Source organism: Lepisosteus oculatus, chromosome 3, assembly GCF_040954835.1.
Source record: "Lepisosteus oculatus isolate fLepOcu1 chromosome 3, fLepOcu1.hap2, whole genome shotgun sequence".
NCBI classification, from domain to species: Eukaryota; Metazoa; Chordata; class Actinopteri; order Semionotiformes; family Lepisosteidae; genus Lepisosteus; species Lepisosteus oculatus.
Genome location: NC_090698.1, coordinates 67,921,790 through 67,993,878, shown reverse-complemented (window position 1 = coordinate 67,993,878; position 72,089 = coordinate 67,921,790). Strand labels below are relative to the sequence as shown.

Sequence of the window (72,089 nt, the reverse complement as noted above, 5' to 3'; positions counted from 1 at the left end):
AACTGTCTTTGTGCTGGTGCATTGTTTTCTCCTGATAAAAGAAGCAATTCTAATTTGTTTTCTTGACTGATGAAATATTTATGTATAACACATTTAAGCAGTTTCTCCTGGAATATCTCATATAAAGTGGAAAAAATATTGCTGAATCAGTTAAGAGCATCATTGTAATATCCAGATTTATCCAAAGCTGCTGTGATGAAATCAGAGTGAAGCAAATTGTGATACCAACACTAGATGGCAGTGTCCTAACAATAAAGCTTGAGAGAGTATTTCTAAAAAAAAACATATATGGAATTATTCCTTTTTATAAACCATTGTCAATACCTTGTATGTGAGTTGAATGCATCAATTGAATGTGCTTAAAAAAACTTGATACCAAAAAACAGCATATGTTGCAATTCAAGTCACTCTACCTCATTTACTGAAAAGAAAAAAGCCTGTTTTGAAAGTTGTTTTTGACAAATTAAACATAAAAATCCTTGTAAATTAGGTAAATAGGAATAAATCAAAACAATTTACTGGGTATTAGTAGATGTTCTTGTAAAACCCTCTCAAGTAAATGAATTCACTTTGTAGAAATCACATTTAAAGATACCTTTAGGCTGAAGTGGTACAAGAATATTAATTTATTAATTTTTGTGGACAATTTAAATATCAACATCTACCCTTCCTATTACATGCCTGGTAGTGGGAGAATAGTGGGTGTTCCCAGGTTAACATTCAGGGAATCTCTCGGGGTTCTTGAGTTGAAAAACTTCTGAAATACAGAAACATGTCCAGAATGGTTCCTATTTGGCTTGAAAATGCATTCTAATTCTTTGAACGAGTGCTATATTTAAGAGGAAGTCAGTTATAGCACGGTTTTGTAAAGTTCTTATCAGACTTGCTCACCATAATAAAAGTATTAGTCAGTGATAACGTCTCATTATAGTCGCTGATAGTTAACAACAAACATTTTCCTCACATCTGGGTTTGCTACAAATATTCATTGTTTGTATTTACTGGCCCTTCATAATTTCCTCTTTTTGTGCATACAATACAAAAGATTTTGATGCATATACTACAGTTTACTCTCCCGTGAATGTTCGTCAGACTAAAATTGATAATTCTAATTCAATATGAAGCCTAGTCAATAGCTAAGGTGATCAGCTAATATTGCTGTAAATGAAAGTCTAGTTATTTTTACAGTTACTGTACGTTTATGCTTCTTTGTGTGAGTCATATGGCATTGCAAATCACTTTTATTGACATACAGCAGCATCCAAACAAATTGTTCTCTTAACACATGGGTTAATTGAAAAGACTGACCTTGCAGGTGCAGCTGTATTCACCCACAGAGAGGAATATTCTTCCAAAGGTGTCCTCATATAGTGCAATAGTGTAATAGCAGTGTAGGCACAGCTATGAAAACAAAGGTGTAAAAGCCCAAAATGGCTTCCTCATAACTTTTAACCTCAGTCAAGAATAACAGATGTAGTCACACAGCAGACTTGCACCATTTCTGCTTGAGTCTTTTGTGAAATTACAGCCTCTTAGAATCAATACCTATAGAAGCTGTGTACTCATAATAACTGTCTGTTAGTCAATGGGGTTCTATCTACTGTACAGATTAATTTTAATTACAAGATAAAGCCAATTTTCTTTTTAACTTTTTTGAAGTTCTAAGAAGTTCTTAGAAGGATGATCAAGGATGAAAACAAAATATTTCTCAAAGGTTTACAGGTTACTACAGCATATACAGCAAATTTGGTAAAAATGTAGGATTCTGCTGCTCTTTTCAGTACATTGTTGATTTGAATGGACACAGCTCACTTTATAAATTCAGTATTTGCACTGGTGGTAACTTTTTAAATTACAAGTGAGAGCATTGTGGGCCATAGAATGCTAACTAAAGCAAAAAAACTTTTAAAGATAGAAAAAAATAATAGTTAATTACCAATAATGCCATTAATAATTTGTGCAAAATTCAGATTTTATATATCAATGAATAGAAGGTTTTAGGGTGCTGTTCATTATACTGTGATGAAATGTCTTGTGCTGGGGGTTCTCGGAACATTTTAGGTAACAAAGGATAATTGTTCCTCCCTTACTCTAAACATAGAATGGAATTAGACATAAAATCCTGTAAAGCAACGTACAGAGGTGCAACAATGAAACAGGTTACCCTACAAAACTCTTTCTACTACAAGAATCCTATGCAAGGGCACCCTCTATTAACAAACCTTCCCAGAAGCAGTGTGAGAAGACAATGTGAGTGGTGCCTTCTGACAGGAACCTGATGCCAACATTTGTGGAAAAAGAGATACAGTACATACCTTCATTTCACTTCACAGATCATAAACCATAAAATTGTAAGACATTCATCAAATCCCGGCTTTGACACCTGTTGCTAGATGGTCCGAGCATGCACCGTCCCACTCCCTAGACAGTGGATAACTCCAGCATTCCAAAAGACCATGACAGAGCTTCACAGAGGCAGGTGATGTCACTTCTGTAAATTGTTCAGTGCATGTGCTCTGTCCCCTTCTCTCCTTCGAAATTCTTCCTCCACATGAAGCTCAGCAATGGACAGGTGTCAGCCTGAGAAGTCCGAGACCGTTGTGGTGGATGCAGCCCTGCCTCCTGCTGCTGTTCATTGTAGTCACATTCAGACTCCATGCACGCGCAGACCACCTCTTCAGCAGCAGTCCTCCAAGTCCTCATTGCCAAAATCTTCTGCCATGGCACTTATACCTGTACAGATTTCAGGGGAGGGTGACATCATTTTTGTAACTATAGTAGCCCAGTGCATGAGCCCTACTACATAAACACAGCAGTACATGGTAGGCACAGGCACAGGCAGATGCAGGGGAATCTTCAGGGCCAGGCACAAAATCTAATTATTAATAGTATGCACTGCTGTACTGTACTGTATATCCTACATCCTTTGCCTGAAATGCCTCTCATGATAGTTTTCAATAAACCTGTAAGGTTCGTGTCCACTGAAGGAGGAAGTTGAGGCAATAATGATTAGTGCAGGAAATGTAAATTACTGCATAAATAATGCATTACATAAACAGTTGCCTACAGTAGTGGTAGTAAGTAAAGAAGAAAATTATACCTTCCTTTCTGTCTTGCTCAGATCAAACGTTCAACATAGGGTGGCAGGACTACAAAGGGAAAAAAAGTAGGCCTTCACCTTTAACATCAGGCTGCAGGTGATCCATTGTAATGATCAACTGTAAAAATAATCACTCTAGATGTATTTATTTATTCTTTTACTTACTGGTGCAATTTGTCTGCCTGTTTCAGATATCCTACTGGTTTTATATTTGCAATCTCAGCAGAGACAGGCATTCAGTTTCTCATGTGTCTGCAGATTTCTTTTAATCATCACTAAACATATATCACAGGGTCAACTCTGCACAAATCTGGCAAGTAATCACTTTCCAATTACCCTGCTATTAAGTGCATAACAGTTAGAAAACTGCAGACAGTGGGCATTACACATCTTTTCAGGTAATTTTTAATAAGCAAAGCTGTTTTAAATGTTCTCATTTTCAGAAAGAATTATACATTGTGTGAGGTACTTCACAGAACATAATACCTTTTCAGGAACATACACTGTTCAAATATAGATTTTTAAGTTTATTATTAAAAGAGTAGAACATTCTGCCACGTTAGGGCACAGGGTTGAAGAATTGTTTCTAAACTGAAGGGTGAAGATGAAAGATTTACTGTAGAACTGTAAATACTGTGCTTACTAATTACTGTATTATACACAATATACAGTAGGAAAAGAAAGGAATGGTTTCTATACAGGTTTCCTTCCATTATGCTTTTTTTCCTGCAAGAGATGGTTTGAGTTTCCATTTCCTACTGTATTCCATTAAAAGATATTTAGTATAAAAACATGAAAATAAAGCTAGAAAGAAAATCTATACTGCAAAAGATGATTTGATGAATAGAAAAATATTGTAGCGTGCAGGAGAAAAACAGGACGGTGCTCCTATTTGGATGCCCAGGCACCACTTTATTTCGGACCTTTTTGAAGTCCTGGGGCTTTGAAAATAAATCTCTTTAATGCATTAACTGCGTATTTTAGTATATTATGTACATTATTTTAGTGTTTCTGAAATGCAAAAAAAAAAAATAAACTGTGTTTTAAAAATAAAAAGATATTCTAAATTCACTGTCTTCATCAAAGTGAAAGATTCTAAGGGATATTGAGGATGGAGTTACAGTAAATAATGTAGTGTAAGAAGGTAGTGCAGTAGGTTCAGGCAAGACAGCAATCCTTATTTAAACCACATTCCCCAGCATGTTATGGGGAATAGGTCGCCTGACCTGTGGGAGGAAGACAATTAAAACCAGGAAGCTGAGGTTGACTGTTGACTGAGCTTTTGGTGTGTGATTGCATCAGAGGAAAAGGAAGAGGGGATGCAACCTTATTTCTTTTTTTTTTTTGTAAGTGATTTATTTTTTAGAACATTTTTGCATTTTTGCAAGGTGTATCCTGCCTTGCATCTGTGGCTTGCCGGGATAGGCAGGCCCCCTCCGTGACCCTGTATTGAATAAGCAGATTGGAAAACGGAAGGATGGATATAACCTGCTTTGGAATACTGTAATTTCAATGAAAAGCAACCACATAGATTCTTTGGCTCAAAGTAATGTCCTAATCTCACAGACTAAGAGGATCTCTAACAGAGAATTGTATGAAGAAATCTGGTCCCAGAAGTCAAAATTCTCAAAAGCATTGAAAATTGAGAAAGATGCAATGGATTCTTTCATACTCAACACTTAAATACAACCCAGAGGATACAAGTGAACCATCAGGAAGTGTTTTTAAAACTGAGTCCAGGAGGAACTTCATTACACAATGGAACTGTGGGATTATGGAACAAGCTGCCCAGTCGTGTTGTTGAAGCCTGGCTTCTTTCAAGAAAAGGCTAAATCACATCTTCTAGTCCCTAAATTAGTTACTGTAAGACCAAAGCAGCTAAATGGGACTAATGGCCTCCTCTCATTTACAGTATAACCTCTGTAATGTTCTGAAATTGTCATAGATTATCGTGCCTTGTCAATAGAGCATGTCATAAAACTGTATTGATTTTATCATTGTATGCAAGAGACCATGTAATTTACTGTGGTGTGCATCTATAGCAGGATTTCCAGAAGTATGTAATGAATTGCCTTGTCTTCATAAAAAGCAAATTGCTGTCAGAAGAAATGTAATTGTATAATAACTCAGCAGTGGGAGTAATTGTATATTCACAGTGAAAAACCAAACTTTCACCTTTAATAATACCAAATTGTTTCACGGAATTAGATATGCTCCTGTTTCTAATGACTACAAGTCTACATTACCTCTCACATTAGCTGTTTCCCTGTTTCTTACTTTCTGTGCCTTAAGGTTATATACTGTACATTTCATTTGGTTCTGAAATGCTGCAGTGATTGTTCAAACTTACATTGTCGAAATTCAAAATTATTTATTTCTATTATTTATTTTTTGTCCTTGCTGACCTTAAATGACATCTTCAGTAATTCACTTAACATACAGTACTTGATTTTGATTTCTTTCAATGTTATTAAAAAAGAAATGTACATGAAGGTGAAATGTACAGCATACTGTATGCAGTAGAAGAGTGGAAATAAGCAAAATTAGGCTTTAAAATTCCTCCCATACTTCTGTTTTAAACACAGTTTTCCATATGGTAGTTTCTTGTACTATTTGTACAAGACAAAGACAAATATTCTGCACCTGAGAATACTGTACCTTAATTTTCTTATAACTAACTTACAAGGTCCATCCAAACAGTAATACATCACCGTAACACATCCTGTCAAAAAACAACAGCATTTATTTTTTATCTCTATTCAAAGTAGCATTGATAAAAATAGCGTTTAAATGCCATTTGTACACTCAGCTTGCAAATTGATAGTGAAGGTCACTTTAGTGAGGTTCTGAGAGAGTGTTTGTGCCTCCTATAGGTGACAATAATTGCTAACTGTAACTAGATTTAACAACAGACTTTAAAGAACAGTCACTTGTGTGAGAATGTATTAATAAGTTGAATATACATTCAAGAGTCGCAGCCTTATGCGCTGCTCTACATGTACTTAGCAGTTAATGTCATTTTCAATGATTCATAAAAGAGCTTTAGGATTTTACTGGACGATAATGGGAAGGAAATTTAATTTTCCTCACACTTTTCTTCAGGGGTGATTTTCAGCCGTGGATTTTTCAAAGACGGAGATTCTCAGAATTCATAGTTAATGGGTAACCGGAGTAAGACGAGTTTCAATCTGAAACCTTAAGTCAATAAAAGCACTCAGCAAAACCTGATCTTAAAAAATTAAGTGATATAACTTGTATTGTCTAATTATCCTTAAAAGGTCATTATCATACTGGGTAACTCTGCAACATACCAAGGCAGATTGGATTCGAGTCAGAACTAGCTCTGGTGCCTTCTGTGTACTGTTTCACCCTTTAAACTCAGTTGTATTGCTTAGTAATTTATTAATGTATATTTGCCATGTACTGTACATATCACTTATTTATGTAAATGTTGTATTGATTTAAATATGTGTATATAAAAGAATGGGATTCTGAGTGGTTTAAAGATTGAAGATGCTTGTTCAGACCACAAGATGAGGCCTGTAAGTCAAGACAGTGCTAGATGGGGTCTGGGTTACCACCTATCATTAACACCAGCACTCAGGTAAGAACTGCAAATAAGATCTGAATCTGTCTGCTCTGGTAACAGTAGGGCCGGTATTGTAAAAACTGGCAGATGGCTGAACAAAGCTCTTGAACAAAGCAAGAGGACTATTTCATTTTTATTGAGAAAATTCAAATAGTTTTACTTGAAAACTCAGGCAATTTTCATATACAGTAAGTTTATAATTCTCCTGATTTTTATCACACTTCATATGCTTAATGTACAAATCTATATCAATGTGCAGTATTGGAATGGAGTATAGATGACATTTTGTTGATTTAGATTGAAGCATTCAAAGATGTCATAGATCATTTATACAGTAGCTCCACTTTTTTCCCTCAAACAGAAGGCTTGAATGCTATAAGTTTATTTCCTTTCATAGTTTTTCAAAGATGTTTATCATGGGATAAAAATGGAAGACTGTCAAGATGTTGTATTAAATTGATTTAAAAGGATGCCATAAAAAAGTAAAACACCATCTTACCCTGGAGGCCAAAAGCCTTTTACATCTTTATGGACACATCTTCTGCAACACTCCTTTTGCTTTATACATGCACTGTTTTTAGAACTGGGGCAGGGCATGGAGGAAAGCTCTCAGGCTATTTCAATATTTGATGAAATGGCTTTAATAATAAAGGATACACAGCTATTTTTTTCAGTTTTGCCATATGTAGAGGAGGAGAATGACGAGAGAAGACAATAGTTTCACTCTGTGCTTGGGGGCTTCTTATTTTTTAAACAGGGCAACCACCAGGTGAACAGTAGCTTGTCAGTTTGTATTAGGCTAAGATTGTTCTTTTTCTTTGTCTCAGCAGGGGACTGAGCCCTGTGTCCACATCGACTAGCTTCAACAGGCGAAGAGTTTGACTGCCAGAAGCTTTCTTTGTACATAGCTCATCTTGCCACTGTAATAAAAAATAAATATCAGAGAGTCATTGTAGACTGCACAGGATTACCGGCTGAAATTCACGTCTCCTAAGTATTTCATTTTCTTGACTATTCAAGGTTCCAGAGTAATGACTGCCAAATGTCCCATTCAGTAGGTTGTACTGTACTTTCGACCCAAACCAAAGCTGTGTGGCATGGGTGTGATATCATTCTCACATTATTGGATTATGCCAATATAATAAGAAATGTTATACCCTGTTTAGAAACAGGGGAGGAATTCCTATGAACCCTATAGAACCCATTGGGAAAAATGGCAGAATTGTTCTTACAGTACCTTCTCTTCTGTCTGTTGTAGTTTTACATTCAAGGTTTTAGTTTTTAAGTAGTTGCAAAGCTGAATTCTTCTGCTTTTGCCCAATTGTCTGCTGAAAACAACTAATGCCACCAATGTCACCTTGCACCAACTGCATGCTGATCACCAGGTGTCTCCTTTCCTCACTGTTCCTCTGTTCTAGTTCTGGTCTCAGCATGCTCAGCATCCCCACACATCTAATGTATCATCTCCGACTTCAGGCTGTGTGATAATTGATGGGCGTCTGGACAAGCAGAATGTCTTCACTCAATCTGTACTAATTGTCCTCTGTTGTATTGTAGTGTTGGAGTCTAATCTTAAAAGGAGAGGAAAGCAGACACAAAAGAAAACAAAAACACTCCAAGGCTGACAAAACACTGAGCATTATATGCATAACCCAAGAAGTTATTTAATATTGCCTAAATTTAATCTGCATACAGTATGTTGTAAAACCACTGTTGCATTTAATGACACTATGAAAAGAAATTCCAATCCACTTGCAAATGGCTAAGAAAACATAATATGTGGGTGTTTTCAATCTTTGCCCACATCTTCCTGTGACTTTGAAATGTAAACCCACTGGGCAGTAACAGGTTTGCAAATTGAAATTGATGGACGTTTTAATTACATCTGAACGTGTTGCACATCGAACACAATTATTTTATCACAAACATAAGATCCATCTGTTTCTTACAAAACTAAAACTGAATAGTTCTATTTATCATTCTGCAGTTTCTCATGAAAGAAAGCAGTGCTGATATTTTTATTTCCTTTAGTTTGCAAAGTTGAAAACAAATTGCTTAAGACATTGATAAGACATTAATACTTTAAAAAGTCATTTTTCATTTTCACCTTGATCAATGTATACTTTTTGTCTTAACCTGCCAGTCCATCACAACGCATGCACAGACAGGAACATTGTGGTGCACACAGTTACACCAGGGAGAATTTTACAGAAGCCATTTAACCTACCAGCAGGTCTTTGCATGGTGGAAGGAAACTGAAGCACCTGGAAAAAAAAAACACGCAAACATGAGGAGAACAAACTTACAAACTCTATGCAAATAGCACAGCAGGACCTGACCCCTGGGCTGCAGCACATTGAGACAGCAGTGCTAGCCACTGTGCCACCAAGTATACTTAGTGTACAGTACATATTCTCATTTTAAATGGAAGGTATTAACTGACGTTCAGCAGGAATAATGATAGAAAAAGGCAATTCACCCAACTGTTTTAAAATGCAATCATTACCGTTTCACTGTATATACTGTATCTCTTGCAAACATTCTTAAAAATTTCCATGCCTCCTGCCTCCACCCCATCTCCACCTTTGCACCTACACCTTGGTTAACTCCCCTCTCTGAGTGAAGTTCAAGCCTCTTTGTCCTATCACCTACTGTGCCTTGACCAAACTGGTTAAGCCAAAACTATTTTACTTAAATACTCAAACATTCCCCCATTCTTCATTCATCTGACTCTGGTTGTTTATATGTCATCCAACCTCATTTACTTTTTATGAATGACAGGGCCTTCTATAGCTCTGCTATTGCTAATGCTCTGGAAGTGTACTATATCTCTAAGCATACAGTATCAGAGATTCACCTGCCCTGTCCAGAGTGCATTTTATTCTTAACTTGAAACCTTTCTTTTCAGACAGGCTTTTAATTATTGTCTGTGTCTGCTGCACTTTCTAATGACCATGTATTTTCTGCTGCACCTCTAACTGCTTGTGTTCCTTATATGTGCTTATTTTATAATTTATTATCCTTAGAACTGTATTCTTGTGTTTTAACTTATACTGCACCTACTTTAAAGAGCTATAAAGTGCGTAGTTAGGACCCTATGCAGATGATATAATCCAGAAGTAACTTGAAAGGACAACAGGGAAAAGACGTTGAGGATCAGGATGGGAGGACAGACAGGGGGGCGTGACGATGGTGATCCGGCGTGGCGCAGGCAAACAAGTCCAAACTCTCCAAGGGGGAAATCCGGGCACAGTCCAGACTCCAGGTGCCGGGAAAAAAATCCAAGACAGACAAAGTTAAAATCCATAACTGGAATAGGGAGTTAAAAACATGATGACGAGGCCAGGCGCTCTGAGCCCCGGACTCAGATGGTCAGGATGCCGTTCTGAAGCCGATGCCGTCGGGTCTCTCCTGGACCAGCTGGTAGGCGGGCTTCCAGGCCTTCGTCTCCCAATGCTGAGCCAGGAATAGCGAGAGTGCCAGGCTTAAATAATAGCAGGACAAACAGGGGGCAGGTGCATGTAATCAACTAAAATACTAAAGGGTTGGAGCACCCTTAAGGGAGGGATGACAATTGTGACAAACTGTGCTATATGAAATCTAAAATGTTTATTATCGATACAGTATATCATTATTTTATTACTATAACACAGAGGTAAGCGGATGTACTGACCTGTACTGCAGGTAAAACACTGTGTTGCGGAATGAACAGAAGATCTTTTAATTGGCAATATAAACATATTGCGACAGTAGTTCTTATGTCTTTTTGAATTACAGACTGAGACTTTTAAGACGTTTGTCAACAAATCATGAACTTTTACAAATTGTGTTTTTACGTGAATTATAGGTGCCCAAAGTTCACTATTAAGAAAAATAATTGACATTAAATATGCTTGCCAAGAAAAGCTTACATTAAATATGCTTTCTGACACTATTTTTTTCAGCAATCCATAATGATACAATGTTGCTTACTGTATAGCTTGCTGTTTCAGTACTCCCCGCAACCACAATATTACAGTAGGTGAATTCACATTTTTAGTAGTTTTGCGGTATGCCCACCCTTTAAACCAATGAATGTATTGCATTTAGACTTCAGTGTCCTAATCTGGAATTAAAAATTAACTTTAGGAATGGAATTGCATGTTCTGACAATATCAGACCCAAGGTCTGCTATGGTTCAAGTTTGTCCTTGAAAACCACATATAGTACACGAAAATGAGTGAAGTCCTTGTTATTTTAGATGGGATTTAAATATCACATAATCAGAAAAGAGCCTTTTGAACCAAGAGATGTATTTTCGACTCTTGATTTAGGGTTTGGGTGTATCTAGGAAGAAGATTAATGAACATGTTGATGAGCATCAATATGTTTAAATTACCTTGCAATTCCAAGCAGAGCAACAGTGCTGAGCATGTGTTGAAAATTCTTTCACCTTTCACCTAAAGCCTCATGTGATCCCTGCTGCTTTTCAGCACCATTTTAGATCAGGAACAGATAAAAGGTCTTACAGTACATCACATAAAACTGAAAATCTAGCCTTTAGAAATCCTTGCACTTCACCACCTCTAAAGCAGTGACATTACGATGAAGTAACGAAGCATTAGACTGTTCTTACACCTTAATTATCTCAAATCAAAGAGCACAATTAACCTCAAAAGTGTAAGCAACCTCATCTGACTGAAAAGCTTATAATTGTATGTGCTGACAGTGATTAATGGTTTCTGAAAATGTTCAATGCTGTTATTACCTTGCTTTCATGCCCATTAATCAACGTGTGATCTAAATTTCAACAGCATTGTGCTAAAAACGTACAATGTCTGTATGATTTTGCTGCTGCGGAATATATATTCAATATTTCACAGTGAACTAGGCATCGTTCTAGGGGTGAAAGAATAAGGCGGTGAAGTTCATTCCTGGCTGCAATGATCTACTGTAAGTATTATACTGAGCCAGGGCTGGATTTTGGTGTTCGTAGGCCCTGGGCACTTTCACTCCGAAATGTGCAAAAAGAGGGGTAAACACCAATTAAATTATGTTGATTGACATGATGCACTTTAAACTATTCTGATGCTAAACCACGTGATTGATGGAGTGATTCGAGCGACCATCGCTTCGATACTTCTAATCCCTAGAACAGTCGCTAGATGATGTATGATTATTGTATGATGATTGATTTGGAGCACCTAGAGTCGATTGCAAGCATGTTGTTTCTATTCGTTTTTCGTTAGTCACTAGTGTTTCCCTCCTTTGTTAGGTCCTAAAAATTTTGTAGCCCCTAGTGCCTAATGGGAAATCCTGAAACAGTTCACCAGGCACATAGGGTGCTTAAATTACCATGCAACTGAGAAGATACTGTATACTGTAATTGCAGAGAGGTATTTTATGGAGATGATGTCATAAGAAAGACAAGATTGGGATGAAGAAAGTTCAGATTATGGGCAAACATTGTGCTTGGATTTCAAAGCAGGATGGCTATAGGCCAATGCTTACAGTACTGTATGTTAAGAAGTATTCACTTTAATATTTCATTCTTATGAGACATTCATGATGGCGTTGGCTAGACACTGAAGATAAATGTTTCACTACTGAGTCCTTGTTCTGAATGTTTATGTCTGGCATACAGAAATACATGTCCTCTGCAGTAGTGTGTGGTTGTTTTTCAGTTGTGTGCTTTCCTTCACTCCACAACGTATTTGGAACGTATTTGGAAAATAAATGTTGCTACAATATTAGGTTTGTTAAGTTGAAAAAATAAAATTGACTTTTAAGGTCTATCATTTTTTTCTGATTTGAAAACTGATTGCCTTCTGAATAATATTGAATACAAGTGGCAATTAATGCATAATCCATATCATAATGCAAACTGCAGTAACATTTTAAACCCAGTGTAACGACAACATACTGTACAGTAAGTATGCCTTACAATTTCCTTTTCTTGTACTTCCACTTTCTTTCAGTTATCTGTGAAGCATTATATCTGTATGTCAAAACATGACAAGAAATAGTGAACATATTTAAACTCACCAACCATCCCCTTCCACAGCTACATTAGCTTTATAGCAAGATGGCTTGGAAACTGAGTTTTTCTCAACATTAATTGGTACACATTTTCTAAAACTCTTCATCCTTGTTGCAAACACGTTTAATCTCAAAAGCTGAGAATAAGGAGTTGAGTCATTGCAATCCTTTAGCGTGAGGAGTTGTACAGCATTGCAGGCAAGAATGGCTTTTTTTAGAAAAATGTGATTAACAATTTTTGCAGCAAAATCCACAGTATTACAGACAGAGATAATGCTTTATCCCATACTAAGACTAAGCATTCCTCTAGTCCTCAGTTACCACCCCACTAACATAAACATACAGAAGATTTAGCAGAGGCACATAAAAAGGCTACAGCAAGACCCATCTATCCATTTTCTAACTGTTTAATCCAATTCAGGGTCATAAGGAAGCCGGATCCTATCATGGCAAGCAATGGATATCAGACCAGATACCAGTCCATTGTAGAGCACCTACAAACACAGACATGCACACACACTCACACCAGGGTAAGTTTTCCATAAGCCAATTAACTTACCTATATGTCTTTGGACTGTGGGAGAAAACCAACATAAACAAAGGGAGAACATGCAAACACCATGCAGAGAGCAGCCCAAGTCCAGCATTGAACCAAAGGCACCAGCACTGCGAGGCAGCCAATGATAACCACTGTGCCACGTGAATGATTTGCTTGAATCATTCAACAATAAAAACCCTCAGGGTCCAACATTTATTCCCATCTGGAGCAATTTCACCAAATAGTAGAGTATGGCCTCCATAAATGGCATGACTATTTTAAGGAAAAACTCACATAAACATAGAAAATCTACACACTCTGAAGCACTGACTTCTGCTTACGATGATCAGAAGCCATTCTGGACCAGCAATCAGTTGGACTAAAATACAATTTATGGTAATATAAAAATAATGCAATTCAGTTTTTTTTTTCAAAGAACATGATCAATGCTTAGGTTAATAGCTTTTGGCATTTTTATGTATATGTTTAAATGAATTTGTTCCTGCTTTCCTCTGGAGGTACATTTAGGTGCAAGGAAGTTCTGTTATGCTCTGCTCCAGTTGCTTCCAGGACGTGCTACAGTAATGTATGTCAATCAAGCTTATGATAATATAACCTCATGTCTCTGAAGGGCTAGATTACAATTAAGCCATTTCAACAGTTCACTTACAACCAGACAAGCATAAATTGACAAGTAACTTCCATGACCTTTCTGAACAATTAAGAGTTATCATTTATTATTAAAAATTATTAATTATTATTTCAAGTTATTAGTTATTATTAGTTATTAACTACTTATTATTTCTTGAGAGGCATTAAAAATGTAGCAATTGAGGTTTGGACCCAATAGCATCTGGAACCAAGAGGAATGTCTTCTTTGATCACAGATCATTCTGTCATGCTCTGTCAAGTACAGTAACTACAACATACAGTACAATGTACAGGACATGTTGGTGAAATAAATACAGTACTGTATGACTTGTGTACTTTTAATCCCCCTAAAAGTTTAAGAAAAAAGACCAGTGAAAGAAATCTTCCATGCAAATAAGTCCTAGATGTTTGATCCACTTTGGTCTGATGTGATGTGACTTATGTTCAGTAGGTTTTGCTGAGGAGGTGATCTAAGCCCTCCTGTTTTTGCTTCCTGACTCATAGGATCGGTACTGCTTGTTTAATTATTTGTGTATACTGTATATAACTATTGTATTATTGTTATGTCCTCTTATCAATCTGAGTGATCACTGATCACAACAGATTCTGCACTATCTACAAAATTCCTTTGTCTCTCTTAGGATGTAGCATCTGTAGCACCTCTTGATTATGAATTGAACAATTGAATGTTATGATTGAAGTAGCAGTGGCAAGATTTTTTAAGATTTTCTCTTGTATCTTTTTTATTTGCTTTCCTTTTTCTTTGTCCTCTGTTCAAGAAGATCCACTTATTTCCCCTCTCTCCTCCCACTACTGTAAGACTTAAAATAATGTGGATTTGATTATTTTATGATAAAAAACAGCACTCAAATTATTTAATTGTGTTTCATGTGCATTTTGTGCAATCTTTTCAAAACTCAAGAGAGACACACATAATTCTTATATGAATACATATGTAGACAGATATTGTATCAATTAGTGCATAATTAATGGATAATACGTGTTTGTAATTTATTGTTTCTAAAACACTTTGTGTCCATGGGTTGTTAAAATATGGCTGTGAACAATACTAGTGTAGTGCAGTTTAAATATCCTATCTTACCAACTGGCAACAGTTTGTCTCGTTTGCGAAACAAAATCAGATGTTGCCAGTGATTTCCAGTGTCCTCCATGGGTCTTGAATTGGGGCCCATCCTGTTCCTCATTTACATGCTCCCCTCTGAGTCAGATCATGCAGCATTCAGTCATTGACTTCACAGCTATGCAGATGACATGCAGATGTACTGTATATTAACACCAAACCTGACGTGTCCACCACCTTGGAAAATGTAGACAGCTGTCTGGAGGAGATCAGGATTGGGATCAGCCAAAAATTTCCCATGCTTAATAGTGCCAAAACAGAGGCCATGCTGTTTGTAACACTTGATCAGATCACCACCACAATTAGCTGCAGTCCCATCATTGCTGGAAATATTATTCCACTATCTTCAGGGGTCAGCAATTTGGGTGTGAAGTTTGATGCTTCTCTCCAATTCTCAGATTATGTTACAAGCATCAATAAGTCTTCATATTTACATGTGAAAAATATCTCCCGGTTGTCTCTCAATTTTGCAGACATGAAAAGTTAATTTATGTCTTCTTTTCATCTTGCCTGGGCTATTGTAACTCTCTTCTTTGTGGTCTGCCATCAAGCACATTAATTAAATTACTTCTCCAGAACACTACTGCCAGGGTATTCATCAGAGCAAGGAACTCAGACCATAACCCCCTTGTTCTAGCAAAACTTAATTGGCTCCCACTCCATAAGAGAGTGGATTTTAAACTATTGGTCCTGATTTTTCAGGCTTCAGTCTATCTCGCCGACTTTTTTCGTTTTCATACTTCACCCCAGACATTAAGATCTGGTCAATTTAATCTGCTGCAGATCCCCAGAACCAAACTATATACGGAGGTTTTCCATCACTGCTCCTTACCTCCTTTGAATAGTCTCCTTGATCATCCCAGACAAACAGTTTCATGTGAAAAAAGAGATCTTAAAACCCTTCTCCACCAGCAAGTCTGTCAATTTCCAGTATCATGAACTTTCTGATTTCCTATCTTTTTCTTCTTAGTAATTTTAAGTTAATTGACTTCCCTTTTAGCCTTTTTATGTAAAACACATGAAAATCACTGTAATGAACTACAAATACAAATGTAATTTAAATACAAAACTGTTATTATTATTATTATTGTTGTTATTATTGTTATTGTTATTGGTTGATGGTGGCGGTAGTGATGATGGTGATACTGGATTTTCAATTTCAGAGATTGGGAAAATAAAGTACAGTTCAGGTCAATTAGCAATTAGCAGATAGATCTTTGGCTAGATGGGCTGAAGGGAATTCATTTTTACATACAGTAAATTAACTGTACATAATATTGTATATACTGTGTAACATTGTATTTTATCGTATGTTTTACCACACATGGTTGCTGTAATGCAAAATCTTAGTATTTTCGATTTTTTTAATTTTAAATACTTGGAATATTTGGCCATTTACTCTGACTATGAACACCTTCTGGACTGGTCCATTTTGAATGGCAAGTTTAAAACTCATTCATTAAAACATTGAACCCCCTTAAAATCTGTAGTCAACTTGAATTGGCCAGGCGAAAGCCATGGTAATATGGAAAAAGTATGCAGGTACAATAGTGAGCACAACATTTGCTGTTAATTGCTAAGGAGATCACCAATACTCAAAATGGAAGATCAACTAGTCCCGGTTATGTGCTAGGATTTTTAGGATTCTGTTTAGTATAAAGGGTAGAGATGAATACCTCTTCTCTTAGTAAGAATTATCATAGAGTGCAGAGTTAGTCATGAGACAGAATGCATCTCAATAAATATACTCCCATGATAATCTGGCAGTGGTTTGTGCTGATCTCAATCTAATTAGGTCAGTTCTGTTTTTGTGTGATTCTGATATACAGTATGATGATGATTTAGCTTTTAGTTTTTTCTGAAGTTTTTATAAGCTGTCTGGCTATAACCTTCACTCGGGGAAGCAGACTGAAAGTGAATAGTTGTTTGTAAAATGCCCGGATTACTTTATATACAAAATACATGTAGTTGACATTAAGGAACAAATAATAGGTTTATTCCATGCTAAAAAAAAAGAAGAAAGAAAACAGCCACGACCACTCTAATCTCTCCATCTGTGTTCTCAAAGATGGTTTTCTGAACTCATACATCAGAAAGACTACCGAAACCAAACTTATCCTGCAGCTAGGATCACACATTCCCCCTTCTCTTAACGACAGACTACTCTTCTTCTAAATTTTCTCCATTCATAGGAGGTTTCATTTCACACCTCTCTACACCTATTCTGACTTCACACCTCCTGACTGGCCGCTCTTTCTGTCCCTTGCTCCCGCCTCCCGCTCCTCCTCTCTCCCAGCCTTTGTTCTCCTGCTACATTACCTTTGCCTACTGCCTTGTCTCTCTCACACCTGGAGAAGGCTCCACGGCCGAAACATTGTGTTTTCTATCTTCTTTTTTTCAGCATGGAATAAACCTTTTACTTGTTCCATTGCAGCCTACGCATGCTGACGCAGCTACCCACCTGAACTACTTGACATTATGCTGCATTTTTATGTGTGATCACTTACCCCTTCAGTCATTGCTCACTTTTAATTCAGGGCTTCCCCATTAAAAAGTAGTAGAAAAATCTTCCATTTTTAAACTGTGTACAGTATGCTGATGGTACCTTAGTTTAAGACTAGGTTTAAAGGTTTTCTTTTACCCCTAAATGCTTGCAATACATAAATTGTTGGAATAATAGGGACTTATTTTGTTTAATGCATACTTAATGCACAATGATTTAATATTATTTATAGAAAAAATACCACAATTAATCACATTATCTAATAAAGCAAGAAAGACATTTGGTTGAAAATGTGACCACGCAAAGTCTGAGTCAGCTTAAACTTAATAAAACACTAAAACCACCTCTTTATCTTATTACTGCAGTCTGCCCAGAAGTGCAGCATAATCAGCGCAGCAAATTTCTAACATTCATAATTAAAGCTACCCTCATGTCCTAACAATGCTGCAGATTTCTAAAACATTTCTCCCACAAGCAAGAGACATTAATTGAGTTCATTTTGGGGTAGGAGGAAAAACAGCTTGCATAGATGAGAAACGAAAACATAAAAGTAAAATCCGCATTCAGATCTTAATAACAGTTTTTTTTAAATATGCACAGAATGTCTGTGAATTCATGCAGAATAACAGTGTCTGCTTTAGTTTTTCCAAAAAGACATATTTTTAGTCCAAATTGTGAAATGCTTACCTGTAAACAGTGCCAGGAGTTAATGTCAGTCAATTATAAGGTAGAGAGGGCAATTATGGCATATCTGTTGAAACATAATGCTAAGTAAAAGGCTTGAGAGATTTAGACAAGCCCTCGATAGAAAAATGTTTTAGGTTTTACCCTGAAGGCAAAAATTGATTCACAGGGGGGACTCGTCCTTGAATGTTTGTTGTAAATGAAAATGAAAATCATAAAAAGTGTGTTTCCATTGTGTTGTATACAACACACGAGTAAACAAGAAAGTACTCCGTTATTATACAGTATATATATATATCAAGCAAGCAGTCATATCACCCTGAATCTCACAACTGATAGCCCACTGAAGTACAGTACAGTAGGTCGAAAGCCTGGTCAGTACCTCGATGGGAGACCTCCTGGGAAAGCCAATGTTGCTACTGGAAGAGGTGTTAGTGGGGCCAGCAGGGGGCGCTCACCCTGCTGTCTGTGTGGGTCCTAATGCCACAGTATAGTGACGGGGACACTATACTGTAAGAAGGTGCCGTCCTTCGGATGAGACATAAAACCGAGGTCCTGACTCTGCATGGTCATTACAAATCTATAGAGTATTCGTGGCAAAATATGGAAGTAGAATGCCAGGCCTTTCTTCCACGCAGATAGTACTAGTGCTGTTGCTGTTGTCATGGAAACGTGATCCTCCGCCACCAACACCGACCCATACTGCTGCTGCCCAATATGGGTTTTATGGAAAGGTAGCCAGAGCTTATTTGGAGTTGAAAAAAGAAACACTATGTTTTTCACTGGAATGAAAAGCCGTGAAACTCAGTCGTCAAATTTACCTGTATGTTCACAAACATATAATGATTCAAATTTAAATTAGTTATTGTTGAACAGTTATTAGAATTTGTCGCTTAATCTGCTTAGAGATACTTTCTTTTCAGACTGCACACAGAATATTTTGCTTTTAATACTTAAAATAAACCTTACTTCTTGCTGAATCTTCTGCTTTCTCATGCTCCTCTTTAAGATATACTTCTGTTCCTAATGTACTGTATGCCCTAATGTGGAAAGGACACTTTGTTGTTTGTCAAGTCATATGTTATGAGTTATGAGTATCTGCTATAGTATGTCTGAATTATTTATTTCATTACCTCGCAACCTGTAACCTCTGGGGGATTGTTTTAATAGCACAGACTGGCTTTCAAAAAACTCAAGTCTATTTCGGAGTGTATTAGGGTTTTTCAATGTCTCAAATCTAGTGTCGGATGTTGGATGTAACATCCCACAGTAGATTTGGATGCAGGAGGAAGGACATACTGAGCTCCAGTACTCCCTACAATTGTAAAGATTTGTTTTACAGTACATGTTGTTTATAGTTTTATGGAATTGAAAACATGAAATTAAAGAAAGCACACAACCTCAATCAACATGCCCTTACTTGTCAAACTGTTTTATTTCACTTTTATAAATTGCTTTTTCCCATGTTGCTGTCAAGACAAATCACTAAAAGCCCTTATTAACTCTCAACAACTTCATTTGAAAAAATATCATTGGAAGAACATTTTTTTTCCTAGCTGTCCAATATCATATCTTGTTAAAAACCATAAGGTGAACGTAAGTTCTGAAACATCAGGCGTGTGGGAGAATTGTACTTGATGTCAGTGCATGACCCTATGTTCAGAGCTCTGATCTTGCAGGCTGGGGGAAAATATATGCGTAGAAATTAAGCCTCCCATATCAAGAAAGTAAATTCACAAATAAAAGGCTAAAGATCAAATTGTAATTAGTTTTGATATTTTCAAGAATAATTAATATCTTTCTGTAATGAATTGTTGATAAGTCACTGATCACTAGTTTAAGTTGTTGTTGTTTTCAGTAGCACAGAATCAAAGCTTCATCTGAAGTGCCTATAGTATAAACGTTTTATTGGCAAGGCCTTGGAGGCAATTAATTTGTATGCATTCACATCTACCAGCATTCTACTCATAATGACCTTCACCACTTACAGTATCTGTCATAGTAATTCTTCCATTCATAGTCATCCTCATCCCCATTGTTATTTATTATGATTTGGGTCACTTGTGTGTAAAGATTACCATGAGTCAAAGAGCTCCACCCAGAAAAAGATATATTTAACTTCCTAGGAAAATAATATGAGCAGTACAAAAATGACAAACAGGAAATGTGATAGTTGCATTAAATGTGCAGGCAGCATGACCGGGCAATCTTCATCTGATAGTGCACTAGCATTCATGTCAGAGGATCATGTAACAGGGCTCATTGGGACTGAGATTGTTACATACAGTAAGATCCACTCAGTATTTCATCTATCTCCCGAGCCATTATCCGATCTCCCACATTTATCTTGAAGGATATACTGTTCATCCATCACTGGAGAAACAATTCATGTCAACTGTAACAACATAGATACAGCCTTTACTTTAGGAGATAAATCACAGCAGTCAAGCAAAGACTAAAGTCCACCCCATTGTAGCTGATGATAATTAATGTCCATCTAGACTAAGTGGCTGGAATAACTAATCGAATGGCAGATAATAGTATTTGTTTTACTCTCATTGGGATACCAATTAACAACCTTCATAATGAAATCCTGACACAAGATCCACAGTGTGAAACAGTGATGTTGTCTAAAACACATGTAGACTTAAAATGGTAAAGCCTCATAACACAGGAAGTCTGGACTGAATTTTCACAATTCATAAGTGCCTGTGGCATATCAGCATCACATGGGACTGTCAGTGTCTGAGCCTCTATGATGCCCCAAAACCAGACTACCAGGTGATGCAGTCTTTGCATTTTGTGCAACATACATTGGTTTAAATGCAACTTATTTTGTTATGGCAGATCATTTCACAGTGAGCTAAAAAAAATAAAGAAAATATTTCACTGTGTGCTTTGATGCCCCTAAAGTGACAAAGATCTACTGATTACTGCATGATCTGATATTAAATTAGAACACAAGAAAGGGTACAAGGTTATGAGTGGAAGATCATTTGATAATCAGATTACTTGATACCAGGATCTCTTTCAGCAATTTCTTGAAAGAACACAAAATTCTAGCATTAAAAACAAGGCTGGTTTGTCTGTTCTCCCAAATTCTCCCAAAACCCAACTGTAATAATAGAGTGTGTAGATATATTACCAAATTACTAATTAAGCACATTCATTACCACTCTGTTATTAATTTATTATCATTCTGTTCTCTTTACGGTTTATGTGTTATTGATTATTCAAACAGATGAACTTAATTAGTTAAGACTTAAAGTAAAGTCTTTAGTAGACACATACAGTATACATGGCAAGAAATTGTTTGGGACCCCATGGTATCTTACCAATTGTACTTAAGAAACATGAGATGTTATACAGAAGCCACTGACAACAACTCTTCAAGATCCTTGGTTGTATCCACAGATTGGATAATTGCTAATGTAGTGTCCATCCATCACTTGGATCTCCTCTTATTTCTAACCATATTTATGTCCATGTTGATAATTTATATGAACAACCAACAACAGGAATGGATACAAACATAATCTATGACATACAGTACAATACGTGTCCATAAAAAGATTGTCAAATTATAGGCAGTATGTGTTCATGGAACATGAACATTTGGATTGAAAAGTGTTGTAATATAAGGATCTGTACTAGGGCCACTGGTCTTCTTAATGAGTAAAGTTTAATTCCATGCTGAAAATTAGAAAGAATAAACACAAAGAAAGCACAATGAAGGTGGCAGGGGTGTAAACTATAGTAGAACAAAGGACAAAGCTGGCACAGAACAGGCAGAGAGCAGGTGGGAGAAAGCATCCAAATGAAAGGAAATCAGTACCAGAGTTAGTAAACTAGTCAAAGTTACAGATTGTACCATATTACAAGAATTAGCAAACACAGCAGAAGAAGCAAATGAAATGCAAAGTGATTTAGATCAAATTCACGACTTGGCAAACAAGTTTTAATTTAAGCAAGCACGTGTTTTACATACAGGTAGCAAAAACATAAACTACTGTATAAATACAAAGTTGGAAACTGAGACAGAAGAGGCTAATAATGAAAATGACTTATTTGTTCATGAGGACACACCATTTACAGTACATCTGGACAATGTGGGGAGGCAATTAAATGTTAGGGTGTGTAGTCAAAAGCATATTTAATTTAAATCATGATTTGTTATGTTAAAATGATAAAATACACTAGTAAGGCCTTATTTAGAATGTTTGGTCAACATGTTATAGAAATTGGCTCTGAAATCAGTCTAGAGAAGAGAAACCAGACACATTCTGGGGCTTATAAGACTGCCCTACACTGAAAGGCTTATGGAGCTGAATCTTTTTTGTCTTTATAGAAAAGATTATGAGAAGACCTAATGCAAGTATTCATTGCCATTGTTGAGGCTGACCCCGTGCACTTTGTCAGAATGACTAGTGAAACACAAACCAGAGGATATAAGCGAAACAAAGTGCATTTAAAACCAAGAACAGGAGACTATTCTTTAGCCCAAGGGTTGTGGGAGTAAGGAACAAGCTACCCAGCCATGCTGATGAACTTTATTCAAGAGACAGCTAGATAAGATCCTTGGTTCAATTTGCTTCAACCAAATTGGTTAGATGCTGAATGCCCTCCTCTTATTTCTAACCATATTTATGTCCATTGTAATGTGCTGTAGTATTCTGTCGTATTTGCTCTATTTGACAGTGTTTGCTATCCTCTTACTGCCTTTGAACAGTTCTGAAATCTCAAACCTGTTTTCATCTGTAACTGCATCCAACATAAATAAAAGACTTTCTCTTGGATATGTGGTATTCAGTATTCTGTTACCGTTTCCATCAGCTTACAGTCTGCTGTTATAAGATGATTACAAGGATGTTTGTATGTGTAACTGATCTTTTTTTGTATCTAGAAATGCTGCCGAATGCACTGTGATTGGTATAATGATATCTGCAAAAACTCAGGTTTAAAATTATCATATGAAGTCCATAATTCACACTATAACTGTTTCAATGACAAAACTTTTCTCAACATACTGTACATCAAGCTCATGGGAATGGTTTTGATTGAATTTATATTATTTTCCACAGCAGATGGAAACGAAGCAATAGACTTCAGCTCATTTGCAATACAATGCTTGAAGCAGATGTGCACAATACAGAGGTTAGAGCTTACAGTATATCTTACTAACACAGCTCCATAACAAAAAAAATCCAGTTAAATGTCATATATTAAGTTCTTAATATAGTGTTTAGGGATATGGGAATAATTTAAAGTTGGAAAACTATCTAACACTTAATGTATTTGTTTCAAGAATAATCCTTAAATGTACAGTAAATGTAGTAGGTATGGTCAATTATATGAACTGGGCTTTTTCACAGCATGAAAAACTTGATAATTTTCCTTTGTTAAAAGAAAAGCTGGTTTATACATAAAAGCGAAGCAAAAAGGGCAAAGACTCACATCCTAGTCTTAGGACAGGTCAGCACATTTGCCACTCAGTTTCCTAAACATGTTTGCAGCTTACTAGTGGCTTGATATCAGAAAACATGTTTAGAACATGTCCCTGTTAGTTATTTTTGCTTCACTTATAAGATGTTTTAATACATTAATAATAATAATTACTGTTAATGTGCTCATAACTACAGTAATGGAGAATGTTCCACAGATTGAGATATCTAGTTCTTTTTAACCAAGAGCGCTTGCTACTGACAAATAAAAACTTTGCTGCCTGTATATGAGAATAAATATACATTATATATTGTAAATAGCTTTTCATTCCTTTATTTGTGCCTGCGCTGCTCCCAGTTGGCAGCACTTGATTTTTAAAATGATCGATAAGTCTCAAAATTAATTTCAAGTCAACAGTGTCCACGTCATCCCCTTTATGCTCTGGAAAGAAATCCCTGTGTGCTGACAGCTTTCCTTCAGTGATTTCATCTATTGGGCATGTTCCCTCTTCCCAAGGACTCTGTCATGGTTATAGCGGAGGACGAAGGTGAATTGCAGCACTGTTTGGGCGAGCTGCCAGGATGTAGACGACACTCTCCTTCAGAAACTCCTGCCAGTTCACTTGCCTGACAGAGATAACGACAAAAACAGCAGAATAATTACTCTGGAGTTTGCTGGCAAAACTGTATTATTTCCTAAATTTCTATGACGTTCTGTGGTACTGTGAAAAAGCATCTCCTAAGATAAACAACTTTTTGATAGGGATTTAAAGAATATGCGAGAAAATGTAAGTCTTGGATTGTATGACACTTAAAACTGTTTGTGGCTCAGGTGGTGTCAGGCTTTTCCAGTTGTAATCTTTATCTTACACACTAACGGCTGAAAAAACAAATCCAGTTCACAGGAAAAAAGCTTTCAGAGTGGTGAGGTACACCTTGCATGGAAATGTGACTGTAAAAAGGCAGAATTTTTTTTTAAAGAATAGCATCTCAGCACAACAACCATATGTTTTACTACACTACAACTGTATTGAAATTTTGAAAGAAACGTGTAAGGAGAAAGGGAAGATGTAATGAAGCAAAGTGTTTTGGAACTGCACAGTTGAAAGAAGATCCCTCAATTTAATAGACACTTAGTACTGTTAGTCAGAGTAGGAATGAACAATGTTGTAGGATTGCCACTAAAGATGGGTATTTTTCAATTTGAAATGTATCTGTCTGGACCAGCATATACTGTACTGCAATAAAATTACTGTCTTTGAATTTGCTCTGTAAGACTGTAAAATGAAAAATTAGGCAACCCCGCAAATGATCTGTTTTCAGTATTTATCAATTTGTGTTCCGTGCAGCTGTATGCATCTCAAATATTTTAACTGACTAGTTGAAAGTTTGTAACAGTATCAGATTCATTATACACACAAGTGAAAAAATCTATGTATCATGTAAGATCATGTATGGAAAAAAGCTGTAAACATTTTCCAAAAAGTTACCTGCTATCATCCTGCTCAGTAGACAGCAATGCTTTATCCCGGCTCTTTCCACTGCCTGAGCTTGCTGGGCTGCTTTCTGATATTGGACCAACATGACTAATGCTGCAAACCAGAGAGAAATAGTTTGTAATAGCCATTTATAGACATTTCCTGTCTGTTGAGCTCAAGGTGTGGTGAAAACCATGTCTTTGACAGGTTAAGGTGTGTTAATCACCTCAATGCTACTGTACTGTACTGTATATATTGTATGTTAGAAAAGCATGTGATTAAGGCATTTAAAGCATTGTTAAAGACAAAAAAGTTTGTGAAGTCACTAAATCATTTCTAATTTGGAAATAATGTACTGCAAATTTTCCACTATTTGACAGTTGCTATAAGTAACAGCAAGTTGTACTGGTTTAGATTAATACATTTCCATCTGACAGAGCTCTTCGGAAGTATTTTTTCAGGATCTAAAATAAAATTCTGGAGCAAAAATGACTCATGCTTCATATAATGTAAGGGTAAATCAGTGTGTATCAGCCAGCTGAACGGAGAATCTCCAAAGACTAATTTTGTCTAAAATACTGTATGACTTCTGAGAGAAAGTAGTTTCATTTCTCTCCCCTTATCCTAATTGGCATTAGAGCACACTTGCAGAACATCTACAGTACTTTGGTTTGGTTGACAATGTATACGATGATATGAACATAGTGTGCTGTTACCATTAGCAAGACATTGAGGTGATTGCAACATGTACAGTATTCTCTTTTTTTAAACCAACAGATTACATTAAAAAAGAAATAAGTATTGTAAATAAGTCTTTAATTGCAAAGCAAGATTCACTGCATTTCCCATCATTTCAGCCAATGCATTGATTTTAGTAATATGCTGTATATTAATATTGAGCAATCAATTTTCTAAAACAGAAATATGCAGTAGACCGTCTTCATGAATCTTAAGTAGGTTTATCTGCCTGGTATGTGAGATAATATGGAACAATAATTTTTTTATCATAAATAGAATTTAAATCCACTGCATTTTTCTAACTACCGGAAAGACCATCATCATTCTGTTATTTGAGCCGACATTTGATACATATTTGCATCAAATCTAAATTAGATACAATATTGTGACCGTTCTACGGCACTGGAACACTACAGAAAAACAAACAACGATGGAAAATAAATCTAAAGCACATCTATTTCATTCAGCAATCAGCACATAACTGGCAAGTATCACTTTCTTTAAGTCAGGAACTGTTCAGTCCTGGTCCCAGAGGCCTGGTCTGTCTGCTAGTTTTCTAGGTCTGTTTAAAGCAGCAGCACAATAAGAGCTGGGTGATCCAGTTAAGCTCTTAATTGAGACAATTTGAGACAATTTATATTATCAAGGTCTGAGCCAGAAGGGAAAATCCAGGCTTACAGACCCTCAGTTGGACAGTCTTTTATGATCTTTATATTTAAAAAGTGTTAAAGTGTTAACACATGACAATCTCCCAAATTCTGCCTTGTCAATGGTCATTACATGCAACTGAATATGAATATGAGTTTTCACTTTGTTAATATACGGTACACAGTCTAGAAAACATTGATCTAAACCATGTGAGGAGGTGGGAGGATATAATGTTTAAATGATTTAAATGAATGGGCAAAACTAAATGAGATGATACCATCAAATAAATATTCCATATCAATGGGGCTAACCCACAGTAGGCTTCTATTTAGGTATGTTGCATTAACACATTTTGAAAATTTGGAAATCATTCTGGCATTTAATAAAAGCATTTAAAAATGGCAATTTAAAAGCGCTTTTTAAATTGAATGTGCTATTCAGCTAACATTCAGCTATTCATGCAAACCTGGCAACCACTACAGTTAAATGTAGAGTTTAAAAGTGTCCAATTCAATTCTCTTTAAAAGATAAGACCAGAATGCTGCCTCTTGGTTGTGTCCGATCGTGTCCAATGCACCTTTTGGAACACATGCATTAAGAAGAATTTCTGCCAAAGCATACAACCTATATCTACAGCCTTTTGGTTTCTGTGTCATTTCCATTCACAGGAATATTCTCAGCCTTTCTCTCTTTCTAAAGTAAGACAAATGCTATGATTAGAGCACAATACATCACTCAAGAAAACATTTTTAATTTTTGTAATTTTCGATAAAAATTTACAACAAATGTCTTTCCTCATGTTACCTTAACCCTATAAAATGCAAGGCAGTTTAAAGAGTTGAGGGAGATTTGTATTATTTCCAGTCACTTAAGACTGTATGTACTTATGCTGTATTTGTCCTTGAAATAAATACCAAACAAACTTCTTAATGATACTTCACAATAGTTAGATCGTTCAAGTAATGAGAGAACAAAAAAAGGCACCATATCTGAAATTCCCAGAAGATGGGTATCTCAACATACAGTACAGTAAGTGCGTCTCAAACAAAAGCCTAATGCATGGACTGTACACTGCTGCTTACCTTAAATTCAACACAGGAGAACACAATCCGACAAGTCTGTTGAGAAATGGCACACGTGGAACACAAGTGAGGCAAAAGTAAAGATGAAAAGGGAGATGACTGTACATTATGGCATGGTTTTATGACTATTTTTTCATGCTCTCTGGAGTGCATATGACAATGGAAAAGCATGCAGCTGTGCTTGAAATCCTTAACCCAGGATTTCAAATGTATTGCAGTTTTGGGAAAATGGGAATACTGGTAATACCTGCTATATATCATTTTCATGATGAATTAAAATGACCAAAGTGTATAAAAATATGTTTGCTTTGCTTTTTCAAGTGCAGTTGTATTGTACGATATTGCTTTGTTGTGACTTCTAGGAGTAGAAATTTTAGATACAGTAGGTTTAAAAGGCATACCTGTAGATGGAGAGACATTTTCATGTTCCACACAGATATTTTTATTTTTATTATTACTGTATATAATACTGTAAATAATCCCTTTATTAATAATAATAGATAAAAGAAGTCTATGTGAATAAAACAAAGTATAGAAAATAAAAATGCACATTTTATTGGTCATTAGTTTTTACTCGACATTGACCTTTTTCTTTATTTCCTCATAGTTTGCAAATTACAAACAGGAAGACAGGAAGGGCAAAGCAAAGGCTTAAAGATAAAGATGCCTTGCCTTTTTTCCCAGAATAAAATTTCCTTCACTTCAACTGAGCACTTCAAATGAAATTCAAAGTCGAGCAAAAAAAATTAAACACATGGATAATGGACGAAAAAGAAAAAAAAAAGTACCATCAGTCTTTTTCTTAAAACAAGTAACAAAATATACAAAATGTACAAATTTATTAAATAACAAAATCACGACTCAGCTGAAGACCAAATAGAAACTTTCTTTTAAAGAAATATCTACAGTATATTTTGTCTTCAAATTATTGAGATATTGGGCATTAAACAGCTTCTTCTTCTTCTTCTTCTTCTTCTTCTTCTTCTTCTTCTTCTTCTTATTATTATTATTATTATTATTATTATTATTATTATTATTATGATTCCAAAAACCACTTTTTGTATGAAAATAATAAAAAATTGTGTAGTGTAGTCACAAAAATTCAGAGTGTAGTCACAAATCAGGGTGATGAGTTTAGTACAGTTCAGATGTGAAATGGTCCAAAGACAATTTTTCCTTTGGGAGATGTATTTGCTTTCTAAATAAAGTTTTCAGAATGTGTAAAAAAAGCTGGCATTTCTTTTGTAAGTACTAAAATCATTACCAACGGATATCTTTATACCACTATTCACAAGTACAGGTTTAGTAAGATGACTTATGAACCCTATAGCTCAGACATAAGTGACTGACTGTCATTTGCACTGACATTTATGGTTTGTACAGAATGATGCACACTTCCAAGGTAATGATTCTTTGTGGTCTGATGCTGAAGTGCACTGAAAGGAGCAAATGGAAAAGTTGTATTATCAGGGGATTTCTAGTCTGATGGACAAATATAAGGCTGAATGTATTGTATTAAAAGGACAACTAGGTCGAGAGTGCACAAGTTGTAAAACATTCTTAATACCCCCCAAAAATCACATGTCTGGTATTAGGTCATTATGTTTTTTTTTAGGGTAGCTTTTATAGAAACTAGCATTTTGTGATGCCTTTTGTCCTTTTGTTTCCCTTGTTTTATGGTCACCATTAAAATAAATATTTTGTAATGACAAACAAACTTTCAAACAAGAGGAGACCATTGGTTTCTGGTAGTTTGTGGACCGGAGCCACTTTTAAAGGATCTGATGTTATCTGCTTCAATAATTAGGTTATGTAGCAGTTTCCAGACATTCTTAAAAATCTTTTCACTTCCCTTTATCTCTGGGTCATGAACACACTCAATGGGCTAGCTGGGCAGAATTGCTGCCTCTTGTTTGTAAACATGTTTATAGATAACATTCAGAAACCTCCTCCATCACAGTACCTTCAGATTTTTTTCTGCTCAGTCTTAGGCAACTAGAAGATCAGTCATTTGAGACATCTGCTATATGCTTAATAATAGCTTTTTGGGGCTGTGTTCTTTTATTACAACTCAGGAACTTAGTCGTAAAGTCCTTAACAACTCAGGGTATACAATTCTGGCAATAAAGAAAACAAAAATGATGAAAATTGCAATGATTAAGTAGTACATGGCATCCTCTGGGACACCAATATTTAAAAATTAAATAAAAATCTCTGTTCCAGGCATGATAACAGTTACAGTGCCTTGCAAAAGTATTCGTCCCCCTTGAACTTTTCAACCTTTTGCCACACTTCAGGCTTCAAACATAAAGATATAAATTTTTTTTTTTATGTGAAGAATCACCAACAAGTGGGACACAATTGTGAAGTGGAATGAAATCTATTGGATTTTTGAAACTTTTTTAACTAATAAAAAAATGAAAAGTGGGGCGTGCAAAATTATTCGGCCCCCTTGCGTTAATACTTTGTAGAGCCACCTTTTGCTGCGATTACAGCTGCAAGTCGCTTGGGGTATGTCTCTATCAGTTTTGCACATCGAGAGACTAAAATTCTTGCCCATTCTTCCTTGCAAAACAGCTCGAGCTCAGTGAGGTTGGATGGAGAGCGTTTGTGAACAGCAGTTTTCAGCTCTTTCCACAGATTCTCGATTGGATTCAGGTCTGGACTTTGACTTGGCCATTCAAACACCTGGATACGTTTATTTGTGAACCATTCCTTTGTAGATTTTGCTGTATGTTTGGGATCATTGTCTTGTTGGAAGATAAATCTCCGTCCCAGTTTCAGGTCTTTTGCAGACTCCAACAGGTTTTCATCCAGAATGGTCCTGTATTTGGCTGCATCCATCTTCCCCTCAATTTTAACCATCTTCCCTGTCCCTGCTGAAGAAAACCAGGCCCAAACCATGATGCTGCCACCACCATGTTTGACAGTGGGGATGGTGTGTTGAGGGTGATGAGCTGTGTTGCTTTTACACCAAACATATCGTTTTGCATTGTGGCCAAAAAGTTCGATTTTGGTTTCATCTGACCAGAGCACCTTCTTCCACATGTTTGGGGTGTCTCCCAGGTGGCTTGTGGCAAACTTTAGACAAGACTTTTTATGGATATCTTTGAGAAATGGCTTTCTTCTTGCCACTCTTCCATAAAGGCCAGATTTGTGCAGTGTAAGACTGATTGTTGTCCTATGGACAGACTCTCCCACCTCAGCTGTAGTTCTCTGCAGTTCATCCAGAGTGATCATGGGCCTCTTGGCTGCATCTCTGATCAGTCTTCTCCTTGTCTGAGCTGAAAGTTTAGAGGGACGGCCAGGTCTTGGTAGATTTGCAGTGGTCTGATACTCCTTCCATTTCAAGATGATCGCTTGCACAGTGCTCCTTGGGATGTTTGAAGCTTGGGAAATCTTTTTGTATCCAAATCCGGCTTTAAACTTCTCCACAACAGTATTACGGACCTGCCTGGTGTGTTCCTTGGTCTTCATGATGCTCTCTGCGCTTTCAACAGAACCTTGAGACTATCACAGAGCAGGTGCATTTATACAGAGACTTGATTACACACAGGTGGATTCTATTTATCACCATCAGTCATTTAGGACAACATTGGATCATTCAGAGATCCTCGCTGAACTTCTGGAGTGAGTTTGCTGCACTGAAAGTAAAGGGGCCGAATAATTTTGCACGCCCCACTTTTCATTTTTTTATTAGTTAAAAAAGTTTCAAAAATCCAATAGATTTCGTTCCACTTCACAATTGTGTCCCACTTGTTGGTGATTCTTCACATAAAATAAAAAATTTATATCTTCATGTTTGAAGCCTGAAATGTGGCAAAAGGTTGAAAAGTTCAAGGGGGCCGAATACTTTCTCAAGGCACTGTATTAACAAGGCACCAGAGCTGGTTTTACTTGATTGAGACTATAGATACTGTATGTACAGTGTCTGCCAGAAATTAAGCTTTTTTAAAGTTTGCACAAGTTACAAGAAAAATAAAGGTTTCCAATTATTTCCTTTTCTCTCTTGATTGTTAGCATAGCACCATGTTTTAACTGCTCATTAATGTGCACAGCAACAGCAGCAACAGAGGGAGATGGAGGAGTAGAGTACAGCCAAGGTCAGGCAGGCAGTTAAACTGTGGAAAATTATTCCCTACAATCTGTAACTTAAATGCAATAACAAAAAAACACCACCAATTTGTAGGTTATAAGAAGAATATTTACAATTTCCTACTAAAGAATTTTTCAGAATGTCGTTGTAAGATAAACCAACAGCTCTTTTTGAGTTGGTGCATTTTACATGAGTATGTAGCTACAGTAAATGTATAGATATGTATCCCTTGGGGTACTGTATATTCTTTCTGCTCTCCTAAATAATCTATAGGAATATTGATTACTACATCAATACTGCATAATAATAATGCATATTTATATTTCACATTGAAATTGTCAGTGATGTTTTTGTCAAAGCTCAAAATCATCAATAGAAGAAAATAAAAGGAAAAAAGAATATAAACTATTGAAGCAAGAAATCATAGCATTGCATCTTAAAAAATTTAGGTTAAATAATGGACCTTATAACCTATTCACAATATTGATTTATTTGCATTTTTTTTAATCTTTATGTACTTCCATTTTTAAGTTCATTTTTACTGAAATGTACAGTACATAAAAAAAACAAATATAAGTATAGTTCTCAATGAAATGTATAGCTCAGTACATGTAGAAATAAGGATAACATTTTTTGTAGGATCATGACGATTCAGCCTATTTGCCATATTTTAAAATGTTAATGTTACTTCAGGGTATCACTGGCTTAAAAGCACCACAAAATCTAATCATTCTAACGATGACAAGCATGCAGTAGCACGTCAGTACAAAAGTGTTTATTTTAGCAGTTGTCTTCCTACAGTGTATATATATAATATATATAAGCACTAACATAAAGGTGGTATATCCAACTACTATGCTGTAGCTTTCCAGCTACAGTACTTTCCCACACGAACAACTTCCCTCTCCCTCTTCTTCAAACAACATCTCCTTATATGTTTCTAGCTATGTCCATAGGAACAATTAGTTGAGGTAGGTTTATCTTACAGCTAATAAGTATTTATAAAATGGCCAAATTGTAATGCAATGTAATATATTGCGCTGTATACAATATTTTAAAAATCTGCACAATAGCATTTTATTGCTAGGGGACTTTGAAACGGGAAGCAAATATTACTTTAATATATTAGTTTGCATAAGTGCTTGTGATAATTTTAAAGGCATTTAGACCTCTTTTTTATCTTTTGTTTTATGTTAGTTTTTAGTGTGCATCAACAAACCAATACTGGAACAAAGCAAGTTACAACTTCGTCTGGGTTGTATAGGAAGGCTTTTTATCTTATCACTTGTAGGTTTGAGCCTGCTCTGTCACAATGGGGCATTTTGGATTCATTATTGATTTGGATGTGGATTTGGATTTGGATTGATCAATGCTTTTGCTGTGTAATATTATCGAACACCGGCAGACTGTCAGAATTGTTAATACCACAGAGTGACAAGCATTACCTGACATTGCAGGACTGAGACTCCTTGGTATGCTTGCGGAACCAGGTGTGCTGCGCTTTCCGCACCTCTGTTCCTGTGATCAGCCCATCCTTATCCCGATCCAGACCCAGGAAAGTGGCTCTTGTTCGATCCTTCTCTTTCGCTGTCAGTAGTCTGATCAACGAATTCTGCGAGGGACACAAAAGGTTATGAACAAATTCCACTAAAAAAAAACTCAAATTTTTGGTTCCGACAAAAGCAGCAAGTATTGTTTTATAGTGTTATATATTTTTTTGTGATTAATAGTGCTATGAAGCACATTTCCTGGCATATAAGTGTGTCAATGTGTTTCCAGGCACATTTCCCAACACTTTTTCTTTTCCACGAAGCAGTGTCAGCGAAGATTCAGAATATTACTTTCTTTACAGTTTTATGTTACAGCAGAATTGTCTCTTTTACAGAGATTAACAGAGAAAGTAATTGTATGTAACAAAAAAAAAACCTGTAAGCATATCCTCAAGCTTTTTAAAAAATGTAGGGTTTCCTCATTGTACTTGTTTCAAAAGCTTCCTAAAAGCATGTCAAAATAAGTGAGATTTTTATTGATGAATTTATTGATAAATACAACATTCACAGCTTTCTAGAAAACTTTGTTAAGCTCCTACCTTTTTTAAAGTTTAAAGCAAAAAACAATCTCTTTACATCATTAATAGGTCATTTAGTGTGAAATAATAGTAGTTCTCATGTGTCTGAACAAAACCACCTGTGAAGTGTGAAGTGTGTTGTGAAGTTCTTGGTCAGGGAATGAAATTCAAGCAAAGATTTAAAGAAGTTAGACGTTTACAGATTGGGTTTTCAGGTTTTGAATATATTAAGTTAAAAATGTGTATTAATTGTTTTGCAATTTCACAAAATGAGACACCATACTGTAGGAAGTGTCTACAGAATACTCTTGCAATTTAATGTAATTCCTGTTAAGTTTTCACATTGGCAGCAGACACCCTGCATCGGCACTTTTTAAATCAAATATCAGTTGCTTATTATTCATTGCTAATATACTAAACAATAAATTATCTGAATCATAACTCACAGTGGATACAGTTAGTAGAGTATGGGGTAAACATAATTGTTATTAAGCACTCTTCTGTGCAATTCTGTTGTAATCCTCCAAACGCGCAATGTAAAAATCCCAGTTTTAACAATATGATGACAAATATCAGGATTACGTAAGAACATACTGTACAGTATCCACTTACTGTATGCCTGTAAGATAGGTTTGTAAACCCAAATTGGTGATAAAAATAAAGACCACAGTAACACATTTTCTGACGAAACAGTACATAACTCTTCGCTTTTAAATCAAGGCGGCATTATTCAACAGAAGTTCAGGAGGTGGTCAATGGTTCTAATGATACACTTCTGCTCATATATGTATAAAAAGGTCTTGGCTGCACAAAGCTGTGCATGCATCGTTTCTAGCATCCCTTCTTTCACCACATTTCCACTTGTTTATTCCTCAAAAGTGAGACAGGCTGTGATCTTCAGCCAGTGCTGTTATTTCCTCAGCTACAGATACTGTAGGTGAGGTAACGCCAAAGTATTAGGCACCGTACAGTATATATCCCTTTATGTTCGCTGGCTTCTTCTGTCATTATTAGAATTCGACCGAACTACCAAATTGAGGTTCGTGAAACCTAATAAGCATTAGAATAAAATGGGATTTGACAACTGTTGATTTAAATGGGCTGGCAGTAAACCCCCAGTGTTCCATACCTCAGACCGGAACTTCTGTAGGACCAAAAGGGACTCGTGGTAAAGGAAATCAGCCCATTCGATCGAGCCCTTCTTCTCATGGTCGAGGGCAGAGAACTGTCCCAGTACTTCCTCTTCCTGCTCATCTGACAGCTGTTTCTCAAACAGCTGCCGGGACACAAAATGCTTGTAGTGCAGGAACTCATCCGAAACGAGGCAGGACTCTGGGAAAGCCCAAAACAAAGACCGGAGGGCAAATTCAGTTTTATATAAGATTATCTGAATATAGCTAGAAATTAAAAAAAAAGATATTTAAAAAAATGCCAGAATTTCATTTTGCTAAGTTAGTGATAATAATCTATCATTATTCGTATACATTCTACAGTAATTCTTAGTTGTTGTTTTTTCATCGAGGTAACATTGGAAAGTGCATAATAATTAAAAATAATTTGACATGTTACAATGCATACCTGGGATGATCTTGCACTGCTTGAAGGTTTCCATCAAACTGTACATCTCTTCTTCAGTCAGAAGCAGGTTGACATTATCCTGTAGCAAAAGCCAAATGTTTTTACACAGTTATTTGTTTTTACTCACAAGTCCCTCTAAAGAGCCTTGCTCAGGGGCCCAACGGAGTAGGATTCCTCTGCCGGCCATGGGATTTACACCGGTAACCTTCCAGCCACAGGTGCAGATCGTTAGCCACAGAGCCACTGCACCGCCCAAAGCAACTATTCTGGCCCATGGAGCTCTTACCAACTGAGCTCCACAGCATTAGCATTAGCACAACATTGCTTGCATTAATAATAAATGCACATGCTGTATCTAGCTGTACTGTATACTGGATATTTACCCATCAACTTTGGTTATCGTTATGAAGAGATATAAATTTGTTCCGTGGCACACAACAAGAACAAGGGCTCTGCGTGACTATGGATGAGATTAAATTTACAGGAGACACAAAAAGTGTTTAAATAGAAGATGTTGTATTAATTCTTAATGGACTGTTGGAATATATTAGTGTCTGTGAATTGATTTTGGAGGGTGGTGGTCAAATCAAAGGTTTAGCAATGAAAGTCAAAGTTAGAAATGGAGTTCAGAGGTTAAGAAGGAAGGTTACTGTACATGCTAATCTAGCACACTTCTGCTCACTGGCATATGTAAATCTCACACCCAGGTCTTCTCTTTTTATACATGTATCTCTCTCGCATCCCCCCAATTCTCATACAGACTCAATCCTTGCAATAGTGGGGGGAGTGATGGCAATCTATCCTCACAGACAGGGGATAATTCACTTAGTTAGGCAAGTCATGCCAAATATTTTATTTAAATTGTGTCTTTCTGTTGCATTCATTAGGATGTAACCAAACTACTGTACCAAATTATTTGCTGCGCTTTGGTTGTTTACAGCATTAACACAATAGTCCTATGACCATCATCACATTTTGATACATTATAAAGGTTTTAAGATAACAAATTTAATTACTTTTGAAAGTATTCTAGTGTTGATTTTACTTCTGCATGTTATCAGAAAATGTGTACATGGCAAAGAGGCATGCTGTATATAAAAAAGTAGCATGCATTAAAAAAACAGAAGAGGTTAAACTTCCTTAATGCACGGTGAAGTGATAATCTAATGTTTCACTGTTTCTTGTACTGTGTATAGGATTTTCAAATCTTTGTCATACCCAAAAGCGATAATTCTACCAGAGGATGTTCAAAAAGCTGTTCAGAAATCACACAAAATAATTAGTAGTAAATATCTCAATGAAACAAAGACCTCCTGCAACAGTGAATGGATATTAACTTAAAGTGAGCAGATTTCAAAATAAATTTAATCTAGATCTTCCACCAACTGATTGTTACTGAAAACAATCATTATGGCCCCAGTAGGCTTCTATCCTCACAACAGATGCTGGTTGGTCTTTTGCAGGGAACTTGTCTAGTACTTGCTTATTTAACTTGAAGGTTAACCCTGCTTGTGAAATGGTGTATCAGGAGACAGTGTTTCATAATCTGAAGCAGAGACAAGTGAGTGTCCCTGGAGCTAATAGAAAACTGTACAGGGTCTTAAGATGAAAGGTTATTGACTTGGGGCAGCCTGATACATTGTGTAGCCTTGTTCCTTGACTTTTTCTGCTGTTTAGCCATATTTCACTTAATGCATTGTTAAAGGTCATTAAAACCCATGCCTCAGAGAGAATCATATCCATTTATTCAATACATTTCATCCCCCGTGAATCTCATCACCCCACACCAGCTATTCCAGGCTCCAAAAATAAACATTTTACCCACGTGCTTTCAAGTATGGAGGGTCAAAGGAGAATTCTCTCTAAACAGACATTGTTCTGTGGAATGAAATTAAATCAAAAAATGTTGCAGATGTTTTGTGTAGAACCACACCTTGAAATATCAAAAATAAGCCTTCATTAGGATGGAGGGTGTTAACGAGCTTAGAAATTTGTGAAAAACACAATTTCTGTACTTTTTGTTCAGCAATACCAATATAAATCACTATTGATTTAATATGCAGTCTTATTTGGGATACAATCTTACGAGACCTTTCATAGGGCAATTCAGAAAATATATAGTCTCACATACAGATTTTAAATACAATATATAATTTATTGATATAATCAAAACATGCATAACAAACAACAAATACGATAGAATATATATCTGTCAAGCTACCTGTGGTTAACACGGAATGCTGATCATTCTCTCGGGGATTACAAAGATTGGAGTTCAGAGTTAAAATACACATTGACTACAATGTGTTGAAGTCTAGCTTGTGGGTTTTATCAGTCTCATATCACTAAATCACATTTCTATTCTCAGACAAAAGTAAATGTACATTTACTATCATGAACGAAACATCAAACATATGGTTCGAATAATTGTTGAGAATAATGTGAGTAATGAAGTTATACTCAACAATCTGTTGGCCAAATGTCCCTGATGTTTTTAAACTTCCCGCTGATAAAAAAGAGCTGAGTTTGTTCTTGGCAGCTTCTCTTTTCTAAGAGTGTTCAGATGAAGGCAGAGGAGAGCAAGAAAGAGTGTTTGCCTTGCGTTGGCTAGGCGTTTCCATTGACCTTACACAGCTCTACCAAAATAGTCTTTAAAAACAGTCTGTGCACAGTTTATCTTCTGGAGCTTTTGTTCAGAATACGATCAGATATTCTGGTTCCGAAAAAAAACAGTCCAGTTGTCTAATTTTGTTGATCAAGCAAATATACCAATGGATTCATGAACACAAGATTTCTTTGGCTTCAGGAAGAATACCTTGGGGTGAATTTTGTACTTCATTGACTCACTCTCTTGGTTTGGCTTCTTGGCGAAAAGTTCAAGTCCTGACTTGCACTACTGGCAGTCACGGAGTTGTAAAAGTCAGATAGTCGGTTTAGATGAAGAGATTTTCATGTCAGTGAGTTAACAGGCGAGAATGAACTGGGTTCCTGTTCATATGGGGTGACATCACAAATTGGTGATTGGCTGAGATACCTTCAGGTTTGGTTCTGGCACCCACTCTACAGATCACTCATTGGTGGATCTTCCTTTGGCTTACTGGTCATACTTTAAGATCAGGTCCAGATGTGCATTCAGCTCTGTGGTAGACATCCAGACATATCCATCATGGGAGTTAAGATCATCCTGTCCTGGGGATGACTATTATCCAAAAGACAAACTTACCTTCCTAAATGCAAAGACCACTAGGTCATTTTGTGGCAGAGATCACAAAGAAGGAGACTCTTTAGCTACATGCCTGTGTTGTCACACATACAGCAGCAGGCTGCTTGGTCAAGGCACACAAAGATTATTAAAAAATCTTCGATAACACTTAATTCAAAATGAAATAATAGGCCTTGCCGCTACATTTGTAATCTACCATATATGTCCAGAAAATGCATTAGCTTTGTTAGAACTGCCTTTGAAAACAGGATAGGTGTTTATAATGTCTTATTGAAGTGCAACCTCTTAAAACACTTAATACATTAATGATGGTAATTAGTTTTGCTCTCTAAGATAAGAACTGTTGTCGCTCTGGAGATAATAGGAGTAAATGCATTAGGCTGCGTAGGCTATTTCATAGGTTAATTGAGTAATGCCTCTGCTACAAAAGTGAATTTTAAATTAAGGGATATTTTAAATTTCATAGAAAAACAAATTGCCTTTAGATGTTGTAACAACAAAATTGAATTTTCTTGTCAGAAAATAATCACAGCAAAAGAAAAATGTTGATTAATAGATGTCGCACAACACCATTATATATAAAAAAGAATTCAACCAATAAGGCTTCCAATATGAAAATGATGTTACCATTCCTGTAAAAGGCCCCTAGCTCAAGGTTTATGTTAACTTGCGTCATCTAGGTGTTTCCCTACATACTGTAGCATGGTCAACTTTTGACTTTTTGGAGATGCTGTAAAAGAATAATGGGGTGTGAATCCAAAGCAACAAAAGTAAGCAGGGTGCTGTATCTGACATGTACTCGATACAATTATACTGTATACTATAAATAGTAAAGCATTTAGTCATTTATTTATTTTCTATATATTGCGTAGTAATCACAAATAATAAAAGGCTGATGTTACTCTAGAGGGCATGCTAAAGATCAGTGAAGCCTCTGGACTTGCAACTGACAGGTTCTAGGTTTCAGTACCTGTTGAAGACACAGCTGTTGTACCCTTGAGTGAGCTTTTTTGTATCCTAGTTGCTCCAGCCCACCCAGCTGTGATTGACATCATGACCCACACTGGGGGAGAGGGGGAGCCATGTGTTTCTTAGACCCAGGATGGGTCTTGGCCTGATGAGCCATTGTGTGCCAGTATAGACTATGCCTTTGCCTTAGATGTTAGTATATAATTCACATTTCTCAAAAACAAACACTACAATGGAAACGCGAGCAAAATCCAACTCTGTTCCTTCAATGGAGTTAACAATTATTATTAAAAATTGCATTTATATGGCACTCATCAACCCAAAGCAATTTACAAATATGAAGGGACCCACTTCATCAACCACTGAAGTACAACACCCACCTAGATAATTTATGCCAGTCATTATGTGCCAGCAGCCCTACTTCACAGCATTTCAGGCAGAGAAGTGAGAAATTGTTTTACCACTTGAATAAAGGGGGAACTTGTGCGAGTCCAAAACTGAATTTTGCCAGGAGAGGAGGGATAACATCCCTTCTCTTATAGACCTTTTTAATGACCAATTAGTCAGGATCTTGGTTTAACATCTTATCTGTAGGATTTAAAAGAAATGTGGAAAGATTCATCCAGGATCTTACAGCACCTGCCTATCTCATTATATAATAGATATCTACATGAAAAAGGTCATCCAGCACTGAGAAAGAAACTTAACATTAAGCAGAACGTGTTTCATTTCAATTGCACTCATGTTAAGTACTGTAGCTGTTTTCAGTTCAATCAGGAAGATATAAGGGCAAAACATGACAGAGGCCAAGAACAGCTTTAATGTGTTGCTTTTGTGTGGTGTTTGTTTCATAATTTAAATACTTTGAAGAGAGGTACTCACATTAAAAAAATCTTAAACATTTCTTTTACCAGGTGTTCAGAAATATTAATGGGCTCATTAACTCTAAGAGCTAGTGTCAACAAAAATAAAGGAATGAGTGAAAATATTCTGATAAATTATTATCACTGTTGTGTGATGCTTGTTTTACTTTTTTAAGGAACATTCCTGAAATAGCTTAAACACTTTTCTGGCCTTAATGCACTTTGTAACCATTTTCTCCCTTCAAAGTCTAAATATATGTTTTATGATTTTTTTTAAATATGTTCTCCAATTCCTATCATGTACTTTCTGTAGAACTCACAGCTTCTCCTTAAGAGTTTTAAATTGAGTATATATTTGTGCAGGGATTATGTGTTTAATTTCTGGATACTGACTGAACTCTGGCAGGAACACATTTGTTGTTAATTTTCTCCATAGGGGAAATGATGTATTCCTAGAATTTCACATTCAGTTTCTTAAAATAAATACAGGAAAATATGCTGAAAGTCAGTATTCAATGGATTTCTTATTTATATTTTCCTGACAAGTGACTATCAGTATAAACCCACGCCTATGAAAGTGTAGATTAACCAAATGCAATAATATTTTGATTTTTACTGCTTAATCAAAAAAGCTTCATTATGTAAGAACTGGAAAACAAGAACAATGTTTGCAAATATTTTTATCAGGATCTGGTAATTAGAAAGATTTTACCAGGGCATGTTTTGATTTTATAAAACCTACTTTATCCCACACAGAATTTAAACCAAATAATAAAGGGATTAAATTTCAATGTTTACAAAATCTAGTGTTTGAAAATAAATTGGCAAGACATAATAGTCGAACACAGTCTGGAAATCACTGACCACAATTTGGGAGACCATGAGTCCAAGTCTAAGTGTAATTGTCAGGGCAAGTCTAGTCACCACAGAAATCCACTTGCAGTGAGTGATGGCAATCTGAGAGCAGAATACTAAACTGATCTCACACTGGGACCTCACCTGCAGCCCTCTCAGTGAGCTATGATGGGGCTGCATTTCTCCAGGAATCCACATGTAACAATGACTTCCTTTAGCAATTAGAATGTGATATCTAGTGCTCAGAGAACAGTGCACTTACACATGCTTGTCTAGGCTGTATGAGTTGAACAGGACAGAACCAAAAAGTCAGAATGCAATCTGGTGCAAAGAATGTATCACGGATGTAATACTTACATTGTTTCCCTCACATGCTACTAGCTCTGTGATTTACACATTAGATTCCCTGTTGATCAGCCCAGTTAATAAATTCATTAATCAAAAAATAATTTACACACATCATGTCTATCCAATAACATATCTGTGAATCTTTTGATGAAACTACTGATTTTGTCATTTTTCAATTTAGAATTTAGAAATGCTTTTGAATGTGAACCACATATAATGAGAAAATAAAATAATTATTTTAATAGTTGGAACAAAGAATGGGTTAGAACAACAATGAAGTTCAGGGCACAACAGAAGTCAGACAAACAAAGCAATGTTTACCAAAGTCTCTGATATGTGCTGTACAATCAGTAAGAACACTTGTCATCTCAAAACACAGAAATAATCCAGGCTAGATTTTCCTGAGAGAATTTCATCCCATTTTTAATCACAGAAAACAAAGGCTTCTAATTGGACATAGATATTGGTCCGCCTTATCTCTGGTAGAGACTTTGGGTACAATTAAGAAAACATTGCAACAGCATTTCACAGGCCTTCAGGCATTGCTAAATTTAGATTTCTTTCACAACATTAATTTAGATACAGAGGATATGGAGGTGTGCTTAATTCTTGGTTTGTTATCCTTTTTAATTCTGCCTTTAAGTGTGACTATTTGAATTGACACTCACTTTTTAGGACTTTTGTTGACTTATGAACATCCATATCTTGCCAGTGGATTTAAATTTAAAAATTTGATTTTTGATGCTTTGATGGTTGGTTTTGGATGTAACAGGCTCTAGAAGGAATCTATCATGACATGTTTGTTCTTGTGCCAGTGAAGAAGTTTATACATGACTGACAGTGTAACAGACTCTTGACTCCACTGGAGTTACTTCAGGTATTCAATCCTGCACGTACAGTAGCAAGAAGCAGTTTACTCAGCTGGATGATGGGGACAGATTAAATACAGACTAGGGAAAGTTATCTGCTGCTGATCTTGGTAGAAACAAGATGTTTTTAGAAACAGGGAATATCGGCATACTCAATGTACTATAGGTGTGAAGAGGTAGTAATAGACATTATGTCAAAATCCAATGGACGTATGTCTTTTTGAGAAACACCAAAAGAAAATGGTTGACCCTTAATGCACAAGTGTGCATGCTTGTCATTCAACACTGGTAAGCTTTAATGGAGCTTTCACAAAAGTTCAGGAGGACATCAAACCCAGTCCCCTTACCCACTTCTTCTCATCTATGTCTGTAAAGTAAATGAAGACTCTCAGGTATCCACTCATGCAGTATAATTTTGTATTCATTATCCACCCTGTCATCATCCTTTGCATCACCATCTCCCTGGCTCATCCCTCAGAAAAAGCATTCCAACAGTCCCATCCATGCAATTACTGTATGTTTCCATTCCCTTTGCCAACATAGTTAAGTCAACAAAGAACACTAATTGAAATCACACCTCACCTACATCTTAATGAGGGTCTGACTGAGGGACTGAAACATGGCTAAGCCTACATTAATAGTATTAATTAATTGTATCATTGCCAGAAAGCATTTCTGGTAAAGAGAAAAGTAATTATGTGCATTTACAACTTCAGTAACAGCTACAATCTCTAACAACATTTCATTTAAGAAAGTAGAATATATTTTTGTATAATAATTCATAAATTCTCTAAAATTTTAATTTAAAAAATAAACCAGTTTTTTATCATCTTCATGAAAAACTGGATGTACTGTAAACTGTACACTGTATATACTGTATTATATAGTATATTAACTAGAAATTGATGGCCAGGCTCTTGAGCAATTATTTAAAAGATAGATCACATTTACTGTGAGATTTAAAATAAAAGATAGTTGTATTGTGAGTATAACAATTATGCATGATTCTCAATCTCAAAGCTACATCTCATTTTATTAAAGCATGTCAGTCATATTTATGTCATATTTTGAAAGGCAAAGTAAAGTTTTTTTGTTGTTAGCAGTGAAAAGTAGCTCCATAACAAATTTATGAAGAGAGTGGTGATGAGTGACAATACTGCTACTAGTCTTTCCTATTGTCCAATAAATAACATAATTAGTGAACAATTCACAGGTAAGCAATTCTTTGAGACTATTTCCCTGGTAGAAACAAGTTCTTTTTCAATTGTCATTAATTTTCTTCTTCAGTCAATACACATAATCTGCATCAATCAAGTTCAATACTTTATTGCAATAAGGACTAGTTGCATGGAATTTAGTTTCGTGAGCACATACAATTATAAAGCCAATAACAGAATTCATCAACCCAACATGTTCACAAACACGTCAAAAACATACCAGTAATAAAATAAGTAACAGTGAGATAAATAACAGTGGGGCCTGATGGATTAACAGTGAACTGTGCAAAAAAATCAAAAGTTAAAGTGCAGGGTTTCACTGAATGGGTGTGACATCTAATCCTGTTTCTAAACTTGTCTTCATCCTAGAGTATCTCAGACATGGTTTGATTTGTCCATTTGTCATACTGTAAGTAGTACTGTACATGAATTAAGGGTCATACCTGTTTATATATTATAAATATAAACTATATATATTACTATTTTAATTAGTAATCACAATGGGGAGTGCTGTCACTTCACAGCACCAGGGTCCTGGGTTTGAATGGGGTACTTCACCAGGTACTCAGGTGTTTGATAGTTCAGGAACATACAGTTAATTAGGGTCTCCGAAATGCTCTCAATATGTGTAGGGTCACCCTACAAAAGACTGGCATCCTGTCCGAGGTGTAGTCATGCCCTGTTTATGCTGGGCTAGGACCTGGCTCACCACAGCACTCCAAGGATAAAGTGGCTTCTAAAAATGCATGTATGTCATAGCTTTTAGAACTAGAACTGCTGGTGGTTTCCGCTGTATTATTTCATGCTGTGACAAGTTTGACATTAGACCCATATGTTAGGCCCTCAGGTCACACTTCATAAATAATAGCTAATAATAGCTAAATGTGTTGGTTTGTTTAAAGAAGGAAACAGGAAGGAATTCTGCAAGGAAAACCACACCTCCTCCTGATGATTAGGTGCTTTGATGTGAGGAGGACACAAGCCAAAGTTAATCCCTGCAAGGCTGCTGGACCTGATAATATACCTGGTCGTGTGCTCAAGGAATGTGCAGAACAGCTAGCTGACGTCCCCACACATATGTTTAATATCTCCTTGTGCCATGTGGTCATCCCCGTATGCTAGAAATCCACCTCTATTATACCAGTGTCGAAGAAGTCAGCTGTGTCCTGCCTCAATGATTACCACCCCATGGCACTCACACCAATGATCATGAAGTGCTTCGAGAGACTAGTCATCAAGTCCAGACTCCCTATCCCTCTGGATCCCCTTCTCTTTGAACTCCCGCCCCAACCGGTCTACTGATGATGCCGTATCTCCACCTAGCCCTGTCCCACCTGGATAAGAAATATTCTTATGTAAGAATGCTTTTCATTGACTTCAGTTGAGCATTTAATACAATCATCCTCCAGAGGCTGATAGAAAAATTGAGCTTGCTGAACCTCAACACCTCCCTCTGTAACTGGATTCTGGACTTTCTGATCAAGAGACCTCAGACGGTCCGGATCGGTAATAACATCTCCTGCACCATCACAATGAGCACTGGAACCCCCCAGGGCTGTGTGCTCAGCCCACTGCTGTTCACACTGATGTACAGTTCAAATTGCATCATCAAGTTTGCCGATGACACGACAGTGGTGGGCTTCATTAGCAACAACGATGAGGTACCATGCAGAGAGGAGGTGGAGCAACTAGTGGACTGGTGCACGAACACCAACCTATCTCTTAATGTAAATAATAAAAAAGAGATAATCATTGACTTCAGAAGGGTCCACACTGATAACTCCCCACTGCACATCAATGACTTCCCTGTGGAGACAGTTAGAAGCATTAAGTTTCACCAAGGCTTTATATTTTTAAGGGGCTTTGTATAAATTTAATAACAAGAGATATTTAAAGTTTTTGGAATACATCATAGGACCACGTGCAGTATGGAGGAAAGAAGTTCTCTCTGTTGCTGGATAGACTACAATTGGTAGACACGATGTTGTGAGCATAGACTAATGCCAAGCACTACTTTTTGTATGGCTAAAAATGTTTTGTTGAGAGACAGCCAAAATAAATACAATACTAATATAAAAAAGCATGCACATACTGGAGATAAATCCATTAATGGGTTCAGAAAGAACATATTTCATATTGGTTTAAAATGAAACTACCTCAACAAAACAACAGTAAGTTGCATCCAACCCTAATAAACCACCACAGTACAAAGGGACAGTGCTTCATATGTTGTCTTTAATACAGAGTTCTAACAAGCGTTGTTTTTTAAGATACATTAAACACAAAGATAAAGCAAATGTAGAACTGACAAGGACAGACTCTGATACTGATTTGTAGTGATTTATGGCTACAAGGTTACAAATGCTCATTATCCAAGGGGTTTAAAGAAATCCTGGGTAAAAACAAAATCTCACATTCTCTATACCTTTCTTCTGCTGCAAAGTGAATTTCATTCTTATTTACCATCCAATTACAAGGTATCTTTATGTGGGTTTTCACCATGTAAACAGTGGTTCCCAAAAGAACATTTTTGCAACTACAGTATGAGCTGCTTATTTCCAAAGTATCTGAAGTGTTTGAGCCATGAAGTATAATGATCATTATTAATAAAAATTAACTGATAAGTTCAAGTCATAGTTTTTTTTTTTTTTAGATTTTAACAAAGCCAATTCAGTCCCAGCCTCCTGGGTCAATCATTTTATAATGTTTCTGTAATCTGTTTTCGAAGGAGAAGAAGTACTGAGGTAATTAGCTTGTTTGTCAGGTGTTTGTTGTTGGCTAAATAATGTGTACTTTGTACTTTCAGAAATATAAAAATAGCATTGCTGATCCTCTTTAATATTGATAGATACTGTATGAGTTCTGAAATACAAACAATAGCATTTTAGCTTTGTGGATGTCTAGAGAGAAGTTAATGACTTTAACAAAACTTAGCAACTATAATAACAGAAAATGAGATAGTTAGATTCCATTGGTACAGTAAATGTAATGGATTAGCTAAATGCTTACCTTGATTTATCAACATTTAATCAAAGATTTTGAACAATGTTAATTGAAAATTACCAAATGAAAGCTTTTTATATAACAAATTTAATATAAAAGAAGAAAAGAGAAGTGGAGCCTCTTAGTAAATTGTTGATGCTCCTAACATACTTATTTTGTAACATCTGCTGGCATCTAAGATGTCTAAAACTAGTGTACTGTATATAATGAAAGGTATTTAGCTTCCTATCCAGTAAAATATGTTTTTTTTGCTTAAATTCTCTCTATACTCTAACTTGCATGCATTGATTAATTTCTGCTTTACCTTTATCCTTTAAGCATTTGCAATAAACTATCCAAGATAATATTCAACCCATGTCTTCTTGAGAATGGCAATGCTGAGCATCTGCCAGAAAGCAGATACCAGGGGTGTAAGCAATTCAACCCTCCTTACTGCAACATGAGCACACCTGCAGTTAAAAAGCTCAAAAAAGAGGTATGAAAAACAGTCAGGGCAGTGCCTAGTGCACACTCTTTTTTGTTTTGTGGAGTACAGTTCTATTTGATTGCCTGAAGGTCTGCATTCCATTTCCAACTTATCTCTGAGTTAATTGTAGTGAGTTATAGTGCTCTGTAAAAAGGTCATTGCTATCCTAGAAAAAATGTTTTCGAAAGCCAGTTTCGTTATTTGTTTGTTTTTTATTAAAATGGTGGTGCATTGGACAGAAGCTTTTAGTTGTTGCATAAATAATGAAAAAGGCAGACATTAATTATTTAAAAAATCCCTGTTATTTTTTAAAGTTAATGGCAGCAGTTTTTGCTTGCCATCTACATAAAGATAAGTGAGCAAGGGGAACAAAAGAGACACTGTTTGTACCACATGATTATTTTAGGACCACATCATAAATTGTGACAGATTTCTGTACAGATTTTTTTTTCTGTGTAGCAAAATAGACTGGCCATGCTAAACAGATTGTACAAGATATGCAAACTCACACTCAAACAACACCCTTAGTCAACAGAACTACAACACAATGACAACAACTGCAGCTTCCTAGAAATTAGTTTTATTTGATTTGCTTACATGGCATAAATCTTAGGATAAAACAGCAATTAACTGAAGAGAGAGGAACCAGCTTAGAAGCTGTACAATCAAGATGTTTATGCTCCACTATTACAGCTTTATAATTATCCGTTGTCGTATTTGTGCTTACCAGACACTGTAGTTGTGTTGTTCCCATGTTCTCTGGTATACACAGACTGGTTGCCACCCGGAAATTAAAATCTGATAAAATGATCAAGCTGTAAGTGAGAAATAAAAATCTCTACCCCATAGGAATGTCTACTAAAAGGCTTTCTCCACAACACAAAGAACAGAAAACCAAGGAGAATAACGAATTTAAAGGATTTCATTCCATAGCTTATCATATTAGAGCCCAGTGTCATTGGCTAAATATTATATGCAAGGTTAAGTTCTCTGGCTTTTCCTTTTTAATTTCTAATTTGCACGTTGCTTCAGTACAATTAGTGGCTATGGAATGAAAAAAATCATATAGTCCAAAATTTAGCTAATCTCAGAGAACACTCTGATTGCCTTAAAACCTTTTCAACATATTTTGTCCATTTTTGTAGTGTTTCATTCATTTGTTTTATTATGTGTAAGATGTGTGTAATGGGGGCAATGATCTAAAACTAATTTTCAGCATCCACTCTTTTCAAGATACAGTGACCACTGAATTAGGACTCTCTGACCTACTGTATGTTACTAACACAGAGATACAGACATGTACACACTCACTCCCAGAAGCCAATTTACCTACCGCTATGTCTTTGAACTGTGGGAGATAACCTGTCACGCCCAGTACACCTAGAGGGCACCCTACTTCTGTACTGTTCCTAGTTCCCTGTGATTATTCATGTCTTTTCCGGTGTGTATTGTTGTGTAGCCTGTTAACTTCCTGTGTCTGCTCTGCTCCTCACCCAGCATTGAGGGTACGGATGTCCTGAGACCCGCCTAGCACCAGGTCGCTCCTGTCCATGGCCTGAGGGCATTGGTTTCTTTTTCGGACATCGTCTGACCCCCTGAGCCTGGGCTAACCCCCATGTTGCCCCTTTTACCGCTACCCATAGGGTCTTTATTGCTCTCCTTGTCATTCTATGGCTTGCTCTTCCCACATCCGTGACATAACCGAAGCACCCAAGAGGAAACACATGCCAACATGGGGAGAACTTGACACAGGGCGCACCCCAGGAACTGCATCCAGGGCCCCAGCGTTAACCACCGTGCCACTATGTCACCCTCCACACTAAGACATTTTCTGGAAGTACAGTACTACAATTTGGAATCACTATTATTTTTTGGCACACCCTCATGAATTCAGTAAGCAAATGGTCTCAATACAAGAACACTCACAGGAAGAGAAAAGAAAGAAAACCATAAGGACTCTGATATTAAATGTGCTTTGTTGAGCCAAACTGTTTTCGGGTTGGTTCTCATTCCACCCAAGGGAAGACTGCATGTCAGTGACTATCTGTTAATTAAAATGGAGATTAGAATTTGAGCTTTGAATAATTGTAATTTGTTTTGAGCTACAGTACAGGTGCAAAGTCTGAATGGAAGTTTAATACATTTGACTACTGTACTTCAAACCTCTTTAAACGTTGCCCAGCCCATTAGTCTGGTTTCTTTCATGAAATAGCTTGGTAAACTTCTTAGATAAAAGACAGTATAGATCTAATCACCCCTTCTTTATACTCTCAAATGTTTGGATTTCTGCTAAAATACTTAACATGTGTTAAATTAATTATTCACCAAATAATGATAAATACGGGAATTCCCATCCACAGCAACTGTAGTACTGTATGTTTATTCAACTTGTTTTGTGTGAGTGCACACATTTCTACATATAGCAGTCAGAGCCATATGTAGGACTTAAAGTATTTGCTTCTCAACTGCAAATCCTGAAAAATCAGCATTGAGTTGCTAATCGTAGTTAAAAGGTAAACCACAACAAAAAGCCCTGCCATTCTCACCTCCTGGGAAATGTTAAGTACAAGACATAAGCATTTTCCTCTAAAAGAGGCAGTGCGGACTTACACAGTAGTAGCAGCTCCAGCCCGTGGCTGTGTGTGCTGTTTCAGTGAGGTCTTCCAGGGTGTCACTGTGCAGATAGCCCATTTCACGCAGGCAGCCATCATGGAAGACCCTGGTGCAGACCCGGCAGGGGTACAGGTCTTCTGCTGTCCACACCTCACAGATCTCACATATCTCATCATTCACTGGCTGCGAAAGGACACGAGGCAGGGTCAGCAGAAAATTACATCCGAGCGTTCAGCCTGCTCTGATGTTTACATTTTTGCATCTGTTGTGTGGCTCTTACCAGTACCAGCGAAGATCTCCCTGTGCTGATATTTCTAGAATCTGCCACTTCTCAAGAGAATAAAATACAAACTGCAAATCAGTGAAGATGATGTTTTAAGGCTCACTAAATTACAAGATGCCTTCAAAAAAGACCAATGTCAGAAAAAAAAACGTTCGTTGTAAACCACAGTTAAATATAGAGCTATCAAAAATAGAGGATAATATTGAAAATATTGCGCTATTGTATAATATTGCATCACCTCTTGATCTAAAAAATACTCATAGAAAACAGAAATTTAAAATGAAAAAAGAAAGCAAAAAAAAATAATTTGAATTGTGTTTCCAAAAATTAAAATTTTATACACTTTTCAGAACTTCACACCAAACAACCTACTTGGATTTTGTGCTTTTCCTTAGATCTCCAATTTTACAGATGAAAATGCAATACTTCATACTATGACATTTTAAGCATTTAAATCCTCTTATGATCTTCTAGGAGGAAGATTCTCATGGATGCACATATGTATTAACCCTTTGAAATAAATTAAGAAACCATCCTGCTTTGATCACTGGTGTCTCGGCATACCTTTGGTGATCTTGTTTGTGATTAATCCCTCTTGCATTAAGTTCTGAAGACTGGGACCACTGCATCAAACTGGCTATATAAGACAGCTTGGCATCTGGGCCACATTAGCTCTGCCGTTTTACTGTATGGTGCTCACTGTAATGAGTATTAACTTTGACAACACAGGAGCTCTCTGCAGTTCAGCTGGAGGGCTGAAACAAGCATATTACTCTGGAGCGTAGAGAGAGATGGCTGGTGACATCAAAGATGAAACATTGAACAACCTTGCTGAGCCCAGTGCACCACAAAATTATTCCAAAGGTAAAACAAAGTACAACACAAAATATAGTCTAGGGGGTTTTTGTCTTTTGTGTTCTTCCATTATCACCTTAGAGATTCGATTAAGTAGCAACCATGGACAGTACTGTACTTTCACATTTCTTTCCATTCACCCAAGTAATTGTTACTACATAAGGAGGAGGTGATAATTAGGAAAAAAATATTTTTACACTTCAGTTTCTGTTCTTTCAAGCTAAAAAGAAACCTCAAAATAAAGAGAGGGAATCGCAGCAACATTTTCCAGTTCTTCAGTAGTTTGTTGTGATAAAAGAAGCCTGTGTTACTTGCCAAAACCAGAAGCTCGGTCTGAGTTGCGATTTACACTGTGCCTCAAAACCCTTTAGCCTTTATTGTCCCTTGTGTGCTTTTCACATCAAGAGCTCATGAACATATGTGGCAATAATACTATTCAACAGAAAAACAGATAATTGCCTTGTAAAGAGTCAACAATGAGAACCCTACCCTCAAGCATTTTTTTTCTTTTTTTTCATTCGACAATTCAACAATTGAATTATTTTAGGGATAAGAGAGTAAATGCCCTCACAGTCTTTATACAGAGGCAACTATACTGAGAACATCCTGTCACCTCCAAAATTATTAGCACTTTTGATAAAAGTGAGCAAAAAATGCTTTAATGAATAAACAACATCTACAGTATATTGTAATTTTCCAATATGTGGATTATATTTTACTTTATTAATTACTGTATGTAATGGAATCAATAAAAATGACAGTTTTCTCAAATTGTAAATTTATTTCCTAAAAAATTAAGTTCCACAATTATTAGCAAACTTCTTTTCAGGACTTTGTGCACCCTACACATGTAAGGATAACAGCACTGAGCCCTTTTCTGTAATGTGTTAGTAGATTGGAGAACACAGTGGGAGGGATTTTATTCAATTTTTCCATACAGAATCATTCCATATCCTTAATATCCTTGGTCTATGCTTCTGGACTGCCCTCTTCAAATCAAATCACAGATTGCAATGGGGTCCAAGTCCAGAGATAGAGATGGCCATTGCAATCATTGTATTCTGATTTTCAGATATATGACATTATAGTACAAAAATACTGGTACTTTTTGATAGCTGTACTTCTAGAAAATAAAATATGACAGAAATGCTAGTTCTTGCTGTCATGTGTGAAGTTACCTCCTAACCTGACATGAATAAATTTTGGCTGCCCCTAAAACATCTGTAAGAACTTTAACATCCATAGCAGCAAATAGAAGCCTGAAGCATCCCTCAGCATTCACATGCAGGACTGACTTAATTACAAGATGTTACTCCAGACGTTACATTTGTAACATTAGTTACATTTGATTTGCCTTATCAAACTCAATCTGTTACGAATCCTCAAGCAGAACCTCTGCACTCCTTCAACACTGCACAGATTTAAATCTGTATTCAGTCTCCAACATGCAATCTCATGAATCCAATCATTGAAATCTGATTTTATGAATTATGCCTGTTTTAAATTATGTGAAATGATGGGCCTTGCACTTTCCTGTTGTTTTTGTGTACCTTTTTCCTTTTAAAAAGTACATTAGTTTATAGTCCTGTGGTCCTGCAATATTGTCTCTTAAGAAGACCAGAAACAAAGCTCTTGTTTCTTCCAGAGGCAGTGCTGTCTGCAAACTCTACAGTCTAAAAAAAAGGAAGCACTCCAAAATTTTAATTAGATGTGGTTAACACCAACTGTAAATCACTGATTAATTCAATTTGTATAAATTTGAAACACTTCAGATGTTGATTTCAGTGTTTTTTTAAGTAGATGTTCCAAGACTCCACAAATGCAGTCAATGTCTAATGATCTATCAGTTCAAGTACAATTCTTCCGGGCTCAGTAATCAGAATGGCTGTAGCCATTGTGTGCATTTTATTTCCTGAAGATAAAACATTTTGAGATGCTAACTGTAAGTAAACGTTTGTAAAAAGGGACAGAAAAACCATTCTGTTAATCTCAGCAATATACAGTAAAGCCTCTTATAGTCCTTGGCTGTGCAATTGTGTACCTTATCTCATTGTGGCGTATAATTCACCACCTAAAGCATTGGTACAGTAGCTTCATCCATCCATCAGATTAAAGTTTTGATTGTTTTATGCCTAAAAGAACTTAACGATTGCCTACATAGAACATATTTTGACCAATGTACAGTAACTGCAGTTTACATAACCCACCTGTTCTTGTTTTTCCAGAGGAATTTCAATAGGTTGGTCATCATCGGAGTCTCTCTTTGGCCGGACAAATGCTGGAGGAGTGAGCTGATTGGCTCTTTCCAGCTCCTCAGGCTCCACCCCCTTGCCATCCCGGAGTCTAGACCACGCCTCCTGATTGACTTTACACTCATCCCTGGGAGGAGGCTGGGAGCTGGAGGCCCCGGGCTTGTTGTCTTCCTCCTGAGGGGCCACAGGTTCCGGCGGCTTGTCCTCTGCCTCTACAGGGGCCTCGGCCGCCTCAGGCCGGCGGGCTGGGGGCGGCCTGTCCTTCAGCCCATCCTTGAAGGCTGACACCACCACACTGACTTTCTGCACCTTCTCCACACTCTGTTTCTTAGACATCAGCACCCCCATGGCTCTGGAGAAGCACAGACATAGGGTGGAAACTAATGAGTGACAAAAGAATTGTATACCACCCTAAGGTATATCTATAGTTCCAGTTTCTTATTATAACTTTACCTAGGCTATAATGGTATAACATCCTATTGATTTACTGGTCAAAATGTACTGTATGAAAAGATGCATTTTTGCACTTTTTTTGAGGGAAAAAAAGCTTTTAAACTACTTTGAAATATTTTGGACCAGTTTAAAGAAAAACAGGTAGCTAGGAGTCAAGAAGTACTTAACCTCTAAAAATGACATCTGGAGAAATTAATAGCTGTTTACCTTTAAAATCACCCTTGCTTTTAAAGAGGTGTTAATCATATACAGTATTCTGTCTATTCGCCTGAAGCTGAGAGTACAGATTAAACCCTTTCAGGGTATGTCATTGAAAACTATTCATTATAACTCTACAGTGGTTTCTACAAACAGAATGGAAAAGTAGTTACATTTATTATTGAAGATTATAATAAAAATGTAAAATATTTAACCATTGGTTTGGTTGGTTGAACGTGCTCCAACCAATGGTCCTCTATTATGTAAAAAAATAGACAGTACAATCAAGGAATGAGCCATCCATCTGCAGTATATATATAGTACTGTGCAGTATATTACCATCACAATGTAAGATAATGAAATAAAAATGTGAATACAAAGCAAAATAAAAGTAAGTCGTACAATCAATTGTTTATTTTGATTATGGTTTGTGTTGCATATCTTTTTGTGTGTATTTCAGCTACCCCTTTGGGAAATATTATTATTATTTTACTGTTAATGGATCACTATACCTCAAAGGCTAGTATTAGATGGACTCTACCTTCAATCAACGGGCAAAGAAAGGCAAAGAGAGGGCCTTCAGCACCTCTTGTTTGGTATACAGCCGGCAGATTTAATAGATATAGAAATGTGTCCCCTGGCTTTTCCTGCTAGAAAGTCACCTCTGAAGTTTCTTTGGTTTTAAATGCCACATGGGAAAGTTTCCAACAAACAATGTGTCTTAAACAAGGGCAGAACTTTCCATTAATCTATAACTTGTCTGATGCTCAGTGAGGCATTTACGCTCTTGGGAATAGTATGTGAGCGTGCTTCACATCTTCAGGCTTAGTGCTTTAGAGACTTCAACCTCTGGCCTTTTCAATTTAAATCGAACCATTGGTGCCAGTCCTGAAACGTGTCTATTGCAACTTGCCATCAACGGATGCTATTGAAAATGTTAAAGATCCATCTGAAAGACTTCCTTCTAGGCCAATGACACTCTTTCTGCTGTTTTAACTCCAGGACCCCAATGGCTAAGGTGAAGCATTTCTGATATGGCTTAGAGGCTGCTGAAAGCTGTCTTATCTGCCGTGTAAATACAGCGCAGCTGGGGCTGATTACATAGTTTCACTATGGCAGAAGACAAATAAAAAGAATGAGTAAATACATAAAAACTACAAACCTGACCATGAATATGTAAAATTCTAATAATTTCAAAAATAAAACCTCATATAAGTCCTTTCATGTCAAAACTTCTCAAGGTGCTTTACAATGAAGGTGACAGTTCAACAAAAGATTCCTCCGATGGTAAGAATTGTACTGCACTGTAAAACGTCAATTGCCCTATAATACCCTTATGTGAAACATTGGAATATCCTATCAGGTAAAAGGATCTGAAACTATATTACACTCTTCCCAATGTTTCACTCCATTATTTCCAAACCTGAATAATAATAACTCCTTTATTTAGCCCTTATACAGTATTTGTAAATTAATACAAGTTAAATAATCAAAGTTTAATACATTTACAGGATGGATACACTATTTACAAAAGCAAAGTTGAGTGCAATTGAGAAGACTTGAAATTGCTACCAGGATAATAACATACCAGCTGTATGTTTTTGAAACTGTAACACTCTTTGATTCCACAGCCATGTAGAAATTGTTTTAAAAAAATTTTATAATTATTATTTTTATTATTATTATTGTTATTGTTATTGTTCTTAAAAATGTATTTATTCTGGTGTTTTACAGGACCCCCTTTTTTCACATACCACAGTTTGCCAGTGTCTAAATACTGTGGCACTATTTTTGCTCTGTGCTTGAATCCTGGCAAAGGTGGAGCACAGCTGCACCAGTCACCAAAACACAATTTAGTTTACGTATGGAGCGCCACAGAATATGTGGCAAAATTCATTGCAGCATTAATCAGCATTTGCCGCGCTGTGGTGTGAACCGGCTGTGTGATTCACTGGCCAAAGTTGATCAATAGGTGGCACTTGTTGGATGATAAAGAAACAATTGCTTCATTTTATCTGCTTTACTAATGTACCTCTTTAAATCAGTTTGTGGACTTCAGGGTTCAGGTATCGAACCATGATCTTAAAAGAAATATCAAGAGAGCTGTGATTGATAAATTGGTGGAATTAGAGGTCTTTGCACTAGCGAGCAAAGACGCTGGTTCTCCTGGGGCTGGTGCTAAACCTGCTATGGCAAAGGAAGAACAGGATGAGGTGCAGGTGGTGGCTGAAGACTTAGTGGAGGCTGAGGTCAAGGGCACATTACCTCTCTTTGAACCGTTCTCTCCGGTCTCCACTGGGTCAAAAAGCGAGATTCGCCTGGAAGTTTGTCTGGCTCGCTTGCAAAAGAAGGCACAGGAAAAAGCCCAGGCACGACAGGTAGAATTTGAGTTGCGCCTTGAAATTCGTAAAATAAAGATTGAGGCGGAGAAAGAGGTTAAGCTTGAACTAGAAGCAAGAAGGAATGCTCCTGCTGCGCAGCTGACCCACTCCGAGGCCTCTAACATGTCTCCTTTGCAGGATCCACTTTCGACCACCTTCGATGAAAGTAAGCACATTGCTTTAGTTCCTCTGTTCAGGAGGTCAGAAGTTGATTCGTACTTTAATGCATTTGAGCGAATTGCCACATCACTTCGCTGGCCTAAGGAGGTCTGGTCACTGCTTTTGCAGTGTAGATTAGTTGGCAAAGCTGAGAAAGTTTGCTCTACACTTTCTCTGGAAGAAAGTTTGCACTACCATACTGTGAAGGCTGCAATCCCACATGCATATAAACTGGTTCCTGAAGCTTATAGACAATGATTCCAAAATCATCAAAAAGTGTCAGGCCAAACGTGTTGAATTCACTAGAGCAGTAGTTCTCAAACGTTTTGGACCAAGTACCACCCCTGATCAAACCAAAGTATCCAAGTACCACCTACAAGTCATCTTTTCATAGGAATCCCAGAAAATTTAAATGACCAACATGAGTGCGCGTGCGCACGCACATATATAATAAATATTATAATAAACTTTATTTGATATAGGGCCTTTAAAGGTGGCTTCTCAAAACGATTTACAGAATGACAAAAGGAACAACAGCAATTAAAAATAAAGCACCATTTAAGTGAAAGGGGTGAGCCTGTTTAGTCGAGCAAAGCAGATGTGAATTATTTGGTCAAGCCATGATACAATACACAACAGAGTCTAACAGATTTTGTCTAACAGGCATTTTCTTGATGGCCAAGGGCTCGCGGTGGATGCTGCAGTTCATATCTGGAGCAACCTCTCTAATTCGTGCAACTACACCGCTGTGCCGGCTTGTCATCGCTCTAGCACCGTCTATACAAACTCCGACGCATTTCATCCAGTCGATGCAATTCTCTTCGATAAATTCATTCAGAAGCTGAAATATGTGCTCTCCTGTAGTTCCTGTTGGTAGCGGTTTACAGAACAGAAAGTCCTCATGTGACGTGCCCTCAAACTCGTATCGAACGTAAACGTGCAAATTGGCCAAATCAACTACATTTATAGACTCATCTAATTGCAGTGAAAAGCATCTGCTTATCTTAACGACCTCTATCAGCGTACTTTTAACATCATCCGCCATATCAATAATTCTATGAGTGACTGTTCAGCAGCTTTTTCTCCACACATAATACGTGTCAGCTCTTTTGCCAACGGTAAACAAACAACTTTAGCGGTCCGCTAGCTTGCATTTTTCCCTGTTTCCATTTCAGGAGTCTGTCTCAGAAGTTCAAAGAAGTTTTTATTTCATGTGCATGGGAGCGAAACACAGAGACGCTTGGTGTATTTTTCTCAAATTAACCTAGAACAGTTCTTAAATATTTTTCTGTTATCTGTCACGCTTTCCTGCTCTCACAAGATTCCCAGCGTTCGTAGTACGCATTTCTATGCTTTCCTGTGCTTACAACATTGGCATTGTTCCAAAATCACGCACATTCTCCTACCTCCCTATTTGATGGAGATTATTTTTTTTAAACAAAATTGGTCACTTGTGTTTGTAGCATGCATTCCTATACAATGGTATAGAATTACATTGTAGCTCTTGTGTCCACTCAAGTATTAGCGTGCGCTGTATCGTAGTACGTAGGCTGCGTATTCGCCCAAAAATATTTTCATGTCTGCGCATGCAGAGAAGACTTTGTCTACTCCCAGTTTACAACCTTAGTCTCCCCCAGTAAAAACTAGTCCCCCACATCCTAAAGAGGAGCATGAATGTTTTTATTGTCACAGAAAAGGTCATATCGTTGCCGATTGTATGACGCTTAAGCGTAAACAAAGTACCCAGAAAACCAGAGTGTAGGGCTTAGCAATGTTGTTTCCCACGCTGCCATTCCTTTGACTTTTGAAAATACTCCTGATCCTAGTTATGAACCATTTATCATGAAAGAGTCAGTTTAGTTAATGGGTGAACCAGGGGATTAATAATAATAATAATAATTGCTTACACTTATATAGCGCTTTTCTGGACACTCCACTCAAAGCGCTTTACAGGTAATGGGGACTCCCCTCCACCACCACCAATGTGCAGCATCCACCTGGATGATGCGACGGCAGCCATAGTGCGCCAGAACGCTCACCACACACCAGCTATCAGTGGGGAGGAGAGCAGAGTAATGTAGCCAATTCATAGAGGGGGATTATTAGGAGGCCATGATGGGGTAAAGGCCAGGGGGGAAATTTGGCCAGGACACCGGGGTTACACCCCTACTCTTTTCGAGAAGCGCCCTGGGATTTTTAATGACCACAGAGAGTCAGGACCTCAGTTTTACGTCTCATCCGAAGGACGGCACCTGTTTACAGTATAGTGTCCCCGTCACTATACTGGGGCATTAGGACCCACATGGACCACAGGGTGAGCGCCCCCTGCTGGCCCCACTAACACCTCTTCCAGCAGCAGCCTTAGTTTTTCCCAGGAGGTCTCCCATCCAGGTACTGACCAGGCTCACACCTGCTTAGCTTCAGTGGGTTGCCAGTTGTGAGTTGCAGGGTGATATGGCTGCTGGCTGCTGGATCAGAAGCCCGTTCAAATACTAAGAGATACCGGTGCAGCCCAGTTGTTTATTGTTGCGGACGCACTGCCCTTGTCTGATCAGTCTTTCTGCGGTTCCAGTGTAATAGTTCAAGGCATCGAAATGAGTTTTATGAAAGTGCCTTTACACCGTGTACATTTACAATGCGATTTAGTTACTGTATTTGTTAGAGTTGGGGTACGTCCTTCACTACCCGTTAAAGGGGTAACTTTTATTTTAGGAAATGACCTGGCAGAGGGTAGAGTATAGCCTATTGTTTGTTTGTTTTTCTCGCTTTAACAAACATTAGATGTTTGTTTCTATGGGTGGGGGTGTTACATCCCAGTGTGTGGTCCATGTGTGTTTTGTTGCTGTTCCACACTTCCTGACCTTGATTGTTCTCCCTCCCCCATCGGTCCATCATTACATAATTGTTTCCCTGTGACGTCATTATCAATCAGCTTCTCAGCCAATCAGAGCGCAGCCAATCAGAAGGCTTCGGCTTCGCCCGTGTGTTTTCGGATAGCTTCCGCTTTTGTTGGTTTGTGTTCGTCTCTTTGTACTTTCGTTTGTTCATGTTTATCCTTGTTTAGCCATTACCTTGCCAAGACGTATTGTATCAACCTCTGTGTTCTTTTGTACGCTGTTACTTGTCTACTCTCGATTTCCTTATTTGTATTCATAGCTCACTTGTGTATTTATGTGAACATTTGTGTATAAGGTTAGTTTAGGTTGTTGGGTGCATTCTGCACACGTAGGTGATTTTTATATTAGTCACACTAGTTTCGTATGGGTGAGTGCCATTTGTCTTGTATGGTTTTGGGTAGTCAGTGAAGGTTAGCTAGGGCATTTGAAGATGCCGAAGACCATGTGTTTCAGGTTTCCTTTTGTAGTCAGGTTAGCTTTCCCTCACTTTCTTAGCCAGCTACATTTTGTTTATTTTCTTTTCTTTGGCACCACTCTAGTTCCCTCTCCCAGTGTGTTCTTGTGTCCTATTACATACCAGTCACTTATTGACCTTAAAATAATCACTTTTGCACCAACCCTTGTTAACACACTTCCTAGGGGTTCCCTCACCAGAACCCACCTGCATCCAAAAATTATCCTAAATGTTACACCCCTTTACCCCTAGACACTTGGGGTCGTAACAGGTGAATTACAACTCGAGCATTCTGTGTGGCTGCATCTTTATGCTCCATCTTATTTCCTATCAGGTTGCTCTTATCTCTATTAGATACACTCCAGAATGCAGTACGAATTCAAATGTTTCATGCACTTTACTTTGCTTACTGTACCAATGGAATTGTATTAGAACATCTGTTTCTTCTATATACGGTAGCAAATTCATGGAAGTCTCCCTGGAGAGAAGAATATGCAAACTAATCAGCCTTTGTTTAATTACATTTTATATGAGGAATAAGTGTGTGTGCATTGTGACAGGGACTAAAAATACTGCATTATTTGCATGATAATTTGATTCCCCATGTGTTTTTATTCATTCATATTTAATTTCTAAGTTTACAATAGGTGTCAAACAGTTTACCAATGTTTAAGAAATGTTCAGTGTGAACATGATTGGCACTCTGTTAAATGCTCTAATGCATTGAGACTAAATACAAAAAGCTGCATAAACTGTTAAAAGGCATATAAATCATTTTCATTTCTTGCCTCAGATTGTTGCTTTTGTGTAGGTTGAAGGCATGGTGTATCAGAATTAAGTGCCAAGTGAGAGGAGCTATTCATTGTTACTAAAGAAATTCTGGGTTTGCATTTTTGCAGAACTGTTAAGGTACTGTACCATAATCTGTATAATTTGTAATTCCATCCAATAACTCCACAGTGAAATTTTTGTTGCTCAAAAAATTGACACTCACACAAAGAATATGGACATGCTCTGTAGTGATTTTGCATTCCTCAGATGTAATCTCTGAACTATAAATATACCATATGAAAGCACGATCTAAATACAAAAACATGCAAGAAACAGATGCATAGAAGTTCTTCTTGAGAGACACACTTGCTCATTGAGTGAACAATATTCGATCCCAGGAAGTAGTTATACTGTATGCATTAGTACAGTATTTAACTAATGGACTGTTGGGACATGGACTGGGCACGTCCAAACAGTCCATAGGGTTTGGGCGCACTTAACATCAGTTCTAAGACCAGTCCTAAGGTACTGGCTTTGTGTTCATCGTTGCATGGCATCTAAAAAGTATTAATCTTTCGGCAGGCTTACACTGGCAGACATGAGCGTTTTATTGTACTGGACCAAAGTTATAGTTAAATTGCAGCCAAATAGCTGTGATAAACAGCTTCATTAGTGTGTTATAGAATTTTACAGTAACTCCCCTCAATTTAAATTCTGCACTTTTATGTTCTCTGCTTAATTTTTCTTTTAAATTGTTTCCTCTCTTTGTCTAGAAGGCGTAATTGATGTCAACATAAATGCCTTTTTCATACAGTATGTAGCTTCTTCTAGTTAAGTTTTTCCCATTTTGTATTTAAAAAAATGTTAAATGCCTTAATACAATTCCCTGCAATTGTCTACATTGAACACAATGAAGAAGATGCAGTATATTTGCCCAGGTGTGAGCTTTATATTAATATTTTGAATTTTATTTGCTGCTTGAACAGTAATCCTCCTAATTTGGTATAATTTGCACATTTACTAGTTTATACACTATTTAGGAATCTAGATCATTGATGCAAATTAAGAAGAGCAGTTGTCTGGGTGCAGATCACTGTGGTATTCTACTACTGTACATACATTACATGAGTTTCAGTATTCAACCTTTATTTGTACCCTCTATTTTCTGTATACTGTAATAACTAAGTCTTTAAATCTAAACATTTTTGTTTCCCTAAATACACATCACACACAATTTGAAAAACTGATCTTTCATGGGCAACAATATCAAAAATGACCAAGATTCATTATTATTTTCATATCTATACCATGGACTGGGAATTACACAGATCTGGTGGAACAGGTGAATTGTTGGAGGTTTTTTATTAATTTGCCATAATGATTCCAAATGCCCAATGTTTCTGAAGATTTCAGACAAGGTTTGTCTCTTACTTTATACAGTATACAGGTATGTAGACAGGAGTCATCAGAAACACCTTTTTGCAAAATGTGACATAGTACTATACACACCTGAAGAAGCCAAAACGTGTTGTTTTCTTCTCTTTTCAGTATGGAATAAAACCTTACTTGTTCCACTGTACTACCACTACATGCACCATTTGATAAGAGGTAGACTTTCCTAATAAATGGCTGTGAAGTGAAAAGTAATACAGGTTTCCTCTAGAAGTTACCCATCTCTCATGCAAGAAAATGACTGGGCAGGCATAGACAGGAATACCCGGAGTCCCTGTTTTTAATTGTGTCTTTCTATTGATTTGGGAAGCTGCATTCCCGCTGAGAACTGACAATTGACAGTTCTAACATATTTTCTTTGTTAGTCTCCACCACTAAGGTGGTGCTATAATATTTCTGAAAATAAGAAGCAGACTGGCACAGCATACATTATACAATTAGATCTTGAGTAAACTTTAATGCTACTAAAAGAGCATTATGTCAGTTTTACTGTGTATAAAGTTGCATTACAGTAACTACTCAGACAGAACAAATAAGAATCAAGGACTATTATTCATAAAAAACTTTTTTTTTTCTCACTTTCATATCTTCGTACCTGAATAAGGCATTAGATTAACCTCTACTTGTTCCATGGCACATTGCTTTCTAAATACATGTATTGCTATTTAATACAATATACTGTTCAGTAAACAAGTGAAAGCTTCCACCTAGAACTGACTAGTACTGAGACAGTTGTAGATTTCATGTTCTAGGATTTGAGGATCCTGTGAGAACACAGAACCCTCTGTACATTTTATTCCAAAATTGTAACACAATTAACAATGTCTGTAAATGCACACATACCGGAAATATCTAAATTGGAACTTTTATGTTTTCACATAAAGTAGAAGCAGGCAAGATGACAATTGGAAGCTCCTAGCTAGGGAACAGAAATAGAGAAACAAACTGATATATTTAATCTTCTAAATTACAACTTCTGCACACAGATATTTTTTTTCCTTAGCACTGTAAGATTTATCATAATCCTATGAATAAAAGCTCCAGATGAAAGCTTATTTCTTCTTCAGACAGATTGCAGTTCATCCTCTCTCAAGGGCTTCAGCTGCCTCACACAGGAATGCTCTGAAATGCCTCTGGTCAAAAGAGCTGGCCAGTTCTTGAAATGAATTTTACATCTGTCAGCATAATTCAGATTTTGATAAGGAGCATTCAGTCATAAAATTAAAAAGATAAAACCCAAAAGAACGAATTGCCCGTCATTGGTCTGCTTATGTGAAGTATTTATTTCTCAAAAATATTCAGAACTTCAGGGGCACATTTTGATGACCAGACAATTTTGTATTTATTTTTCAGTCTTAGCCCACAATATGTCAACCAACACTCCTCTATCATTTTGATTTAAAGAGTACTTAAACAATCATCACATCATTAAAGCACAATGGGAAAAGCTTACACACTGCAATATTGTCTCAAGCCTGGAATATCATTTCCCGAGGAATATTGACACCCAAGAATTGGTTTTATTGTCTATGGATGTTTCTGTGTTTTCTGGTACAGTATGGTGATTTGGATTAAACTGGTTTGCTGTGACCCCTACTCTTTTCGAGAAACACCCTGGGATTTTTAATGACCACAGAGAGTCAGGATTGACACACTGACAGAGGAGGTAAGAACAGAAGTGCCTTGGGAACTCATCTTTGCTGATGATGTGGCACTGATGGCAGATTCAGAAGTAGAACTACAGGAGAAAGTGTTCAAATGGCAGAGGAGTCTGGAAAAGGGTGGACTGAAAATGAATGCAGAAAAATCTGAAATAATGGTAATGGAGAGAAGAGGAGATACTATGACCAATGTTGAGGAGACAAATGGAGGAAAACTGAAACAAGTTGATGGCTTTAAATACCTTGGATCAAAACTGGTAAAGGGAGGAGAAACACTGGAGGCAGTAAAACAAAGAGTGAAAGCTGGATGGAACAAGTGGAGAGAAATAACTGGAATAATCTGTGACAGGAAAATTCCTAGAAAGTTAAAGTGCAAAATGTACAAGACTGTGATTAGACCTGTACTACTATATGGAGCTGAATGCTTGGCAGTTGGAAAGAGGAAAGAGAACTTGATGAGAAGAACTGAAATGAGGATGTTGAGATGGATTCTGCAGATTTCAATGAAGGATAAGATCAGAAATGAAGAAATCCGTAGACGATGTAGGGTGCTGAATGTGATTGAGAAGATGCGAGAGGCGAGGTTACGGTGGTATGGACATATCATGAGGAGGGACGTTGAGGAAGTAACAAAGAGGGTAATGGAATTTGAGGCGGAAGGTAACAGAAGAAGAGGCAGGCCTAGAAAGAGATGGATAGATTGTGTGAGAAAAGATATGGAGGTATGTGAAGTGAGTGAGGAAGATGTGCTCGACAGAGACAAGTGGAGAAGAGCAACCAAAGCAGCTGACCCCAGGACAGTCTGGGACTAAGGCTGTGAAAAAGAAGAAGAAGAAGACAGAGAGTCAGGACCTTACATCTCATCTGAAGGACAGTGTCTTTTTACAGTATAGTGTCCCCGTCACTATACTGGGGCATTAGGACCCACATGGACCGAAGGGTGAGCACCCTGGTATCATGCCACAAATAAAATGATTGAATGTGTTAAAATCACAAATGATTTTCTGATGTGTTAAGGAATTTAGAACAATTGTAAATGTTGTCATAAACGTTGATCAAAGATTAGATCCTTAGATTGATTTTTATTTAGCATTATTTATTGTGTGTACAGTAAATATTCTTTAACCAGCTGGAAATGTGTATGTATTTCAAACCCATTAAATAAAATGGTCTGTGAAATATTTAGATTTCAGAAATGGTCAAATTTAAGAAAATCAAGCACTGTTGTCATCACACTGCACTCCATTAAAAGGAAAGAAGAAAGTCATTTGCACCTTGCCTTCAGATAACTTAATTGTGTTGAAAAGAGAAGAGTGCATTTCATGTCATCTTCATGAGTACTAGCTCTGCACATTTCATTCAGTAGCTATTTTCTTAAATGAAATTGAATGCACCACCTAATAACTAGTAAAGGCATCCTTTTCAAAGATTAAAGGGCATATAATGTGTTTTTTCATGCACAGCTGTTGCAATTTTTCAGTGATAAAATACAGAAATGTGCAAGAACTAAAAAGGAGAAAAGGAAAAAAAATGTTTAATTAGAATTTTATGTCAACCAGAAGTTAGCCATTGTGAAAACAATTCAAATGTCAGTCAAAAGGCAAATGTCACATGAGTATCATCTAAGAATTCAGATGGAATGTGGCTGCAAGGTGCAGGAAGGGAGCAGAATTTGTTATAATGAAGAAATGAATATAAAAAAAAACAAGACAGGCTATGTAAAGCAACAAATGCAATATCATTACATCTGGAAATTTTCTAGTTGGAAAAAGACTCAGTTCATCAGTAAAGAAATGTATTACATCTGTAGTTAATTGTGTAGCATACAACCATTGAACTCTTCACATTAAGTAATCCTAAGTGTAACAAAATTTCAAAGGTCTTGCAACAGCTAAAGAAAAAAATGCTTTACAGCCTTGGAATGTATCTTTCTGATAATGAACTGTATATGAATTATACCATAGTATAATATTCTTTAATAACCCAGTGATTTAAAGTATCGAGATACATTAGTTTTTGGTTGCATATTTGAGGACACAACTGTATGAATCTTTTGTATAATAATTTGAGATGCTTTCTGCAACACATTTGAATTCTTGCCTGTTCTTGGGGTCACTTTCCTTGGCTTCATTTTTTTTTTCTCAGCATGCAAAATGCATGCTCAGTTAGATTTACATACGAAGATCGACCTGGCTAGTCTAAGGTTTTCCACTTTTTTTCTCTCCTGATGAATTGCTTGGTTCCAAGGGCTGTAAGATTTACGTCATGCTACAGGATGATGCATGTACTGTATGTATCCTTCTGTAGACTTCAGAATTTATTTTTCTGCTGACATCATCAGTTACATCATCAAGTGAGCTTCAGAGGTGGCCATGCAATACTTCATAGATCTATGCAGACTATACTTCATAGATCAGGTGTTTTGTTTGTTTTTTTGGATGACATGCAGTCACATTTTACACACTTTTGCCTTTCCCTCACTTTGGTATTTTGGTAACATTTTATCTTGGTCTCATCTGTCTGTAAATCTTAGTCTCTGAATTCTCCTGGCTTATCTTTAGACATCGAAGCAAACTCTGAAGCAGAGGTAATGACATGTCCTGGGTATGCATGACTGCCTCTGGAACTAATGATGGCAGTATCATTCTTTCTGTCTCCAATCCATTGTCACTCCTTATACACCTTCTCATACTCTCTATTACTAATCACCCAGGCCAGATATTAACAAATAGAGAAGAGCTAGAAATAAGGTGAAATACATCTTTACAGTATTCCTGATTAAAAATGTTAACATTTCTGGGCTATGTATACAAACATACAAGCAAATGTTAATTCCACACTGAGAAGTAGAAAGAGAGAAAAAAATAGAACATTTCACCTGCTGAGCCTTCTTCAGGTGTCCTCAACAGAGATAAGACAGCATCAAAAGCTGAAAGGTTGTGTTTTACTTTTTACTTCTCAGTGTGGAACTTGCTTATTTCTTTGCAGCCAGTGCATGTTGGCACAGCTCCCCACTCAAACTTGTTTTCTTTATGAATATCGGTACGATAATTCCTTTTCCAAGAAGACTTTTAATTTCTGCCTTGTATCTATTGTAAAGGCAGCATAGTTAATGACATTTATTGAACAACACTGTGTAACTAAAACAGAGGTAAGACACAAAAAGAAATCATTGTCACATTAAATCATGATTTAATTGTGGAACATAATATAATTTTTACTTATAAATATAGATCTATAAAACGTGCAAAAATTCCATTCATATTAATCAACAGAAGCAGCAAGATCAGATAGTAGGAGTCAAGGTAATTAGCAATACTGTTAAAACACACAGAAGCCCATCAACTCCATCTAACTAACACCATATTACAATATGATTGCCTTTGTGGTTTCTCTGAACTGTATATTCTATATTTTAAACTTCTTTCAACCACATTTCATCAAGATTTGCAAGTGAAATAATGAATGTCATCTAACAGAAGAACTTTATACATTTTAAAAACACTTGGATATAACTCCTTGCCAATGCATTTTCTCTAAAGAGGTTTTCTTGTTTGTATCAGTTGAAATAAAACAAATAACTGGTTTGAATGGCAGGAGAAATATGACACTGATTATACCACTACTTGCCAGCAGCCATATCACTCTGCAAATCACAACTGGCAACCCACTGAAGCTAAGCACACGTGAACCTAGTCAGTACCTGGATGAGAGACCTCTTGGGAAAAACTAAGGTTGCTGCTGGAAGAGGTGATAGTGGGTCCAGTAGGGGGTGCTCACTCTGTGGTCCATATGGGTCCTAATGCGCCGTTATAATTATGGGGACACTAATTATACACTAACTACTGTTAACAGGCACCATCCTTCGGATGAGATGTAAAACCGAGGTCCTGACTCTCTGTGGTCATTAAAAATCTCAGGGTGTTTCTCAGAAAGAGTAGGAGTTTAACCCTGACATCCTCGCCACATTTCCCATCCCCCTCTATGAATTGGCTTCATCACTCTGCTCTCCTCCCTACTGAGAGCTGATGTGTGGTGAGCGTTCTGGCGCACTATGGCTGCCCTCGCATCATCCGGCCGGCTGCACATTGGTGGTGGTGGTGGAGAGTCCCCATTACCTGTAAAGTGCTTTGAGTGGAATGTCCAGAAAAGTGCTATATAAGTTTATAAATAAGTGTAAGCAATTAAATTAAATTACTTTACTTGGGCCTTTAGAAATCTTGCTATAACCTTCTCTGGAGGTCTTCAAGTTTCTTCATTCTTAAACTAAATATTCTCATATTATCTCAAATATTCTTTTTCGTAAGCTTCTAGAAATATACTGTACTAAATTCTCCTCTGTCTATGATTCAAATGCTTATCTGGCGACACCAGGTTTCAGACGTTTAATAAATATATTCCTATAAAAAGAGGGATGGAAATTCAAAGAAATGAGTGCAAATATCTTTAAATTACTAAAATTATCTTTATGTGGTATACTGTATATACAAGCAGTCACAATCTAATTTGATACAGTACACTTTTGTCTCTAAAGAAAGAAGTGCATTTTGCAATTCTTGTACAGTATACTGTAGTTCATCAACATTCACTTGACAGCAAGCATTTGTAAAAGAATAGTAAATCCTACTGTTTGAGAACAATACAATATTATGGAAATGCAGTTAATGCTGAATGCAATCTGAGTCTAACACCTAACACATCTAAAACTACTGAACATTTTTCAGAATGCAGAAAAGATGAGAAGAAGGACAGAATACTGTAAGTGGCAGTAACTTTAAATTCTCCAGTTTATTACTTGAGGTTTACAGTAGGTCATATTCTGAGGTTTTATCCCAGCTGATGTACTATATAGCTCTTGCTTATGAAGAAGTAAGGACTAGTGTTTACTTAAATAATACAGTAATGATGAGGACCAAACATATATTTTCATCACTTCTTCCAATAAGAATGAAGAAATCGATGTTTTATCAGAGCTTTAAGTATCCACTGTAACAGAAACAATATTCAATTTTATAACTGTCTTTTACTTTCTAACTGTCTTTTGCTGGGGCCTTGGTTGTACTAAATGGAGTCTATAAGTACAGTTCAACAGACTGTACATAAGGATGACAAACACGTCTTTTCCACTTCATCATTCTCTATCTCTGCCTCCACCCTATCACTGTCCTTGCAGCAGAACTTTGGTGTATTTTCTGGAGTGAATGCACATGTGGATGTACAGTATATGGATGGCAAACCTGATGGTTTATTTCTTATGGCAAAATGGTGACATTTAAAATATTTGAATTTAATTGACTAATTTTTATGTTTTTAATAAAATACATTTTAAAGTAATTTTCTCCAATATTTTACCTCTACACTAATGGAAGAAGTAACTCAGTTGTCTTCACTTAGACATTCTGTGTATATGATTTTAAAGTGAGATTGCGTGGTTTGTTTTAAGGTAATGGAAACAAACACCATATTACAATATGATTGCCTTTGTGGTGTCTTTGAGCTACATATTCTAGATTTTAAAATTCTTTCGACCACATTTAATCAATATTTACAAGTGAAAAAGTGAATGTCATCTAACAGAAGAACTTTATACATATTTCCAGTATTTATATAGATTTCCAAATCTTTTGTACCCAGTTAATGAAGTACAAAGTAGTGTCATGGTGCTGTGAAAATCATTTGTTAAAACTAAATCTGTGAGAAGTTGAAATGTAGACTTGGTTGCATCCCTCAGCTTTTAAATGCTGTTGAACTTCTCATTGTGAACTGTATGTCAAATATCAAGAGGCTAATTCTGGAGGGCAAAATTTAAATCTAAATAAATCTTTAAAAAGAAGCCCATCTATTTATTCATTGCCTGCCAGGGATTGTTTTCAAGCCAACCAATGAGCTGTGAGTGGGATATGCTCTTCAGTACAGACAGAAGGGCCTTCTGAATAAAGCTGTGAACACCCTTGGCTCTGGATTCTATAAGACAGACTCGTAAAGAATGCAGGCCTTAAGAAAAAACAGCCTTCTCTGTGGTGCAAAGATACACTTTATGCCAGAGTTTGTAAATGGTACTCTTTAGTTCTGACCACATTGAGATGCTAACAAGTAAATGAGACCTTGCACAAATGTTTGGGAAGACTTCCTCCTCTATGGGAGCAAAAGCTTTTCAAATTCCAGATTTTAGAAAGGTGGAACATTTTATTCAAAATCATACTGCAGGGTATTCAAAAATTCTACCCATGCTCTTAGGAGTTTTCAGCTGTCCATGAAAGCCTTGAAATGTCTGCTCCAGGATTTTGCCTACAATTTGTTTTTTCTGGGATGAAGTTGCCATATCGATAAGGCCTTTCTTTTTCACTTTCATTATGTCTGCTTTCATGGAATAAAAATACTGGCTTAACCTACCTAAATGCGCTTTCCTCCATGCTCATGGTCTAATAATGCAATAAAGTAAGGCATTGTTCCTGATGTGCACCGTCTAAGAATGCTTATCAACACTATAACAATAGTCCAGGGTGTTCTGATAAAGAGCTATAGAGGATTAAGCATTGCTCTGGAGTGCATTCCTAGCAAACAACAAAACCTTCCCAATGATAATTAGAATTAGCTTACATTTTACAAACTACCTTAATATTTCATGAAGCCGCGTGTCACTTAATTGTTATATAGTAGTGATATAAAACATGGTAACACTCAATATTGGTCATCCATGAGCTACCTCACCTACAGGCTCCCAGTGTTTACAAATACCTTCTTACCTTTGAATGCTAACTAACTGTGAAGCCTCTATAATACTGACTGATCATACAGTGAAAGATGTGGAATATTTTCCAAAATGACCTGGGGGATTAAATACATGAATCTCTTGCTTACAAATCAGCTATTACATTGTTTTCTAAAACATTAATCATATTTACCATGTAAATAATTTAAGGACAGAAAGATTGCTGTGCATTCCATGTTAAGAACTACTACAAGTGTCTCACAACTCTAGAAAAAGAATATGATATTAATTTCTGGGGTTGAATTGTCATTTTGTAAATTTAACCATTCTGAGTATGTTGCTAATAAAATTAAGGCTGTTTTAGATTCGTTCAAAATACCTTAATATGTCTCTCTCAATCTAAAAAAAAAAATCTAGCATGTTTTCCTTTGCTGTTTAGATATGATACAAAGGCGAGCAGTATACGGCGAACCTGCCTCTATCGGGGTTGGGAGGGAGGGATGGGGGTTATTAACTGTTGTCCGAGGGAAGAGTGTGAAGTCGAAATACGATACTACTCCTAGTAACACTTGCGGTCACCGCTACATTAAATGATGGTCCCACAAGCTTCCACACTCAGTCACTAACAGCATTAAGAAGGTGACCTAAATTCTTTTTTAACAGCTATGTTCATGTCAGAGCGCCCTTCCGCCAGTAAATATCCACTGCAGTAAAAAAAAAAAATCCACCTTGAGTTCACCAAAGTCTCATTTTTGGAATGTACAATTACTTCTGTTCCGGCTATTCTAATCCGGCTCATTAACAAACACCACGAAGACGAATGCCACATTCCCGACGTGTCTTGCACCTTCCTTGCCACTTTCTCGGGAACCTATAAAAAATAAATCCTGCGCATTCTTTACGAGACAATATGACTTGTACATTTTTTGTTCAGATGCATTTGTGCTGAGATTATCTTGACAGGGACTGTTCTACTTAACATAACATATTTAAAATATTTAATCTGACATACAGTATCATATACAACAGCATCAATTTAATTCCAACCCTACCTGGGATGAAAATGACTTCGTAGACCTCCTTAGTTGAGACTTCCTTTTCTCAGCAAAGTCCACTCAGCATCTCAGACCAAGGCTTGATGTGTGTATTTTGCGCGTATGCATTAACGTAATTCCCAATAAAATTCCGTCTTTCAAAAGCCTAGGTAAAACTATCAGATTTGTGCAGGTTTTATTCTTCGGAGAATACTGTATTGCAGTGTGGTTCTCTGCCTGGACAGCTCCGGTGCTGAAATCCACGGCTCGTTTTCATCAACAACCGGGCGTGTACTGTACAGTGCAGGACATAGGACGGAGCGTGTCAGGGAGAAACGACCGGGTTCGGGAAATGCAGCTACTCCTACTGCCTTATCTTCGCCCGGGGATTCCTGCTGCTCACTATCTTGCGTCCAAACGGGAATGTGAGCTGTCTTTATTTGCTGGGACCCCTTCGGAATAAAAAAAAAGGAGCTTCATGAAGAAAAAAAGCGTGACGTAGATCCCGGGAAACACCAATAACAACCCACTAGAGTTGTGAGCCACAGACTTTGATGGTACGTTTTAAGCATAAAGCTTCTTGTGTATGAAGTTGCATACAATTACATAAGTAATGCGTACAGTACGTAAGGGAAAGCCGTGTAAACCACGAGATTTTTCGTTTTATTACTTTGCTTCTCTTTGCACTTTACAAACATTCCTGTCCAACACAAACGTACAGTAAGCCTCCATCCTCAAAGTACTGTAA

At 36.9% G+C, this 72,089-nt stretch overlaps 1 protein-coding gene across 2 annotated transcripts; it reads right to left on the bottom strand.

Moving 5' to 3' along the window:
* Positions 1-19,640: 19,640 nt before the first annotated feature.
* phf24 (PHD finger protein 24) lies at positions 19,641-71,859 on the bottom strand. Of its 2 annotated transcripts, XM_006626600.3 has the most exons (9): positions 71,360-71,859; positions 53,125-53,521; positions 49,777-49,962; positions 35,354-35,432; positions 34,905-35,107; positions 33,153-33,319; positions 27,612-27,647; positions 25,156-25,257; positions 19,641-24,292 (listed from the first exon to the last, which is right to left on the bottom strand). In XM_006626600.3, exons 2-9 carry the CDS (start codon positions 53,515-53,517, stop codon positions 24,196-24,198), a joined length of 1,263 nt encoding a protein of 420 aa, XP_006626663.1. In that variant the 5' UTR covers positions 53,518-53,521; positions 71,360-71,859; the 3' UTR covers positions 19,641-24,195. The 2 variants fall into 2 exon arrangements, with proteins under 2 accessions (XP_006626663.1, XP_015219403.1); XM_015363917.2 differs by lacking the exon at positions 27,612-27,647 and having other exon boundaries at positions 71,360-71,856.
* Between the last annotated feature and the right edge of the window lie 230 nt (positions 71,860-72,089).

Coding starts and splice junctions, on each gene's coding strand:
- phf24 (XM_006626600.3), bottom strand. CDS start 53,517: ATGGGGGTGCTGATGTCTAAGAAACAGAGTGTGGAGAAGGTGCAGAAA. Junction 49,963..53,124: donor CTCTGGAAAAACAAGAACAG/GTGGGTTATGTA, acceptor GTCCTTTCGCAG/CCAGTGAATGATGAGATATG. Junction 35,108..35,353: donor GCAGTGCAAGATCATCCCAG/GTATGCATTGTA, acceptor GGGCTTTCCCAG/AGTCCTGCCTCGTTTCGGAT.